The sequence below is a fragment of the Microcebus murinus genome, chromosome 9 (assembly GCF_040939455.1).
Source record: "Microcebus murinus isolate Inina chromosome 9, M.murinus_Inina_mat1.0, whole genome shotgun sequence".
Taxonomy (NCBI): Eukaryota; Metazoa; Chordata; class Mammalia; order Primates; family Cheirogaleidae; genus Microcebus; species Microcebus murinus.
Window position 1 is genome coordinate 12,590,555 of NC_134112.1, and position 72,089 is coordinate 12,662,643.

The 72,089-nt window shown below is 41.8% G+C and overlaps 1 protein-coding gene and 1 long non-coding RNA gene across 4 annotated transcripts; one reads left to right on the forward strand and one right to left on the reverse strand.

The window, feature by feature from the left end:
• Positions 1-24,264: 24,264 nt before the first annotated feature.
• LOC105858103 (uncharacterized) lies at positions 24,265-43,583 on the reverse strand. 2 transcript variants are annotated; one of them, XR_012920981.1, is made up of 4 exons: positions 43,459-43,583; positions 30,369-30,512; positions 26,886-27,055; positions 24,265-25,977 (listed from the first exon to the last, which is right to left on the reverse strand). It is a non-coding gene; the product is annotated as an uncharacterized LOC105858103 (long non-coding RNA). The 2 variants fall into 2 exon arrangements; XR_012920980.1 differs by lacking the exon at positions 43,459-43,583 and adding an exon at positions 31,756-32,169.
• Positions 28,629-52,331, forward strand: INHBA (inhibin subunit beta A). Of its 2 annotated transcripts, XM_012740974.2 has the most exons (4): positions 28,629-28,785; positions 32,173-32,359; positions 37,064-37,589; positions 46,898-52,331. In XM_012740974.2, the coding sequence occupies exons 3-4, from the start codon at positions 37,202-37,204 to the stop codon at positions 47,788-47,790; spliced, it is 1,281 nt and encodes a 426-aa protein (XP_012596428.1). In that variant the 5' UTR covers positions 28,629-28,785; positions 32,173-32,359; positions 37,064-37,201; the 3' UTR covers positions 47,791-52,331. The 2 variants fall into 2 exon arrangements, with proteins under 2 accessions (XP_012596428.1, XP_012596427.1); XM_012740973.3 differs by lacking the exons at positions 28,629-28,785; positions 32,173-32,359 and adding an exon at positions 34,439-34,553.
• The last annotated feature ends 19,758 nt before the right edge of the window (positions 52,332-72,089 follow it).

The following is a 72,089-nucleotide window of genomic DNA, read 5'->3' on the forward strand; positions in this document are numbered from 1 at the left end:
TGGCCATTTCCCCTGGCTGAGACCCTTTCTTGAGTGCTGTTGCCCTTGCATAGTGTTGCCTCCAAGACAGGAAGCGGAGTGTTCCAGTGCAAAGTCAGAAGCCTCAGTGCACTAAAGAGCACCTGGCCCTACCTCCGAATCCAGGGTGTGGAGGAAGCTGCTTTCATTCTGAGGCCTATTCTCATCTATGGCTGCTTTGTACCAAGCCAGGCCCAAATTCCAAGATATATCCCTATCACTTCATCCTCAAGCACAGACATTTTCTCCAGGATGTGTCATGCTACCTGGACCCTGGTACAGGAGGGACCACAGAACCTGCTTTGACAGAAGCAACTCCTCCCATCGGCAGCACAGCCCTGAGGCTGAGCCCAACTCCTACTCTCCCAGGAGCTTCTTGCCTTGTCTGTTGGCCTCATTCAGGACAAAACCAGGCCATCAGATATCCTCTAAGAGCTCAGAACCTCAAAGCTTTCATTTCTTTCCTTCTAGATGGCCATTTGGCCCTTAATAGGAATCTGTTGATAGAAATAGATGCAAAAGAGAGGGACAATGCTCAATTTTGTCCACTTATAGAAACCGAGCTTCAGTCACTTGCCATGTCAACAAGAAGATCATGATGTGCTTGTCTCATATCACATATTTTAAATGGCTACGTTTTTCCCTGAACAACAATAAAAAGAGAGTCCATTGTGCTGCTAAAAGTGGAAATAAGTAGAGTTGTTTAATGTCAGTTTTCAAAAAAAAAAAAAAAATAACGCAAAGTAAGCAAACAAATAAAAAGATTCATCCCACCGACAGTACTGTCTTGAGCTATGTAGTTATCTCAACAGCAGCATTGTTGTTGAGGAAGAAGACAGAGATATTTTTGGTAAAAGTGGTTTTGTGTATGAAAAAGTAACCACCAACATAGATATTCTGACTGTGTTAGGGATGAAGAGAAAGTTCACCGAATCTCATAGAGCCAAGAAATTAAGTGTTGGATAAAGAAAATTCTGCCTCAGTCATACAGAGCCCAAAGATGCCCAACTGCTGAATGAAGAGAGGGGCACACAGGTGAGCTACCAGAACCCAAGTGGACTGCAGCCTAGAACATTCCACACATCCTTTCTGTGAACAACGTTCAGGGTGGGCAGCTTGCACCCCATTCCAGTTTATGTGGGGTGGAATAGCAACTAACACAAGGCTAGATTCTAAGATCAGCATATAAGGCAAATGTTATATATAATCAAATTATCTAGAAAAAAAATCAAACAATCCATCCATGGGTTCAGAATGTATAGCTTTGTGGGTATAACCCCAAAAGAACATCAGATTCACATCTGTTTCCCCTATGCTTGGGCATATACATTGAGTAGGGTAGCAGGTGGAATCACCCCTCAAGTGCACATAATTCTAATCACATGAGTTATGTGTGTATATAATATGAATACATTAAAAATGGGAAGGGGAGACATGTATATGTGACCTCTTGAAAAAACTCATATCACACAGGGGAAAGGCAATATTCACCAGAAAATGCAAAAGAAAAGTATACTTCAAAAAATAATTTTGGTATTAAAGCAAAAAAAAAAGTTTTTTGGTGTTGTCAATGAGCTGCCCATTTGAGATAAAGCCAGAAAATTCAGGGAGCTAAAGAAGAGATAGATGCCATACTTGAAACACTTTTTATAGTATTTCTAAACTTTCTAAATGCTTTCTAAAGTATTCCTAATTCTGGATTCTAGGGTACCACACCAGTTCTATTATACAGTCATCCCTTGTCAGGCTCCATTGTTCCTTCCGCCTCATCTTTCCAACCTCTAAATGTTGCAATTCCATTGGGCTTAGTTTTGGGATCCCTTCTTTTTTACAAGTACACTCACTCACTTGGTGATTGCTTCCATTAATATTCTTATAGCTTTATGCACCACATGTACCCCATGTGTTTACCCTGATGCCTCTGCCTTTGTATGTACAGCCCAGAGCTCCAGATCCATGTATCCAACTGTTTTAACACTTCCACTTTGATGCAATAGGCATCTTAGGCAAACATGTCTAGAATTGAACCCTTGAGTCCTCATTTCCATCTTATTTGCTCTTCTTCCTCTAGAACATCCCATCTCTGTCAATGGCACCACCGTTCAGTTCACCCAATCACTCAGGTCAAAACTCTGAAGTTATTCTTCACTGGCTCTTTCCCTCCCACGTCGTGTCTAATCCATCAGCAAACCGTGTTGTTTGGATGATCAAATGCCCTCTCATTATCTCTCTTGACACCACCCAGGTCCAGGCCACTGGCATCCCTTGCCTGGGCCTCTGCCATCCTTCCCCAACTGTTCTTCCTGCATCTACTCTTGCCTCGCACAGACCATTCTTCTCACAACGGCCAGAGATGCCTTTTAAGATATAAATCAGGGTATGTGACTCCTTGTTCAAAAGTCTCAAATTGTTTGCCACTATGGTTAGTATAAAAACCTCAAGTCTCTTCAAGGCTTTCAAAACCTTCTATGACTTGGCCCATGCCTATCATCTCATGGCTTTGAACCCTTTACTTTGGCCTTTAATGGTTCCTGGAACCTCACCAGAGTCTTCACCTCATCAGAACGCTTTTGTTTGCTAGTCCCTTAAACCTAGAACCACCTTCTGCAGTTTTAGCATAGCTGGATCCAAGCCTAAAAAGCTATACATAGAGCAGAAGGAAGAGTGGGACTAAAAGAGCTACCCAGGTCTTACTGCACACCCCAGATTCTTAGCACCTATGGATCAAACCTGTGTTGCAAAGAGAAAAGCCATTTAAATCAAGTTTCTGATTGAATCTTTAATCTAAATACATTTTAATAAAGGAAACATTGTGGAATTTGCTTAAGTTGTTATCCAAATATACAGGTGGGAAATTCACTATAACATGGTTTAAAGCAAAGTTTGGGGGAACATTAAGAAAAAAGAATAAAAAATATTTCTAGTTGACACTTGTCAACGAACCAGTTCCTGTGGGTTAGGAAGGCCACAGATACATACTTATATCTGAACAAACCACATTGCAAAACTTCCATATTGGTTCTAATACTATTCCAGTTGATGCCTTTAAGTGTCTTACATAATATATCTGGAATGTATTTCACCAGTCTTATACCCCGATTGGGTAGTATTATGTATTAGGCACACAACACAACCAGTCATAAAAATGGACTCCTGCATGCCTTTACTAAAACAAAGCAAAATAAAATACATACTTCAACCAATGAAGGTGGAAATTTAAAACAAAAAAAACCTCAAAAATGAAAAAGTCTTATAAAAACACCTAAGATAAATATTAAAACCAATAAAGTATATAGAGTTATATACTATATTTGTAAATATGGGTTTGAAATAAAATGCACAAGTCAATACAGTTCTTTAAAAAATAATGGTGTATTATGAAATTAATCGTGTAATAACAAAATGGATCTAGTATCCCAGGTCAATTAATAGCAATTAAGAAGTTGAACAAATGGAAAGTAGAAGTAAAAATGTCCCAAATTCCTCACTAAAAATATTGTCAGATTCAAAAATTATTGAGAATTAGAGACATGTAGTTTTAAATGTGTAGCTGGATACTGAAAAATACCGAAGTGGAATTTAAAAAATTATGATTTGCAAATCACTATAGAACAGAAAGGAAAAACCTTAATGTTGATACAATTGCCAAGAGTCTTTGTGAACTGTAAAAATAAAACACATCACTTTCACTTTACACAAAAATTATTTGCAAATACAGAGAAAAAATTAGGAAAGTGTAAGCGTTATGGCCATTAATACTGTCTGTTAAAGAAAATTACTTTTCATAAAAGCTTACACACATAAAATGTATAATAATATTTATAAGGAAAAGTTAGTGTTTCTTTGCTTACTTTAAAAAAATAAGTGTATGTCTTCTCTTTATATATTCACAAAAGATTTGGAAAACATATAGCATATATTAGGGTACAAAACTTCAATAATTTTCAAACAACAAATATTGCACAAAATATCAGATCAAACTTCCATAAAATCATACAGAAATATAGATACATTTTATTGCATTTTAAAACTTCAATCTCCTTAGTTTCTCTGTGCCTTTGGTCAGCATTTAGTACACAGAATTTAAAATGCTCAAATATCAGTTTTCTCCTTCTTCCTTAGTAATGGAATCTCCAGTTTTTAGCTAGACAGATGGCCAAGCAGAATAAAGACTTTCACTTCCCATTTTCCTGTACAGCTAGGTTTAGACACGTGACTGCATTCGAGCAGTTGAGACGCAGGTTGAACTGATGTGCACAACTTCTGGTAAGCATCCTTCAAGGGAAGGGAGGCGTCTTTCTTTGTCGTTTCCTTCTTCCTGCTGGCTCAGCAGTGGATCGGAGTGTGAGCAGCTGTCTTGGGCTCTGGAGCATCAGCTAAGGAGGGCTGAGCAATGGGGCAGACAGTCCTGGGAACCCGATGGCCTTTGGGTACCTTTGTGAGAACAGTTCCTGGTTAGGGATAGAAAAATGGAACCAAAGTGGGTTGTGCGGAGGATGTAAGTGGTTGACAAAAAGTAGAAGCAAGCAATGCAGGCTACTCTTCCAGGAAGCTTCACAGTAAAGCAGAAGAGATATGGGGCAGTAGTTTGTTGGGGCTCAAGGTTGGGAGAGGGGTCCACCTTTTTAGGGGGTGGGGTGCACAGAACAGCAGAGAATCTGGAACATTTATACTCTGAGTCCAAGAGAGGTTCACCTGTGGAGAGAAAAGTTGAACAAATTGTTGGAACAAAATCCAAGAAGAGTTGGAAGGGAATAAAATCAAAAGCAATGGGGAAGAGGCTAATGTCCGGTGGCAGAAGAGAACAACTAAAGATAAAGACAAAGTTGAAAGTTTGGCATAAGGAAATTAAGGATCCAGTAGCTTCAGTTTTCTTCTGAAACTTAAGACACAAACCAAGTCCTAAGAATGAAGGAAGTCGTCAAAGTTGGAATAATCCTTGAGGGATTTCGAAAAATAAGCCAACAGCAGAAAAGAAAGAGCACTGTTGAGCATTCCTGAGGTCTCACCTGAAGTTATCCATAAGAATTTGTCAGGAGCCAGTAAGCAAAGCAATATGACTTTCTTCAGCAGTGCTTCCCAGCCTAGAAATTAGAGCTGGTCAGAATGAATCACTCGGCTGCGGTAAGATAGACTGTTCGCAAGGCTCACGTGGCAGATCAAAGGGTTGGTGGAAATGAGTGTGTTGATGACAGTTGGTGGAAATAGTAAACCATGAAGTCCAGAGAAGTTAGGAAATAAGTTGAAATGAGTCTGATTAAATAGAGACGAAGTAGGGAGTTTAGGCTTGGGCACGTTGGCAGTGAGCAGAGCAGGCATGAGGCACGGTGGCAGTGGTAGCAAGAGGGAACTTGGCAGTCCGCACAGGGAACCACAGAAGACAGAAGGTCAGCAGTGGAGCAGAGAGGCCAAGGGGTGGCTGCAGATGAGCTTAAAGCAGAGAGGGGGGAAATGGTAAGAGCAGACGGGATCAGATGCCTGTGAAGCTGAGGCACAAACTGCCCCATGCAAATGAGAGTCAAGATCAACCACAGTTCTGGAAAGAAAAGGCTTAAAAGAGAAAACTGATCCAGAGTCCAACTTTGTTCCAGAGGCCTGGCTGTCAACCCAAACCTAATAGTGCAGAGACATGCAGTCACTGGAAACAAGAGCGCCGGCCAACCCGCTAGAGAGATGCTTCTTGTTAGTATCATTCAGGATTTTTCATAAATGTGAAACCCACAAGATGTGCACCCTTAGGTCTGGTTTAAAGTCATTTTTAAAAAAAAGTTTCATTGCTATCAGGTCCCTGTGAGTGGGATGTGTAGGGTTCTTACTGTTAATTGTTTTCCTAACAGTAGTAACATTTTGGTAGTTAGGACAGAACCATGCAAGACCTGTGCTATTGATTTTTCACTTTTTTTCTTGTTCCAGTAGAGGGCACTCAAAGCTCAAATAAATATGCGCCATCATTTTTACAGCAATTGTTGTTTTATATAATTAAAACTCATATTTAAATGAAAAAGAGAAAGTCTGATTTAATAAAACTTAATTACTAGTCATGCATGTAAATTTCACTAAAATGAGATGAGATCTTATAAGTGTCTAAATGAGGACATGCCTCCCCAGACATGCTTTTTTTCATTTTCACTCAGCACACACTAAAAGTAGAAAGGAAATTCTCTTGTCTAAGAAACAAGATGGGCTTTCTGAACGCCAAGTCTGCAAAAGACACCTGATCCTCAAGTTCCATTTTTGTTCCCATCTGGACTTTTTTTTTTGAGAAGGATTTTCAGTAAACTGGAAATAATCCTGTGGGCTACTGGACAAATATCCTTCAATGAGGGGAAAAAAAAACCTGAGAAAAAGCTAGCAAGACAGAAGTGACTTTGACACCACAGAAGCCACCCTCTGGCAGACGCGTACAACAAATGAATGAGATGGCTGATAATGAGGCTATGGCCACCGGGAATGCCCATAGGAAGTTCCTAGGAAAGTTTCAAGAAGACTGTGCTTTGGAGAGTTGTTAAAATGCAAGCATTGTTAGTACTTGGTGGAAGACTATCTTCCAAGCGCAAGACTAACTTTGTGTGGCTTTGGTTGCCAATTTGGCACAGTGACAGTGGAAGACGTCAACAGTGGTAACACTCTTGTCAGCATTTCATCAAAGGTTCTCCTACAGGAGTTGGGCCCTGGGGTCAAATGATTCTACACCGCATGTCTTTGCCACGGTGGGGCTGCTACGATCCAAACAAGGCAGCTTTTCCAAACGCTGAGGACATCTCGGTTTGGCTTTACTTCTCTTGCCGGAGTGAAGATTATTTGCAGGGAGCAGACAGGCATCATGCGGAGTCCCCGTCAGTGACGGTGACCTATCAGGACAAGTTAGCTTCTCAGGTAGAGTTCGGCTGCTGAGGAGAGGAAGGGAGGGCTCGCTCTCAAAAGAGTCTCTTTGACCGGGATGGTGGCCTTGGCAAGATAAAGAGTATGTTATGACTTATTTATACACGATTATTTTTTTTTTAAGCACCAGTTGCAAGAGCCTGATATGTTACCATTTTCCAAATTCCCTTTATCTGCCCTCCACCGCTACCAGATTCACTCCTCCCAACATTCAGAAACTGAGTTCCGTATCTCAGGAATACTTCAGCTCTGGGATTCTTCATTTCCATCATAGATGCATCAACCCCCTTATCTTCACGATGCAAATAGCAGTGGGGCAAAAGTCTGAGAAACTATATAAAACTGAATTTTTTTTTTAAAAAAAGCACTTCCTCTTTTTCCTAATGACATGGCAGTACAAGATAAAGGATTTAAAATTTAAGACCCCGAGGGTGTCCACACATTGATAATGAAAATCAAACAACGTTTTAAGATTGTAGGTTAAATATAGCATGTATATTTATGGCTTGGTGTAATTGTTGATCATGTCTAGCCTTGCCATATATCGTTGAAAGACCAGGCGGCAGCTGTCTCACTGTTTATTCTTTTTCTCAGCTCTCTGACAGTGGCTTGATTTATAGTTGTAGGCAATAAATTACAAGGTTGAGTCTAGTTTCTAACCCTCTGGCTAAAGATTTCCCATTACTTGGTTAGGCAAGCTAAATGTTTTATTTAAAATGACATCGATAATCATAATAAGAAAGTCATTCAAGTACAAGTGAATGCCAATGGCCTTAAAATTAACAAGCAATTCCCCATAAGACAGTAACATAGAGTGGGAAACATAGTAGTGCGGTCAGGAAGTCTGACTTCTGTAATTTAGGCAAGCCATTTCTTCTCCCTGGCTCTCAATTATCCCTTCTCTTCCCCCACCAAGTAACCTCTAGATTCCTTGCCTCTGGGGATGATATTTGTTGTCGCTGAGGATGCATTCTGCTGCAAGCAACAAAAGACCTAGCTAAGTGTGCCTTAACAAACAAAGGCGTGCATGAGCTTACCTAGCAGGAAGCGTAGGCACAGGGTAATTCCAGGGGCATTCAGTCAGTAGCTCAGTGATGTCAGTTGTCCTGCAATAGTCTTGGCTTTTTCTTCTTGAAGATCACAAGATGGCTGTTCCTAGTATCACATCCTCACACAGTGACATTCAGAGATAGGAAAATAGGTGTTTTTCTTATTTCCATTTTCTGAAGGGCGTAACATTTTCCATAAGTTCCAGATTTCACTCCACTGGCCAGAATTGTGCAATGTGTCTATCCCTGGGTGAATCACCGGTCCAGGAAATAGAATTACCATAGTCAGCCTGGATCCATCAACATTCACCCCCTGTGGCGGGAGAGAGTCCCAACCTGCCCTGGAACACGGATGAGCACGCACAGAAATCAGGGTTCAGTGAGGAAAGGGTGGTGGCCAGAGGCCATTGGGACATCACCAACAGTGTCTGCTATTTTCCTGAATGTAAAGTCCATATTTGCATGTAAACATATACACAAAGACTCACACCCAAAATGACAAATATTTCTATCTAATGAACACAATTCCACGAGTTAGACACTGTCCTCTCCACCCCACAGTTTGAAAATTAGCCTCTTTGGAACATACTTAGTTTGGTCAAAGTACTTAGGAGCACACACAAGGACCCACAGGTTAAATTCCTGAAGCAGGGTCTCCTAAACCTACTTTAACTTAATTGAATCCTGATCTCTGCAACTAATGACATCCCATGACACAGATTATGGGGAAATCTGGTCCTTCATGCCTGCTGGAGCCTTACTAAGTGGTGACAACATGGGAGGGGAGAAGAATATGGGGGTCCTTCTAAAACTCGTCATGAGCAAATTGTAAACTTCATATACTCAGATTTTTCTGTCCCTGTGGTTTTCCTTCCATAAAGACCCAGGAGTCTCCCTTTACCATCTATGTCCCCATCTTCACAGTTCAGGGAGCCTCTTCAATTCAAGATGGCTTTGCCGATGTCCGACATGATGCTCCGTCTTCTCATACTTTCATGTGGATGGTTACACAAATGAAAACAGAGGTCATTTCTGACCAGGAGCAGTGTCATGTGGCTCCCATTCTTTAGCTCTTAACCTCCGGCATTACTGTGTGTGTCTCACATCCTCCCGTTACTGGGGTGGAGGGAAATGGGGCTTTTCTGCGGAGGTGGGGCTGGAGTTCCTCCTCATCTCAGTCCAGCTGAGCTGCAACGGAAATTTGGAATTCTAGGAGACTGTCACACTGGAAGAGCAACTGAGCTCATAAAATATAAGAGAGCTAAAGTCCAACATACTAGAAGGCGAATCAGGATGTTCTCAGCAGTCAGAGGAACAAGGCAGAGGTGGATATCAGTTGGGAAATGGACCCAAAAATGCAGAGTCAGGACAGAGACAAGAGAAAGCACACCAAGGTCAGGGAACAAATCGAGAGAAGGTGAACTGGGTGACTGACAGATATGTGGATCAGGCAGTCTGGCCTCACCAGGAGCAGTTGGGATCAAAATAGTTTTCTAAGTTGTTTACATCATCAATTTATTGGGGTTTGAGAATGGTGGTGATGAAAATAAGAATGTATTTCTATTTCTTTTTAATTGAGAGTGGTTGCTTTGGAATCCAAAGCCATCAAAATTCAGAGTAATCTGAGGTCCTGTCAACTCCCCTAATCCCATATTTTAACTTCGTTTTACTCAAGATTATTTCTAGATTGAGGGATCATTATTGACATGCAGTTAAATTGTATCTTCAGGAAAAATGAGTTGATGCGGAATTTATTATGTCTGTCTCTCTATAAAAATATAGCAAATCTACGGCAAAAGCTGTAGATTTTTTACAGCTGTATTGTCTTATACATGCTAGTACTGAAGAGACTCAGAATGATTTTCTAGGGTTATATCTATGTCTATGTCTTGTCTACATCTATATTTATATCCATATCTAATCTATGTCTATATCTATATATATTACCCAGTTGAGAAATCTTTTGGCTTCAAGTAATAGAAAACTTGGCTAACAGTACCTTAACCAAATAGAGGCTTGTATTTCTCGGGTAACAGTATGTTTGGAGACAGTCCAAAAGCTGGTCTTTTTGTCTTTTTGTTCTGCCATTCTCAGCATGATGGCTTATTGGCTCAGCATCAAAAGATGGCTACTCCAGCTCCAGCCATCTCATCTGTGCTCAAAGGAGGAGAAACACTAAATTGCTAGAACCATCTTTCCTCTTACCAGGAAAGATGGGGCTTCATTGCCTAGAACTAAGTTACATGGGCTTGCTAGCTAGAAAGAAAGCTGGGAAAGTGTGTATTTAACTTTTTTAGTTTATATACAGAAGGTGGCCAAGGAATAATGGGGTTGGGAATGAGCTTGGAGTACACCAGCTAACAATGATGGCCACACCTTGCTACGATGAAGGTCCAACACAGGGAAGCTATTAAAATCTAAAGACAAGATATTGTTTCTTTGTTTTAATTTGGGAACTCTTATAGGATTTTCTTATTTAAATGATGCTTTGTTTGGCATGCTATATTAGCTCTGGAAAACAGTAGAAGCTTAGAATTTTAGAGACTGACTTTAGAAACAGCCTACGACTGACAAGTAGAAATGTTTAAAATAACTTTTAAAATCTAATATATTTATGTATTGGCCTTCTTCTTTTTCTTTACTTATACTTACCTTTCCATAAAAGGATTTCAGGAGTCTTATAAAGGTACATAAAGTAGACTGAGTTAAAATTGGAGCACGGGAAGTATAAGGATGAGAGCATATTGGAAACGAGAATTTGACGAGAAAGGTACTCCGTGTGGAGGTAGACATGTGCTATGGGTGGGCCCCAAACCTGCCTTTCATCTGTCAGTCAAAAAGGAAAATGATGGCAGTTATGTACATCGTTCGCAGGGCATATAAGGTAAAAATGGGACACGTGTTTGCAGGAAGAACACAGGTGAGGGTCCTCAATCTGTCTGTTTCATTTATTAATACTTGCCTAGTTTCTCTTCCTTATCTTCTTCCTCATATTTCCTCCAAAAGAGACTCTACTTAGGTCTCCATCAGTTGTAGTGGGAATGAACTCTTCCTGGGTCCTGGGTAGAATCCGTGGGGAGAAAGAGTCCACCCATGGGTGCCCCTCTCTTGCTCAATCTTACTTCTGCCATCTCTTGGTACTGAGGTCTCCACAACTAATTGGCCATTTAGATCTTTTTTTTTTCAGTGCTTTTCCTGTGAAAGGACATTTTGTTATTATTATGTAACAAACAATTTTGCTTTACTTCCTTTCTCTGGGTAAAGGAGAAAGAACACATGTATTTATTGAGAACTTATGATGTGTCAGTTACTGGAACTGTGTCTTCTAGTAGCTCATTTAATCTTCCTGCTAGCTTAGAAGGAGTCATATATTACAGTTGGGTGAAATTATCTGCCCAAGGTTAGAGCTAATCAGTGGCAGAACTGGGATTTGAACCAGTATCTGGCTCCGAAGCCCAGGTCCCTCTCATTTGAAAAACTGCATTTGTTCATAAAACCGAGGCCAACTGTCAGAGCTGGACATCTGAGATTAGGTCATTCTCTCCTGTTCCCTCTGTTCCCCAGCCAAGTTCTCTGAAGGCTGCACTAGGAAGGTCCCCGCACCTGGAATCAGAAGGCTGGCTTATAATTTCTCTTTCTTTTATTCAACAGTGGTGTGACCATGGGTAACTCCTGAAGCCTTCTCAAAGCCTGGCTTCCTCATCTGTGGAGTGGAGACAGTGATCACCACCCTGCTCGCATGGCAGCGACACTGGGAAGGCAGGGACTGGGGTCATACTCAAACTAGAGCCTAGTTGTTGCAAGTGCTTTGAAATAATTACAAGATTTAATCACATTCGATACATTATTTTTTTTTATTATTGTGACCTCAAGATCTTGTTACAGAGAAAATTCCTACTTTTCCTTTGGTTTTCAGCCCTTGGGTCATTTTTTTAAGGAAAATCTGGCTGCCCCATATCGTGAGCACTTACCCCATGAACTCCCTGGGACTTATAGTTGTCACCAAAGAATTAGCTGTTAATGTCTGCCTTCTCCCTCCACAGAAGGATAGGTTGCCTGTTTGATTCAGAGCTGTATTCCCAGCATCCACCATGGGCATTAGTGTACAATGATCAGTAAAAGTTTAGTGAATTTTGATGTCGGGGATATTGTCATGTTGAGAGGTTACTTAGGCGATCCATCAAACCTAAAAGAGTGACTTTCTCTTAGCAGATACTACTTGCCTTGAGGTTGTTACTCTGGGAAGCGAGAACTTGTAGGGTCATGTCAAAAAGTAAATGGTTTTTGACTCAGACACTTCATAAGCTGATCCTCTTCACAGCTGTAAGAGGAAGGACTATTGCTAGAGAAGTAAGCACAAGAGCTGCTGGATAAAATAGAACTTAATTAACATTTTAATGACTCCCTAAAATACAGATTGCCTGTAAACTGTTTGTACACACACATGGACATACAGACTCACACCCATCTCCATGGGCTCACGTGCATGGACACATGGCACTCTAGTTGGAATCTCTGAAGAGCATTCCCTGGGAAGAAGGGATTTTGGGGAAGTCAGCTAATTATTCCTGCAGATTCCTTAGGGACAGTGTCCATCATTCAGCCACAGAAGCAGGCAGTCCCTGTCCCTTACCACTCCACACAACTCTGGTTCTCCAGTCCTCTGTCAGCATAGCTTCCAAAATTTAAAAGCAAAGACATAAGTAGAAAATGTTTTTTTTTTCTAATAATAAATGGATGCAAACCAAACTCAGCTTATAGCTAGAATCCAGGAACATGTTCTTGGACGTGGCTACCTGGAAACAAGAAATTTGAGGCCCTGTCCTCCCAGCGTGACTTCCGAACCACCAACATAGTTTGGGATGGGATACAGGCACAAGACAAGGAGGAACGGGCTGAGACGCAAAAAGAAAATGGAAACATTCAAGGGAGACAGTAGGAAAATTTTTTTTGACTGTGCAACCAATCGGGCAATGGAATAAATGACTTGGGGAAATATTTGTGGCTTCCTAAATGGAGGTGTTCAGGAGAAAAGTGAGATGGAACACATATTCTCATTGTCCTTATTAAGCAGCATTTATTGAGTGCGGACAGAGCACGAAGCAGCTTTCCAAAGGCTGAGGCACCCCTAGTTCCTGTGGAAAAGTGTGGGGAAGAGCTGCTCACTTTGGCAACCCCAGGCCGTGGCGGAACTCCTGACTCACATCAGAATCTGTGACTCCGGGGCAGGTTTCCTCGCTGTGAGACACCTCCCGCTCAGAAAACTGTGTCTCAGGCTGCGTATGAACACGGAAACATTAATAATTGTTGTGGTCATTAAAGGTAATTCTAATACTTATTACAGTTCCAGTTCTACGTGTTATTTTATTTGTTATCATGTTTTAAAACATAACTATTATTTTTTCTCCAACATCTGTGTATCCTAATTTTTCTATTTTTAGTAGATACGGGGTCTTGCTTTTGCTCAGGCTGGTTTCGAACTCCTGACCTTGAGCGATCCTCCTGCCTCGGCCTCCCAGAGTGCTGGGATTACAGGCGTGAGCCACCGTGCCTGGCCTGGGGATGGACACGCTTGAAGCTCTTACTCGAGGGGGGAGGGGGGCGTGGGCAATATATGTAACCTTAACACTTGTACCCCCATGATATGCTAAAATAAAAATAAAATAAAATAAAATAAAATTTTCCTTTAAAAAAATAAATAAAACGTAACTAATCAGACACGTATTTTTGTCTTGGTTATTTGATAGAGAAGGTTGTGACTGGGAATAGCAGCTAAGCACTGATGTAGACCGCCTCATTTTGAATAGCAACAGCATGGTTAACAGAGAACAGTAAAATAAAGTGGAACAGGCTGCAAAGGTGTATGTGAGACAGGGAAAAAGGTAAGATAAGTCTAGGGAAGCCTTTGTTCCTGTCCAGAATCTTATTACAAGGGGGAAAACTGGTTGGTGAAATATTTCATAAAAACCTTGCATAGAGACCTGTCTTTCCTTAGAACCACTTTACGGATAGAAAATATTAATATTAAATATTAACATATTAATATTAACATATTAATATTAAAATTGTCTCATTGTTTCGCAGAAAAGCCATCCTCCTGATTCGCGTTTTGGTTAACTTCCATATGGACAGACAACCAAACCAAGAATTTAGGGGATAATTTTATTAACTCTGATTTCCTTGGGCCTGATTGGCCAATCAATGCATTGACTCATGAAATAAAACAGAAAGAAGAAAGCACTTTTTCTCTCTCCTCCCAGTTGCTTGACTCCTAGGTAAAACTGACCATCCTCTCCCCTGACTCACTGCATAAGTAGGCAGTGAGTCAATGAGCCCCTTTCTAAAGGGGCTCCAAGATTGCCCTTTTTCCTCTCTCACCTGTCACCTTTCTGCATCAACCTTGGGACTGTCAGTTCCAGAAAACAAGGGGACAGATACTGACACACTGAATCTTAGAAGCACCATCAATCCCCTTGGTAAAGCCTCCTGCAGAGTTAGAACTGCAAGTACCTCTATAAAAGAGTGTCTGGGGAATTGTAGGTTTTCATGTATACCATTGATGCCGAATACCACAAGATCAGTGATCCTAAGAACACTTGCCAGATTCTAGGCATTACTCATTACCTTCCTTCCAGGATATTTTACCAGGTTACAGAAGTCAGAGAACAGAACCAAAGAATCCATATATTCTGTCTAATTGCAAACATCAAATATGAATAACTCTCTTTGTAGTGGAAAAGGATGAAAAGGAAAAAAAGAAAAAAAAAAAACATATGAGCTATGTGGTCGAAAAAGAAAAGTACCCCTGATATTTAGCATTCAATGGAAAAACATTCTTCCTAAAGTGATTTACTAATAGAAGGACATATTAGATAAATGGTATCATGAAACGGTCTAAGAAAAAGTGGCCTGCAAAGAGAGGGTGAGATGATAAAAGCAATAGAATGATTTAGAAAGAAAAAAAATGAATAAAAAAAGAGTAAAGTGAGATTTTTTTTTTAAAAAAAAGGATTGTAAAGAAACTAAAATTTCCATTGCAGATTTAAAACCTGTACTAAAGGTTATAAAGAACAAGGCAGATTTTGAATAAAATTTAACACTGGTAAGATTGACACACTTCAGTAGCTCTTCCAGTAAAAAGAAGAAACATACCAAGAGATGAATAGATACTGAGAGAAGAAAGATATGGGGCTCATATCTTTCCCTAAAATGGAAAGCTAACCTAGGAATTGGAGAGGAAACCAGATTAATAATAAGAAAACTTTCTTGAGCTAAAAGAAACAAGAGAGTGTAAAGTTTGAAAAGGGCTAAACATGTTTCAGGAAATGTTAATAAAAATATCACACATCATTCCATTATGATAGGTTTTTGAATTATGAAGATAAAGAAAAACAAAATAAAACAAATCTTATAAACACCCAGGAAGGAATTAAAAAGATAATAACAAGCTAACTTTGAGAGCAACAAAAAACTCAGGCTGGCTTCAAACTTCTCCAGAGGCAAACAGAAGGCCAGGGAGAGATAACAACAGTAGAGTGTTAAGATGAGAAGATTCCTACCTGAGAATTTCATTCAATCAAGTTTTTATTCATGTGTGACAACCAGAAACACATTCCCTGATATGTGCAAGTTAACAAAATGTGCTATCACACACTGTTTTTAAATAATTGCTTGTACGTATATGCTATAGTGCCATTATGAGTTTAAGAATGAAGGCTAGTGTTTGTAAAATGTATTGTTTCTAAGGTGATTAAAATATCTTATAAGGTATTTACTTAAATTCCCACATGTCCCGGCCCGCGGGACCTTCTGTTACTCGCGGGGGCGAGGGGGACCGAGCCTGAAAGAGATGGGCGAGAGAAAGGAATGAGACCAAGCAAAGGGTTGTCAAGGTCTACTTTACTTGGATTTTTAGTAGGTTTTATATACAGAAACAAGGAAGTAGAATCAGAAAAATAGAGTGGAGGGATGATGAAGTTTGGGTGTGGGCCAATCAGCCCCAATCAGCATCCCAATGGCACCGGAAGCTGTTTGTGATGGATCACTCAACCCCAACCTGGCAAGGGGTCGGGAACAATTGCAGGTAGCATGCCAGGTAGCATGCCCTGGAGCAAGCACATCATGGAATGCATTCTTCTCGGAACTATAGCTGGAGGGCTGGGTGCTATTTTCGTCTTAGGCTATTTTCCAGGCGAGGCCCCTGCATAGGACAAGTCGTTGGGATGTGGAGGGTCTTAGTCTCCAACACCCACAAAACCCTGGGAAGCAAGCAGCTGATAAGATTTATGATGGTCTCTATATTTAGAGAAACTAGAATTTAGAGAGTTAAGTGATGTGTCTCAATAATACAAATGGAATCAGGGCTCATGTCTTATAAGTCTTCATGCAGAGGGCATGAGTTATCAGATCAGCACTGCCTCTTTCTGTTTTGATTTAATTTTGGAAAGTTTCTATAATAAAAATGAGAGGAAAAAAAAAACATGAAAATTGGCTCAAAGCATTGACCATGCTTAAACTAAATTGCTCTTTCTTTCCCAGGACTAGGTTGCTGCCTACGTTTCATTAGAAGCTTTCTTTACATTCTATTAACAATGTCAACTACAACAGGGAAAGGCTTTCAGTAATGATGGGTTCTTATTTTGGGGGTTCTTATTATATGCCAGACACTCTCCTAGGCACTATGGTTTAAGATACAGAGAACTGAACCAAACAAAATCATGTGCTCATGTTTCCTATCATCAAGAGTTAGAGGACAGAAAACAGACCTACTTAGACAACAGCAAAGGGTACCCACTCCAGCTCTGCTAATTAACATGCCCCATCTTAATATGGAGGGATAACCTGGGATCACCAGGCATGAGGAAAACCAAAGATATGAAAGATGAACAAACAGAAAAAATGATGATGTGGAAAACAGAAATTATTCAGGGCACAGGAATGTATTTTAGAAGAAATTAAATCCAAAAAACAGAGAGAAAGGAAACTGAGAACAATATGAATCCTTTTACAAATTAAAAATATACGTTAAAGCAAAGGTAAAAGAAGGTACGGAGGGCAAGGTTGAAGTCTCCCAGAACACAGAGCAAAGATTTGAAAAGTACGAAAGAAAAAAAGAAAGAGGACACATTAGGAGTATTACCATCTGATTAACAGCCGTGGTCTGTAGTGGCACAGTTTGCCTCTATAGTGGTGGTGGTGGTTATTGCTTATGTATTAGTAAAAATAATAGCCAACATTGTTGAGGGTTTTCATTGTACTATAATCTCAGGTTCTAACCCACAATGTCTATTTTATTATCCCATCACTTTTTCTAATGGAACTGAGAGGCTAGGAAGGTAAATGGTTATAATGTGGTTATTGATTACGTTTAGATGTGGGGAAGAGAAAATAGTCAAGGGGTAACTCTTGGATGATTGGACGTCAATAGCTGAGATCAAAATTCAAAAGTAAAAGTTAGTTTGGGGAGAAGCAAATTGGTTCAATTTTAACATGTTGAGTTGAAGGTACCCAGAAGATACCTGAATGGGTAAAATTAATAGATGCTTATTTATATGAGTCTGAAGCTCAGGGAAAAGGTGGGACCACAGAGAGATTTAGGAATTACCAACATTGTCAGTTAAAACCAGAGAGTGTATGCAACCACCCCGAGAGAGTCTGAGCCTGGGGCCAAAGGGAAGGGAGCCCACAGGAGAGATGGGGAAGGCGTGCTCAGTGAGCAGGGACCTGCGACAGAGTGCAGAGACCATCATGGGACAAGAAAGGTTTGGGTAGGGATTGGCCAAACATGGAAAAAGACACACTGAAAATTTCTATATAGGGGTTATTGGTAATATTTATCAGAACAATTTTAATGGCATCCTGGGAACAAGCCAGATAACAGTTAAGAATGAATAAAGAATGAATTCATCTCATTCTTCATCGGCCCCGTGTAAAATAAATTAACAAGACCTCTGTGAGTGGATATGGTAAGATTGACATAGATAACGTTTGAAGAGTATTTAGAAGAGTACCTGGCACGTAGTACATGCTCAGCACACATACCAGGGTGTTACAGGGATTGAGTGCATGACTTTTGGACCTGGATAGACTTGGGTTTGTAGTCTAGCTCTGCTGCTGTGTAGTTGTGTAAACTTGGACCGTCACTTTGTTTATGTATCTTTTCTCTCACCTATAAAATAGGGAGTAGAGCAATAACTACCTTACACAACAATTTCTAGGCATTGTATATTATTTTTTCCTATAATGGTTGTATGTTAATCTTTGAATATTTGTGTTCTTACATCAGGCTGAATTCCTGTATCAGATTACAAATTGACATAGTTAGGGTTTATTCTGGTCATATAATGGTGAATACAATTTGTTTTAATATTAGTTTTTGTTTGCTTTCCCAGTAGATCTCTTTTCCCTGGATGAAAGGTAGAAAGCCATGCTTTGTGTATCTTAGCCTTGGGTACTTCTGCAGAGCAGATTCTTCCCAAATTTGGAAAAGGCAATGGTGGGCATCTGGCCCAGGCAGGGGAGAGAGGACAATGCACTGGACATGGCCAAGGGAAGGGGAGAGGTGGGTGGGAGGCTGGCACCCCCCTCCCAGGAGCAGTGGAGATCTATCTGCAGGGGGCTGGACAGTGGCAGAAGAGGGCAGCAGCAAGGTCTCAGTCCTTGTGGGATCTTGCAGATGACATTGGTGTCCAAGCACTAGCCAGTGGGGACCTATGAATAGAGGGGCTTTCCTTTGCTAGGATCTTAATAGGAGCCCCCTTGTGAAATAGGTTTCACCTTGTGAAAGAGCCACCTTCTGAATCTTCTCTGACACTGAGTTCTCCATGGAGAATCTCCCTCCAATCAAGCATGCATATTTTCCTGCAGCTACCAGACCCAGGAGACGTGGGCGAGGATGGGGGTGAGTAAGAGCCACTAAGGACTCTTAACTATCACCCACCATTGCTCCAAGCAAGAAGGCAACAGAACTTGGTGCTAGACTGCATGGGCTAGACTGCATAGGAAACGGATCTTTAATAGAGGTTTGACTTCTCACTGATTTGCATGGATTTGAGAACTAAAGAATCTCAGTGTGTCTTGCACATGAATCTGTGCACTGGAAAATCATTCCTGTAGCACACTCGTACCATCTACTGAGAAATAAAGCGATTTTTGTCTCCACTTTGTTGAGTTTTGCTCATTATTTTTATTTCTTGCTTCACTATTCTAGCTAGAACTCAAAAAACAATAAAAGGTGTCACAGTTAAGAGTGAGGAACAATTTATCTCTGACTGGCATAGACCAGGCAGGAAGAAAGATTCTCGGTGGATATGGATGAGATAGACGATGAGCCAGACTTTGTGCTCTCCAGCCCAAGACTGTGACTAGACAAGGTCTCCCAACCCTCAGCACTACCCAGTCCCTTCCCCCATCCCAGATATTTGGTGTTGAAAAAAATGTGGAGACTTCAAATTGAGTGATGCTCATGTTCTAGCATAGGACAAATTGAAGGCTCATGGTAGAAATTCAATGCAATCACAGAAAAATAAAGTAAATTATCTAACCTGACCACCTGTGTATGTAAAGTAAGATTCATCCCTACTCTTGTCTCAATGTTTCTGGAGGTTTTTATCTTGTGCAATACCCTCATGGGAGCAGGTGTGATGAGAACTAGTCAAATGCTACCATGCTAACCCGACACTCCTAAGTTTAAAACATTTTCATCTTTAGTGCCCCTTGTTAGAATGTATTTATGCATGCATGTAAAAAGTACATGTAAAAGTTTTCTCATGGTATGAGAAATGAGTATAGTCCATGCCATACATATTGTATCTGAAGTATAAAACTTCAAGGTCAATTAATGTTTTGCTTGGCAATTTTTAGCACCATCCCAAATCAAGACCTGCCAAGGATCTGTCCTTTCCAGGAATCCCATACAGTGGGCTCTGTGCCCCCACCCTTTTCCTCCCACTGAACCTCTCTTCCTAATCGCTCACTTATTCCACTGTAAATAAGCTGCCAGCCACTCTCAGTTTTTGCTCTCAGTGCTTGCCCTGCCATCTAATCTTCTCTGACGCTGAGTCCTCCATGGACAATCTCCCTCCAATCAAGCATGCATATTTTCCGGCAGCTCCCAGACCCAGGAGACGTGGGCGAGGAGGGGCATGAGTAAGAGCCACTGAGGACTCTTAACTATCACCCACCATTGCTCCAAGCAAGAAGGCAACAGAGCTTGGTGCTAGGCTGCAAGGGCTTTCCCGTCAAGCTGCCTGGGTTGAAATCCTAGCACCGTCACACCTTTAGTGTACATCCTTGGGCAGTTATTTGGTCTTTCTAAGCTTCGGTGGCTTCACCTGCAAATGGCAATAGAAAACCTATTTCACAAGGTGGCTCAAAGCGAGTATTGTATATATCGCAAGCACTTTGCACCATGCCAGGCAGAGGTGAGTGCGTGATCATCGCCTAACGAAGCATCACCTTCACCACATTTCCTCCCTCGGATTAAAACAGCCTGAGGCTTTGGCTGGCCCACTGCACATCTTCTGTGCCAGACACCACACCCCAGATTTGGTATTCTTTCAAACCTCTCTTACAGGCCTTCGAATTATTCCTTAACACCAAGGACTTTCACAACCAGACCACTTAAGAAACACCGCTGGTGGCCACGCCCTGTACTGTTTCACTATTCACAATGGTTTGTCCTTTGAAATCTTAATCTTCAATATTTCACTCTCATCTGAGAACCACTTCTGGTCTGCTCTCTCTATCTCGCTCTAAACATACGACATTTCACGTCATCAACACCTCCGATTCCTGGATGAGGAACTACTAGTTGCTTTGCGGCTTCACCAAGCTCAGATCCCTGACTGCAGCTATCAGTTTCTTTATTGACATTTCCTCTTACTCTTTGCTTTTGTGCCTCCTGCTCTGCTAGACCCTGACTCCGGGTCGCTCGCTATGATCTGTCCAACGTGCAGCCAGTCACAGTCCACTGTTCAATCAGCACACGTGGCCAGTGGCCACACTATTGCATAGCACAGGTTACAAAACATTTTCATCATTGCCAAAAGTTCTACTGGACAGCAATGCTTTATCTGAACGATGGATTTTCTCTCTTCTACACCTTGGGGTGAAGACTACCTCTGGGTAAGGCAGAACAACTATGTGGTTGGATACCCCTTGAAACCTCAATGCATTCACTCTCACTGTCTTTAAGGATGCCTGGAGGTGTTCTGAATTACCTTGGTCTCCTGCCCTCTTCTGACACCGTGACAAAATTTCAAATGTCTCCTCCTGCCTTCCAGGCCACCACCCTTGCGATCTCTCTCAGCAGTCGAACTTACCTTCTTTTCCCCTGCAAATCCAATTAGATGAAAAATCTCTTAATTGCCTTTTCTGTCAGTTGTAATCATGACTCTATAGACCTCCTTTGTTTTTTTCTTCTTGTTTAAGGCTAATCCTCCTACCTACGCTTGGGGTTAATTCATCAGTCAACAAATATTTATGGAGCAGCAACTACATGCTAGGCACAGTTTTAGGTGCTGAGAGTTAGCTGTTAACAGAACAATGTTTCCACCTTCATTCTAATGTTGTCAGACAATAAGCAAATATCTCAGGTGACGGTAAGTATAATGGAGAGAAATAAAACAGGCTGGGTGTTAGGGTGTACCAGGGTGGCGTCAGTTGCTATTTTATATTGAGTAGTCTGATCTGGGTGGAGACAACTGACAAGAGAGTCGGGGAGTGTGCTGTGGGGCTGCCTGGGGGACCCTGGTGACACTCCTGGTGGGGGAATGGCAAGAGGGAAGACTCTGGGGCATGCAGGGGCTCGTCTGTTGAAGGGCTTGCAGAGAGATCTCGTGGGAGGGATGCAGAGAGTGAGGAGTAGCAGGGAAGCAGGTGTCGGGGGTCACGGCCAGATCTCATGGCTCCTTTCTGGACACAGTAAGGGGCGAGTGAGTGGAGATGCCATGGGAGGGTATGAGCAGAAGAATGACCTCATCGGACATAATTTTGAAGGGTCATTTTCAGTGTTGGATTCCGAATGGTCTGCAGTGGCAAGGATGGAAGTTGCCTTGCTGGGAGGCTGTTGCAATGATTCAGGTGCGCTGGAGAACTCGGGGCAGTTGGGGTGGCGGGTTGGGCCTATGGGCAAGGATGGAGGTAGGAAGAGGTATTCTAACCATGAGTCTATTTTGAAGTCAGTCCATCAGTTCTTACCACCACAGGAAACTTGCTTCTCTGCCTTCTCCTGCACCATTGAATTATCCTTTTTTACTGGCTCATTTCTCTCAGAAGAGAAACATGCTTAAATCTCTTCTATCTCAAAACTTAAAGGGCTTCCTCTCCATCCTCAATGCCTCCATCTCTCCTCATTATTCCATTTCTTCTTCACGACTGTTTGACAGCGTGGTCTAGAATAGCTGCATCTCCTAAGTCCCCTCATCCCCTTCTCATCCCACTGAAATGTGTCCGCGAGTGACGAGGCTGATCTGGTCAGCCTGGAGCCGGCACTGGTGCCAGACCTGTCAGAGCTATTGGGCTTCTCTGCCTGTGTCTCACTCGACCATCCTGCGTCATCCGACACTTCCAAGCTCTCACTTTGCTTGGCTTCCTTGACAACGCTCCCTACTTGTTTTTCTCCTACACATCCGACTCCTTCTCAAAGTTCCTCACAGCTTTCTCTTCCTCCACTCACCTCTTAACTGTGAGGGTTCCCAAGACTCTGCCTTTCAGTTTCTGATTCTCTGCTCTCTCCTTGGAAGGTAAGAGCTGCTGTGAGGAATAGATCTCAAAACGATGATACTTCACAGTCAATAGCAGTCTAGTTTTCACTCAAGCAACAATAGGAAATAAATGCTCCTAGTCCATGGGGTTTTAGAATTGAAATCCTCACTCAGGGGCCAATAGACCAGCTATCAGAGACTGGAGTGAGGGTGATGTAAACCACTGAGAAGGAATCTTTTAAGTAGATACCTGAGAACAGGCTCCACGATTCTTAAAAGTCTGACAGTCCGTGAAAGAGTGGAGAGAAAGGGACAGATTTTGCGAGAGGTCTTCAGAAAAAGCACCTGCCAGGGGTAGCCCCACGTCCCCCAAGGGGGCAGGGTTAGCCTTCCTCCACTTTGTGAAGTAATGTAGGCTTCAACAGCAGTCCCTGCAGTCAGGGGACCCTGGGAGCCGATGCAGGACTCCTGTCCAAAAGAATGAGGTCGTGGATAAAAGGAGGGAGGGGCTATGTTTGTGAAAAAACCATATTCCTATACTAACAGGCCAGAAATGCATGAGTTTCCCGTGGACTTAATATGGGCTGTACAGGAGGGAGGGAGGGCCCAGGGCTGGTTTAGGTCCTGCCCAAGAGGGCAGCCTGGGAGAAGGACATGCCCACAGACAGAGTCTGTATGTAGGAGACCGTGGAGAAGCTCGCCTGCAGCGGGGAGCTGCTGTCCCCAGCAAAGCCACTGCCGGTGGAAGGGCCCAGAGACAAAAGCATGAGCCCAAGGGAAGCCTCTGCCAAGCCTGGAGCGCAGGAGGGCATTTTAGTTTCCTCTCACTAGGTTTTGTTAGCGGTAGCACAAGCTGACTTCTAAGGATGGAAGAATGGCGGGTTTGTCACAAGTGAGAAAAGAAAACGACGAACAAGAGCAGTAACTATGAGGGATAATGAAGAACAAAATACATGCAGCAGCACGAAAGAAAAAGGCTGTGAATTGCAGCATCTTTGTAACCTACTTAGTTTCAAAGCCAGGGACGAGGCTGAGACCTAAAGGGTATTCCTCCAACAGAAAGGGACGTGTCCCCAGAGTGGCAGAACAAGCCCTGGCTGCAGCATCAGCTTGTGTCCTAGGCCTCAGAGGTTATCAGCACCCAGCCCCTCAACCGAAGATCTAAGACGAAGTATAAGTGATGCTCAGGGGAGCAGACTGGAGGAGAGATAGATGAGCATGCATCTATACCATTTTGGGGAAAACAAGTAGACCTGTTGTCTTACCACATTCAAAAATGAGTTACCAGAAAAGAATAAAACAGCAACATAGGTCTTATGAATAAATTCTGCAACTAATGAGAAGGAACTAAACAAAAGAGCAAAGAAAGCTAAAGAGTACACTTGAAAACTAAAGAATCTTTAAATCAACAATTTTACTTACACATTCAAGAAAATTTGAGAAACCAATAAAAACACTTGTCAAAAGTGCAATAGAGGAAACTGTTCCTGAGATGAGAAAAGGACATAAACCATAATTTTGTTTCTGGCTTTCTTTGGATGATTAAATTTTAGGGGCCCTCCCTCTCTACTCTCTCCCTGCTTTCTTTCCTTCCTTCCTTCCCTCCCTCCTCTTTCTCTTTCTTCCATCCTTTTTTTTTTTCCCCTCATGGTGTTTACATTTTAAAAATGAACATCTATTATTTTTATAATTAGAAAAAGTTATTGTAATTAAAAATACTGTTTAATGATATGCTATTATTAAATGATAAACTTTAAATAACTACAGGTGTAGAAAGCTAGAATTATATATGGTTGTGATAAAGCCCTGGTCCTAGGAAATGGTATTTTAATCAAGATAACTATTGGGTGTGGACTTGAGTCCCATACATAAAGACCAGGGATAAGAAAGGACTGGAGTTAAAAGAACAATATTAAAACCGAAAAAAGATATGAATGAAAAGCAATAGAAAACAATAGATAATACATCAATGGAATGAAGTATAGTGCTTATATGTGTATACATAAAATGTGATTCCAAAGGGGAAAATCCATAAACAGTGCTGATTCAATCTTTGAAAAGAAATTTTTAAAGTAATAGCTCTTCCTTATTCTCTAGGCCAAAATATATTCCAGATATGTTGGAATAAAGAATAAAAGGCCAAAAAATATTGAGAGGAAAATATAGATGTATATCAATGTGATTTTCCAAAGGAGAAGCCTCAGCATAAAGAAAAAGATTCATTCATTCAATGATTCTACATAACAATTTCAAGCCCTCTTTTGGTCTGAAACACTACAAACAAAATTAAAGGGTCAAGAACAAACAGGGAAAAAATTATAATAATATGTACAGAAAGTAAGTTAGGGTCTTTAATATAAAAAGAGTTCTCATTAATAATAACACATATTGTAATATATAATATCAATTTATATATAATAAAATTTTATTTAAAATATATCAGTATATGAATGGAGTTCTTATTAATAAGAGATAAACAAGGGACATAGAATATGAACAGCAATTCAAAAGAAAGTTGTGCATATGGACAATGTTTTATCTTAATTAATAATTTTAAAATCCAAATTAAAACAAAGCATATACTATATTTGGCAGGGGGCAGGGAACTATGATGATATCTAGGCCAAAACACAGAGAACACTATTGGTTGGAATGTAAAGGTAAAAACTTTCAGGAAGGCAACTGGTAATATAGATGAAGATCTTAAATATGTCCATATTCTTAGATGCAATAATTCAACTGGTAGGAATGTATCTTAAGGAAATAATCAGAGATGTAGTAAAAAAACATAAAAAGATCTTTGCAACTTATAATTGCAAAATTTTGGAAATGACTTCAATGTACAATAATAGTTGGACTGGTTTAAAAGTAAAGACACTTATGTTTGATAGATTACTCCCCAGTCATTAATGTTTTCAAGGAATAATTTGACCATTGAAACTACTCAACATATGATGATAGGTGAAAAATATCAATATTACAGTTTTGCGATATTGTTTTATACACACAAAAATTTTAATAGTGACTATTTCTGGGAGAGATGGTCATGTGTGATTTGTATCTTTCACACTTACCTATATTTTCCATATTTTATACAAAGAATGTGTATGACTTTTTAAATCCAGATGGATGTCATTTAAAAAGCAATGATTTTTGGTGTTGGGAGTGGGCGGGTCAGAGGGCAGGTGCCCCTGGTGGCTCCTTCACAGCGTTGCTTTCTATACAGATGCACCAGGAGAGGGCGCCTCAGCCTGTTCCCACGGGCACAATGGCTGGATCTCCTCTTCAGTCTGGGATGCTCCACAAGTCAGGATTCACTTTTTCTGTCAGTAACATTCCTTTTGTGAGTTTCTCAGAAATTTTCATAGAAGAAGAATATGTAGTTTTTAATTCCCCCCTCCCTTCCCCGTGACAGTTTCTTCTAGTCACACAATTAGCAAGCACTCTTGTTGATGATTTGTGTTTGGTCCTCCTAAGGGGTTGACTTGAAGACCAACAAACTGTACCTGAATCCTACTTCGCTTCTTAAAAAGTATGTGATATTCTTCATGGTACCAGTTAGGAGGCAGCCAGATATCCTGGCATCCTTTGTTGTCTAGAGGAAGCTTCCAATTTGGAAATCCTAAGGCTGCTACAGATTATTATTTTATTTACCATGTGACATGGGCTGGCAGTTCCATCCTGTACCAGCTGATCACTTTGGAAGCCAACCTTCTCACCTAGTAGAATTCTTGTAATTCGCTACTGAGCAAAGGTGAATCCAAGCAATAAATCATCCTGTGTAATTACTGTACTCTGCACCAGCAGAGTCAGTTTCATCATTATCTAAATATTGCAAAGCCCCAGCCTTTTCTTTTGGACTATCATTCTGTCTCTCACACACACCTAAGTAAGCTTTATTTTGACTCCTTAAAATACCCTCGGGATGGGAATGCAAGCAAGCGGATGAGTGAAGACACCAATAAAATGGCTTCTCCTACGGCCCCAAGATGCTAGTTTAAGACGATGAAGTATAGCTCAGTCTGCGGTAAAAATGTTTGTTTTTCTTGATGCATACAACATTGTGGAGTTGCTCCTTTTTCAAATACACACACACACACACACACACACACACACACATATAGCTACTGAACAGCCTGAGAATTTTGTCTATTCAAAAAGAAACAGAACCATGATGCTGAGCTCTTGAGAATCTTTGAACTGATGTCTTCTTTTGGTTTTGGTCACTTGCCTTTTTTAATTTCAGAAGTTTCTCATGGGATAAATAGCAGTAGGTGTAGAAACTGAATCACAGAGAGGTGGACTGACTTGTAACTTTCCAGCCAGCGACAGAGCCAAATGTGCAGTTGGGTCGGCTCATCTTTCCAATGTTGTACAGAAGGTTCAGTTGAGCCGGCAAAGCTTTTTAAGGAAAGGAGGAGAAATAGTACCAGTAAGCAACATTTACTACATACCAGGCACATTCTATGTGCCTCACACGCTTTGGTACCTCTATCCCTCGTGACAATCCTCTCTGAAGGAGGTGCTAATGGTACCAGCATTTATTAATCGGAGGAACTAAGTCATTGGCCTGGCATCCTCCAGAGTTCAAAGGTGGCAAATCCTGAATTTGGATCCAGTCTGCAAACTGCAGGATCCACACATCCAATCAGGACCTTCCACCCTGCCTTCAAATGGTGTTTCTCACACATCAGCACCCTGGGGTGCAGGGCCTGTGCCCTCGGTCGCCAGGAAGCCATGCGTGGCTGTGCTCACCTGAATCATCAGGGTCCTGTCTAGTCGGAGCTCACCACCAGGGCCAGCGTGAGCAGAGAGTTATGGGGGATGCTACCGTTCTAAAGGCCACCTCCATTTAAAGCCCAAGAAGAAGCTGTTCTGAGAAGGACGTTCCTTCTTGGGACAAGGACCCGTAGTGAGATTTGGCCTCCATCTGAAAAGCTAAGCTTTTCTCTGGGAGTTTGAATTGAAGGTTAGGGATGATTGCTCAGAGGGGGAAAGTGTGAAATGGTAATCACTTTCATATGACACTTGAGAAATGTTATAATAAAGCTGAGTAAATTGGAGCATGAGTTAGCCAGTCCTTTGCCTAATGATGTCACCCACTTTGTGCTTCCTCCAGCCTGTGATTAATAAAAGAGGGGTTATGACAGTAACTCACTCCTAGTGGGCAGCAGTGACGTCAGCAGCAGCTGAGCAAACTGACTACATTTAGTCGTGCGTGTGTATGTGGGCATTTTTTTTCCCCTGTGACTAACATGAAGCTAACAGCATCTAATAAAACAAAAGCTCCTTGAAATTTTGGGAACTTATTGGGTGAAGTCTTTTCTACAGGGAGTACCATTTTAATTATTCTCATTTCATAGTTAAATAATGTTGGAGTTGGCCAAATTTACATTACTGGCTTTCTGCCCCTGTTTCATTAAGCGATCACAAATTAACCTCTGGCCTTTGGGAGAGAGGTTTATTGGAGCTTTCCTCCCCCCCTTCTAATATAATGGTTCTTCCTTCATTCATCATGCTATTCCATGTTTCAAGAGGAACTCAATGAGTCCTAAGAAAACGGACTGTAGCCATAAGTTATTTTTTGCAAGTTTAAGACACGTGGTAGAATTCAGTGATTGCAGTTAAACTCCACAAGAATATTGGCTTAATTAGAGTTTGCTTTGCTAACCCGATAAAGAGTGGCAGAAGTCCTGCCTGCTCTTTCACCTCTGCAAACCTGACCTTCCTAAAATTAGAATGGGGCACCTGGAAATATTTACTAACCCAGCTGAGCCGCTGCCAGTGTACGTGGGAGTGCACAGTGCCCGTGAACAGCGGCACTCAAGTCCTGCCCATCTGGACGTGCCTCAGAGCCGCTCCTGGGGGTGGGGGGGCCGAACCTTTGGACTCTTTCTATCAGGACATGAGGGAGGCAGCAATTCACTGATAAAAATACACGTAGGACTGTCCCCAGGCATTTCCCCTCTGAAGCTACGATTTGGGAACAGGCCTTAGGGGTATCTTTGTAGATAGGCAAAATTGGATTAGAATCAAGATTTCTGCTGTCTTATCAGTCCAATGGAATCTATATGCTAAAACTCTATGTCTTCAAGTCAGCACAATGGAACTTATTACCCAAGCAGATCCAGGTGAGAAAAATGATTACGATAATCTGTTATATGTTCTTTGGGGAGCATTTTCCAATAATCTTCTGGGACAGTAAGAGGATCAATTGTTGTAGCAGATGTTTCCTGATTGGGCTAGAACTGAGTTACGATAAACAATTTAGAAATATATATTGGTCAAGAAGAACTTTGAGGGCATATTTATTCAGTTTGAGTTCGTGTGGTTTCTTTTTTCAATGTATGTTTTTCTATAGAGGTTGTAAATGAGTATTTCTCTCAATATTGAATTTTTTACATTGTTACTTCTTGGGGAAACATCCAGGCATTTTTGAGTCATTTGGAAGTTGACTGAGGCCTTTGGTTCCAAAATGACGATTTACCTGAGGAGACTGTGATTCACATCTAGGAGATGACATGGCGTCAGAGTGTCTAAGCCATTCCCTTCATGGCTCTCTTCGTCTTAACACGATCTCTGACCTACCCTCTTCTTTTGGGATGACCCAAGCCACTCAGGAGCTAAGTGATGAACCAGGGAAATTAGCCCTCATCGTTTGGAAGACACCATTTCACATCTAAGCTAGTTTGATCCAGGCAACTTCCCCTTTGCACGTTTCACCAACACTTGTTGCTTATTATTATTATTTTTCATGATGTGGGCTCCCTCACAACAGCTTCTCCAGTCCTCACAGGACAGAGACACCTGTAGAGGTATGGCCTTCCTTTAACAGCCTTACGACCTCCTTTTAAAAAGGAAGTTTGGAAAATACTATGTTGCTTGCAACAAGCATTAGGGTTTAACAAAGCACTCTGTTTTATCTCTTCGGATAGTGATCGTAAGTCATTCCCCTAAGGTATTAAGCAAATAAAATCATGCTGCATCATATTTGTTTGCACTAGGAGAAAGGCATGGTAATCTCACTTTTGTGAATTTTCCTCCGGGGAATTCTCTAGTGCATGGATTTATCTAATACTGAATTGCTAAAATGAACAATTCGGTTCTTCATTTCTTTACTCTTCTGCATGTCTGTTGCCTCCTAACGACTTGGGCATAGGCCAGTTCATCTCATTTGGTTGCTGGTCACCAAGATTCTGCTTTTGGTTAGAACAAAAAGCCAGCAGGAAAATGTATTGAGGCCATATGGGAAAGTTGGTTGGAACAACGATATTGCCAGAAAGAAACTCTTACTGTTTCAGGTATCTGTAGTTTCTAGTAACTGGGCACCACGAGATGCACGGGGAAGCAGAATCACTTGAATCATTAATAGTTTGCATAGTTGCAATATTTTTCTTGTTTTCCAAGGCCTCTTGGAGCATGGATGAGAAGGGAGTGGGGTGAAACTTTAAAATTATAACTCTAAATCAGGGTATGCAAATGCAGAACAATTAATTAACAATTGGGCCAGATAATTTCCTGTTGTGGGGACTGTCTTGTACATTGCAGGATGTGTAGCAGAATCCCTGGCCTCTACCCACCAGGGGCGGGTGGCATCTCCCTCCCGTTTTTGACAACCCAAAATGCCTTCAAACAGTGCCAGATGTCCCCTGCAGAGCAAAATCACCCCAGGTGAGAACCACTGCTCTAGAATGAAGAATAAGAGTTTACTTACTGGAGTTTTTTCCTTCATCTTCTTTCCCTAATTGTTTTAGTTCTAGCATCTGGGTTCCCTCGGTTCAGGCAACAGTATTTCCACATACTCGGGAAACAGAGCGCTCTTACATAGCAGAAGGCCTTACAGGATATGCCAGTGGTTCTGAAAGAAATGTGAGGTTTAGGAATTGAGTCTTGGATTAACTATTTCTGACCCTGTTGTTTTCCATGAATTCCAGGGGAATTTTCATGTTTCCTTCTCCCTCACTGTTTAGAACTAGTCTTTGATTTAACTTAAAAGCAAAACAGCTCCCCAGTTCGATTTTGAATGTGAAATGCTGATCTTTCTTTGTCCCAAATCTTTCCATCTAACATTCAGCCCAAGCTACGTGCAGGCTGCGGCTGTCCAGCAAACAGGCAGGGCTTGCCAACCCTGTATGCGACTTAAACCATTTGATGAGAGACCCTTAATCACAGACTCCTGCAATTTCACTGCAGCAAATATCACTCTGGATCCTGCCCACGTTTTCTGGATTCATAGCTGCCTCTCCAGGGAGTCACCACTCACCAACAGGGCCAGGTTTTCCTGCCTGAGCCCCAGAATAACACTTCAGCTGCTGGGAACACCTCGGGTCCTTTTGATTCCTCCCCATAGTCACGTTTTATGTTCGGTTTCCCAGACGGGATGAACCAGAAATCATGCTTTTTTTGAAAACAGATTTTTCATAGGAAGGAACTAAAACACCCTGACTTGTCAGCAGAGCCTCGTCTAAGCCTCTGAACCCCCGGCCTTGTGTCATTTCGGCTGAATCAGAGGGCAGCGTCCCAGTCACCTGCGTGGGGTGTTCCTATCTCCTGGCTCGTATTTTTGACCAAATAACAGCAATCCCTGAGCAGCAGCTAAAATAACAGAGCCATGAAAAATGACCCCTTTTGAGGGGGGGGCCTGTCTCCTTGTTCCAGGAGTAGTGAGGAAAGAGACCAATTAATAGCCTTAGATGGAAGCTCAAGGACATACGGTTTGCTTGAGAAGAAAAGTGAACATTCTTGCTTCTTCCTCTATGCCAACTTTGAACGGGGACAGCTGCTGCCACGGGTAAACACCACTCTAGTGTTAGCAGTGCCCCTAAGGTATGTGTCACCGCAAGCCACAGGCGGGCACACACGAACGCTGGCCTCTCCCCGGTTCGCACAATTGAGCTCTTATCCTTAAACGAACTTTGTTTTTTGACCGGCTCACTAATTGTGATTGAAAACACCAGCTCCCCAGCAATGCACAAGCATTGGAGTTAGCAGCAGCAAGACAGGCCCTAATTGCTCCATTTACATAAAAGTAGAAACATACAACTTCTAAATATAAATCTCTGGCACATCGTTCCTTTTGCAATTACAGTAAAATAAGGTACCACAATTTCCCTCCCGGCTCCTTCTCGCAGCAAGCTGCTCCACCGGGTTCGCTAGTGGCTGCTCCTCGAGGCGAGAACAGAGCCGTGCAAAAACGCTCCAGCGTGGAGTTGGGAGGGTTGTGAAGTAGCCAGTAAATCAGGCCGCCTCCGCTAGGTGAATAACGCGGTGGCAGCGGGCCACTCTGCCAGTGCGGTAGCTGCTGGGACCGAACCCCACAACCAAGCAAGGGGGCGGCCGGCGGGTGCGTGAGCGCTCCCGGCTCGCTCCGAGCGCTGGGAGCCCGCCGGCCCGCCGCCCGTCCCGGCCCCTGACGCTCGCTGTGGCTCCAGTCCCTGGCACCCGGGGCTGGGCTCAGAGACTCCCAGCTGCACTCACTGAACAGTGAATTTTTTTTTTTCCCTCCCTGAATTCTTTAGCTGCCAAAAGGGGGGAAAAATCAAGAGCTGCTCTTAAAAGAAGTTGCCCTTGCTGGTGCTCAGGGTAAAAATAGAGGCGGCCGCTCGGCACGGCTTGGCCCTGACTCCAGGCGTCCCGCGAGCTGGGCTCGCGCAGCGGCCGCGTTCCGGCGTGATCCCAGGAAGCCGCCAGCAGGTGTTGCTCAAGGTACAGTAGCAGGGCCGAGGAGCCGGGACCGAGGGCCTGGGGTGTGGGCACGCTCTGGGGGAGGGGGCAGGAAGTGAAAGAGAAACCAAACCGAGGCAGGAGAGGGAGACTCTTGTCAAGACTGGGCTGACCAGCTTCTGCCCCGGGCCCCCTGAGTTGGGGAGGGGAAAGCTCATTCCCAGTCCAGAATATTCCAGGGGAGCTATTTTAACCTGCCTGCTTCCTCTGCCACCCCCACCTTGATTTCCACTGAGTGAGGAGGCATTTCCACTGTGGCTCAGCTCCAAGGTGGGGGTCCCGGTGGAGAGTCCATCTCGCTAGGTGGGCTGGCCTGGCAGGTGGGCGCTTCGGTGGCATCAGATGGCCAGTGCGGTTGCAGAGGCAGAGTCACTCTTGTAGGGTGGCTCCTCTAGTCAGAGTGCTGCAGATTCCTGGGACACAGATGTTTAGAAAGAGCCACCAGGCTTCTCAGAAATAATTATCACTTATTCTTTTCAGACCACTGCACTTGACCCTGCAGGCTAATATGATAGATCCCATTTTATAGATGGGAACACTGAGGCCTGAGTTTACATGGTCTGTGAGCAGGGGAACTGGGGTCTGAAGTGGGGGGGCATAGTGGTCATGTGTGGGGCAGGGGGCCAGTATAGATGCCCTGAAGCCCATTGCTCTCTGCTGATTCTCAGCAAAAAGCGTTTGAGTTCAGCCCATGCTAAACTGAGGGGGCGGGTTTGGAGTTCACCATCACTGATCCTATTTCTGTCTTTACCACTTAGATTCCCTCTCTTCCTCTACAACCTAATGGTTTTATTTCTTACTTCATTTCTGCATATGCAGTTCTTGGAATACTCCTCTCCCTCCCCCATATGCAGCTCAGCACCCACACTTTCTCTGTGTCTAGCCAAGAGAGACCCTCTTACACAGAAAACTTCTGGTGTCCTAATGGAACCTGCTTAAACCACACATCAAGAGGCCAGAGCCTCTATATTTTGCTTGTGGGCACAGTGAAAAGTTTATTTTATGCATGTTCAATCCTGCATACAAAACAACATATCTGGTCATATGGCTCTCATTAGCTCCCCATTTTGCACATTTTATCCAACTTGTCATGAGAACACGGCTTATGCTTCAACTATACTCCTTCAAACAACCCCTCACCATTCTTGTCTGAGAGTTCTTTCCCTCTGTCTCCTGGACCAGACTTGCCAGTACTCCCCCTGACCCCCCCAAAAAAATACCCACCTGATCAACTTTGTCACTATTTCAAGGAGTGTTCCCTTCTTTTCATTAATCTCATGTTATAATTTGTAACAATTTAGAAATCATAGGACTTGAAACTCTTGTAAAGAAGAATGTGCATGAGTTTTTTGTTGTTATTGTCATGTTGTTTGTTTGTCTCTTTTTGCTAGTTATGATGGGATTCTAAAGACCTGGGAAGAATACTTATGAAGTTCCCTTGCAGAGAATGACTATTTTCAAAGTTATTGATGATTAATGATTTATGAAGCAGGCATTCAATGTCAAGATGTAAAATAATATTGTCAGTCAGGGGAGGGGAGACCATCATCCTATGGTTGTACAGATTTTTCCTATTTTTTTTCTCAATGAAATAGCTTATTTAAAAAAAATAAAATTAGAATCCCTGTAAAAAAAAAAAACAAACACTACAACTTTCTTCCCTGTAAGAAACAATAAAATACTTTGTAAATAGAGGCAACTTCATGAAGTAACAGATGTTTTATGTAAAGACATAAAACTGAACCTGAATATAACGAGACGTGTGTGTGTGTGTGTATGAGTAGTAAAAGAAAAGTTGAAAGTTGGACACACTCATTGAGACATATCTGTTTGATTCCAGTATTTTTCTCAAAGGTAGACTAGTCACAGCCAGAGGTTTCACTGGCTCAGTGCATCACCCAGTAGTGTCTCAGAAGCCAGGAAGGGCTTTCCATTAGATAATGAATTATGAAATGTCTCACACTGGAAAAACCAGTCATCCGCTGATGTCATGCTGATTCTAACCAATCCCAAACAAAGCCCCAGCCCTCCTCCGTTGAGTAGTACCAATGTGTGTGAGTGTACAAATAAGTAGTACAGTATAAAACTTCACAGTGCCAATATCATGAAGAGGAACTCAGACAGCTCTTACCACATGATACAAGAGCCGGCTGGTGAAATAGAGGGGACCAGAAAGGTAATGCTTTTTAACTCTTACTTCTGAGCTCTTTACACTTTCAAAGTAAGGATAGTTAGAAGGAATTTTACAACTAATTGGCACTTCCATGTGCATTGTGATTTGTACCTTTTTGTATTATTCAGGCAGGTTAATACAGCTTTTAATAGTCCTAGAGAGCATGCAAATAGATTATGTGTTTATGCAATCCACTCAGCACATATATACAAGTACATATGCCAAAGAGAAAGCTATTTTTAAGAGTTACATTCGCAAACAGTAAATTCAGGGAACACACACATACTCACATGCAGAGAGAATCCAAATATTGATAAGTTGCACTTATCTAAATGCTACCATTAGGACTGTTGAGTCGTTTGGAGTCATTAAACTTTTAGTTCTATTTCAGACTCTCTTGTAAAACTTAATTGGACTACAAAATGCTTTGGGTACTGTATATGTGACTCCAAATAGGTGGATGATGTTAAGTATTATAGTACATAGATGTTTTATTAAACCATTATATCACAAATGCCCCCACCTCACCCATTCTCTTTTACCACCCCCCCCCCACTAAAAATAGGAGGCTTTTTGGGCAATGTGGACAAAGTTTTAACAATAATAGCAGAGTAATTGATGTTCCTGGATCTGAAACCCCAAAGGTGTTAGGTGACTTATGACAGAGAAAGTCTTGCAAATCCTTGTTTTGGAAAAGGAGACAGTGTATACAATTCAGAAAAGCATTGTTACCTGTGCAAACTGTAATTTTAGCTTAGTGTCATAATTTTCTTGCCCTCTTCCTCTTGCACTCAGATCTTCTGCTTGTAGCAATGATACTTATTAACTCTTTCCACCCAAACTGCATTGCTTGACTATAATGCTCTGAACACACTAGGTGTCAGATATAAGCTGACTCTATCTTCAGAAACCAAGAGGGCTTGCTTATGTGCGGGAAAGAAACCGAGAGGGAAGGCAAGCTTTAACAGATGGACCCCTTAAAGATACTTCTGCAAGATAAAAGCAATAAGACAGAAAATGAAAAAAAGGGGAGGAGGGGAGAATTTTTTTTTTTTAAAAAAAGCCTCAGAAGGCATTGTTTAAAAATTCACATTTTTCTTTTTCTGTGAACACTAAAATCCATGATGGTTTCATCTGCGCTGTTCCTTTGAGGGAAACAGAAGCAGGCAGGGAGGCTGTCCATGACTGCGCTGGTCTGGACAGGATGGGGGCAAGCTGCAAAAACTACCACATGACAGCGAAAAATAATTTGCCAATATATATTAGAGATTCTTTCCCCCTAAGGACCCATTATTCAAGGCATAAGAGTGCACTCTTTTTTACAAAAGAATGTGGGAAAGGCCAAGTGAATTTTGCATTTTTATCTGTGAAGTCGGGGCAAGCAGTGGTAGGCTGAAATGTGTGAGAGTGAGTGTGCTCCGGGCAGAAGGGGGCAGCTGAAGAGGACAAGGGGAGATCGCTTCATACAACTTGAGCATGTGACACGTTGCCCGCGTTTAGGGTCTTTCACTGCCCAACTGCATTTCGAAGTTGGGAAAAGTAGAGTGTGTTATCTGACCCCAAACAAAAGTTCTGTTGAGCTCTCTCAGATCTCCCGCCAGTTTTGACGACCCCGAGCATTTAAATATGAATGAATGAGGAAAAGGAGCATTTCCTCTGCACCCCAATGGGCCAGAACAATCACCTCCCGGCAGAGCAGCTCGGGTGCCGGAGCCCCTCTCGGCGACCTCGCTACCCGCCTGCTGGACCTCCCAGCGCCCCCAGCCCCACCTCCCGGCCAGGTGGACTTTCTGTCACCTAGGGCTGTGGCCAGGTGGGACGGAGGGGTGCCGGGGGCAGACTTTCTAAATCCAGTCATCCTGGTTGATTGAGACACTGTGTTTGTTTGCGTTTTTTTCCCCCTCCTTCCAAAAAAGGAAGAAGGTGAAGCCAGGAGACTGGGCAGAGAAAGAAAAAAATAAAAAAAGAAGAAGTGAACAAAATTAAGAGAATTTATTTTAGAAGGGAAAGTAGAACCCCCGAGTATGGTGGTATTTGAAGAGAGGTGTCTGCGAGGAAGCTACGAGCAGGAGAGAGCAGCCTGTCAGAAACGGGCTGTCCCTCCCCTCCCCATCACAGGCTTTACTCACAGACAAACTCCCTCCCTCTCCATTCACTCACTCACTCAGGGCCAATCCGTTCTCTCTCTCTCTCTCTCTCTCTCAATCCTTCTCTCCCTCTCTCACTCTCCCTCTCTCTCTCCCTCCCCCCTTTTCCCTCTCTTCTCTCCCCCTCTCTCCTCTCTCCCTGTCTCTCTCTCCCTCCCATCCTCTCTCTGTCTCTGTCTGTCTCCCCCCCACCCTGTCTCTCCCTCCCTCCCTCCCTCCCTCTCTCTCCCTCCCTCCTTCCTTCTCTCTTACTCGGAGACAGTCAGAACTCTCCTCCCTGACAGCCACAAACCTACAGCACTGACTGCTTTCAGAGAGGGAACCTGCAAACAAAACTTCACAGAAAACTTTTTGTTCTTGTTCCAGAGAATTTGCTGAAGAGGAGAAGGAAAAAAAAAAAAAAAAAACCAAAAAAAAAAAAAAAAAAAAAAAAAACCTGTGCGTGAGGGGGGAGGAAACACAGGGCCTTTTAAAAAGGCCATCACAACAACTTCTGCTGCCAGGATGCCCCTGCTTTGGCTGAGAGGATTTCTGTTGGCAAGTTGCTGGATTATAGTGAGGAGTTCCCCCACCCCAGGATCTGAGGGGCACAGCGCAGCCCCCGACTGTCCGTCCTGTGCGCTGGCCACCCTCCCAAAGGATGTACCCAACTCTCAGCCAGAGATGGTGGAAGCCGTCAAGAAGCACATTTTAAACATGCTGCACTTGAAGAAGAGACCCGATGTCACCCAGCCGGTGCCCAAGGCGGCGCTTCTGAACGCGATCAGAAAGCTTCATGTGGGCAAAGTGGGAGAGAACGGGTATGTGGAGATAGAGGATGACATTGGAAGGAGGGCAGAAATGAATGAACTTATGGAGCAGACCTCGGAGATCATCACGTTTGCGGAATCAGGTTGGTGCTGGCATTTACAGGGGGGTGGGGGGGCGGGGGGAGTAAAATATATTTCTTTGACAGTCCCAGGAGGAACTTCTTTTCCTTCCAGCTGGAAACTGCCTGGGGAGGTTATTAGTTATTAGGTGATGGTAGCGGACCAGCGGAGGGGAGGCAGGGAAGGGGGAGAGGACTTCACAGAAATGGAATTCTCAGCTGAGCTCTGCCTGGAGATGACTGGCTTACACTTGCTAAACTCAGCCGGTCACACGGGGAGGAAGCTCTTGGGCCAGTCTCAAACTGGAAGCCCGGCTGTGAGGGGCTCCCTTGCCCTGCCTGTGAAACCAGATCTGAAAGCCGGGGCATTTTGGGGGTGGGGGGGAATGGGCAGCAGAGGAGGCTTCCAGACCCCATTCAAAGTTTTTACTGGGGATAGTGGGAATCGAGAGTGCCAGGATCGAGGTGGAATGGCACAGATGAAGTCATTGTCTTAAAACAAACCTTCCCCTTTAAAAGTCCAATCTGGGGCCACAGCAGAGAAGCAGGGCATATTTATTAGGGGCCGTCATTTGTACCTTTAGAAACTGTCTATAAGTGCACAGGCACCACATTCTAGGCAGTAAAGAATTACTTTGGAGGACAGTTGACATTGAACCAGCAGTCACTTTTGGAACACTGACTTTTGCTCTCTGAACTTAAAAAAAAAAAAAGAAAAAACCCACACAGTTTTGTTCTCTGTAAAGTTACTAAGAGCTCTCTGCCAAGGAACGCAACCTTGACAAACTGCTCTCAGATACCACGCTAAACTCTCACTCAATCCTTAAGGGAAAGAACTTTAATAAATAGATTCTAATCGCTGGTCTAGGACCACAGTAACCTGTTGCTGAATAGAACTACCTGTCAAAAGTATGGGGCCACAGAGTTGGAGCCAGACTATTTTTATAGTTAAGTGACACAGATCCATTTGCATGCCTGCAAGCCCATGCACGCTGGGCACACAGATGTGTTAATGCCGTGTTACTTTCATGGTAATGCCAGGCTAAAGAATCGCATCCCTTGCCAACTCCATTTGAAAGGAATGCCATTGTTTTGTTTGGTTGAGCATATGGCCAGTAAAGTATGTGCAGGGACTCCCAGCATTTTTGTTTAAAAGTTTGCCGCAGCAGTATAAACAATTAAGGCAACACTCAGAATTTCCAATCCTGAAAACCTGTTGACTCAGATGTTCTGTTTTCAAGAAAACCATGAAAGACCTAAGCATCCTTTTGGGGGTGCAGATAGTCTGCTGGTTTCGTGGCTCCCCCCCCCACCCCCTGTAGGAAAAGCCCTGGTCTCCCATAAGCTTCCCGGGCAGTTTGGTTCTCTTACTAGAAACTTCTATCCTTTAGGAAAGGTGCTACTTTCTTTCTCTAAATCTCTTTCTTGATGTAGCCCCAAAGGTCATGATCATTAGGACTTTACCTTATGAAGCTTATTGAGGAAAAAAAAGTCAGTTTGGAGTTTCAAGTTGCCACCCAATTTACTCAACCTTTCATGGTGGTTAGGTAAGAAAGAAAACATTTATGGCATTTGGTCATGTGTATGGAATGGATTCTAGTGGTCTAGAGGGCGGCTCCATGTCCGGACACAAAGGGACCCTGTATATGTCTTTATATACCAACTTTCACACAGGATGGCCTCAATGGCAGCTCCTACTCAATTGGCTTTAACCACATCATATGACCAAGGATACCAATGCCTTTGACTGCTTTTAACTGCACACTGGTGCTAGCAATATGCCCCTCTTTCTGACTTTCTAGACTTGTATAGCAAATCACTCTCTTGGCATGCAGAGATCTGGCAGTGAAAGAATGTGACCATTTACATTCTTTCTTACTTATGCCCTTCACCTCGATGCCAATCTTCTCCCAGTTATATGGGATTTTCTCTTTTTACTTCTCTGTTAGGTGTTTAGTTTAAAAGAAAAATGAGCTACTTTTTAAAAAGCGATTCACTGGACTTACCCGCTAAGTAAACTTTTTAATGGCAAACTCCTCCTGGTTGAGTTTACAACTTGACTTTGGATTCTTAGAAGAGGTTTATCACAATTGCTTATTTTTCTCATCTAAGGAGTTTACACATCAACTTCAAGTTGATGTAATATAATTTCACAGATTTCATGGTTGCTGTTTGGAAAAATCTACTCTTCAGGTAGAGTACCGTGTGAGCATTTTCTGCCTATTTTGCTAACCCAGGCAAAAGATATTTATCATCTGAATGATTGTAGCCGAATATATGAAAATGAATAGCAAAGATCTATGTCTTGTTGCTTTTGGAATAATTCAACTTTAATAACATTCCAACTATGTAAAGTGTCAAGATTTTTTGGAGAATAGGAAAAGGCATGCATTTTTCTTTCCTCTATAAACTATTTTGTATAGCATAGAATCTAGTCCCTAAGTGTCAGTTGCCACAAGATTGCCAGAGATACACCTTTCAACCCGGAGACTCCTCAGTTTGGGGATATGTGTTTAATTTTTGCCTTTTCTCTCCTTGCTTGTTGAATAAAGCCAAGGCATGGCCCCAGAAGCAGAGGGGCTACAAAAGTGCCTGAAACTCTTTTAACTGAGTCTGTCCCATTCTACTTATGTGGAACGGGCCCCATCTTTATAAAGCCGATGTGAGGTGTCACTGACTAAACAGCGAGGACTAGCTCTAAGGCTCTCTGAAATTTATTCCAACAAATGAAAATGATTTTCTTTTTATGCATGTCACCCAAGTTTGCTCACCAAGGTTAGTTTGTTCTTTGCATAGCTGGCATAAAATCTTTAATGTTTACCTTAAGGCCTTAAAGAGACTTCCTCTTTTCAAAGGAAAGGTAGATGGGATGGGGAAAGCAAGCCAACTCTCTGTGATTGGTAGTGAAGCTAACATCAGTGGCCTTCTTGGCTGATGCAGCTTATCTTATCTCATTTTGATTCACAATGCACAATAACAATATACCTTTGAGTCTCCATGCCAAACCTAGATGCAAACCTAGATGCGGATTCTGGTAATTAGCTTAGCAATTGATAGCACTTGTAGAAAAGAAAGGGGGAGAAAGACAAATGTGCTCACATAGCCTAGGTGGTGTTGAAAGCAGCATATAAATCTCCCCTCTTGGAGGTACTATTTGCAGGAGATTGGAGTTAGACATTCACGTTGGCCAAACAGGGGTCTAAGAAGACTTGTTTGGATGACTAACCTCCCCCACCCAGAGAAAGCCATCTCAAAGTGGAGTTGACTCCCACCCTTCCACCCCAATCTTTGAACTTTTCCGTGGATCACCCCTCACTGAGGGATGCCTTAGGGGCTACATGCTTGCTTCTCTGAGTAACGGGAACAGATCGGCCACAAGAGGGCGCGTTCCAAAGACTTTTGCTTCTTGTCTGCTAATCTTGCAAGGAAAGGCAATTGTGCCTACCCAAGCCCCTGTCTACAGCGCCCTAATCTTGGTGATTATCAGTTAGATCCTGCTCTCTCTCATCCTCCAGAAAAAGTCAGGATTTTGTGGGATGGGAGAAACACAATTACCTGTAACACAGTCGGTGAGACAGAAGGAAAGGAAATGGAAATACTGGTGATACGTGTGCACATTCTGGAGCTCTATGGAAGGCACACGAGTGATAAATTTCAAAAACAAACAAAGCGGAGCAGGGAGAAATGTGACCATGAATCATCAGCGATGCTGATTTGCTCACAAGTCTCTCCCTAATACGGTCGCCCGGGTTGTACAAAAACATCTTCCGTCTCCCTTGATTTTGTTGCCTGGTTTGCTTCCCCTATCAACACTGTTCACCAGCGACAAATGACAAGGGACTTCCAATAGGGAGGAAAGAGGCTATTTCTTTAACGCCTTGTGGAACATGGTGTTCAGCCTTGGAGCGTGCGTTTGTTTCCAAACCGAGGGTGTGGAGAGAAATGGTGGGGAAAAGATGTGAAAAGAGATTAAGAGTGTTTTGCGGGTCCTGTGAAGGGCAATAGGGGGTGGCAGAGATGTCAGGGTGGAAAGTCAGATTTAACATTTAGAGAACCGGGGTAATACCTTCCCAGGCACTTGCCACTTGCAAACACATACTGTCTTGGCCCCTCTGCTGCTAAAAAATACTTGAGCATGCTGTCTTAGCTGTGGTTCAGAGTCTTTCATACTCGACTGGTTCCTAGGTCCAAAATCAAAAGTGTCAAAGTTCTCAGGAACTTTGGAAGAAGTCTCTGAAATTTTGTGGCTTGAACCTTAAATACGCTTTCTACTTCTTTTAGGGACCTAAAACTCCTTTCTCCCTAAATATTTAACTTTCTTTTTCATCACCAATTAAAGGAAAGAGGCATGGATGATGAATGTTTGGGGGTGAGCATTTGCAATTCAATAATGGATCCTAAGGAGAGTTAGTAAGGCTAAAAACGTCATCAAGATAATTTATGGCCAAACCTATAGTTCTGCTACAGGAAAGATCCTCTACTGTAGGTCAAAGGAGGAATAACCTTAAAGACCTCACTTGCTGCTTTCTGCAGAAACCCCTGGAAGCAGTCCAAACACAAAGTTAGTACTTCAGAGAACACATGTGCTGTGAATGGTGGCTGTGCATGCCCCTACCGTTGACTATACCATATCTAGGCACAGTGAAACCTTGATGAAAAATGGAAAATTAAAGTAACAGACGCTTTTTACAACAAGCTTTCTCCCCCCACCCACCATGGTGAGTTTAAATACATTCTACAAACAACAAGGCTTTCCACATTCACATTAGAGACATAATTATTGCCCGTATGTAAAAGGCAGCATACTTTAAGCAGGACCCTCATGAGGAAAACAAAACAAAACTGAAACACTGCGTGTGTGTGTTGCTTATTTCATTGGACATGTTCATACACCCAGAAATCTGAGATGCTGGACTTTTGGATAAGCAGCATTTTGCATCTTAGGGTGGGGGAAGGGATCCACAAGGGGGTTGGCTGCTTAACCCTTGGCATGCTTTCATGATTGAGTTACTAAAAACATTTTTAAAATTCTGAAAGCAAAGGAAAATGTGCTGCAAATACCCTTTCAGGCATCTTTCCTTCCATTTCACACAGTCTTTCCTCTGACCAATCTCTCCCACCCGGCAACATTTCAAAGGTATTCCCTTTAAGGTACAAAATGTATCCCTACCCATTTTTCTGCACCTTTTTTCTCTCTCTTTGGTATGTGTCCACCAAGCTCATAGAGGTTTAAGTGATGAAATATTATCACCCACATGGGTTTGCGTGGGACTTTCTTAGTGAATTACTCAGGCAGAGCAGGCTGTGATACAGCCTTGCTCACAAGCCTCGGGAGGGAAAAAATAGCACAGAGGATGAAAAGAATATTATCAGAGAGTAGGTAATGAAAGGTTAGTAAAGCAACCAGCTATATCTGGTTAGCTAGGTAATAGTGTAGGAACCTAGGTCGCACCTGTACCTGCTCACGAAGCATTATGGGAAGGCTTCCATTTCAAGATTTCACAGCACAAGATATTTAAGTCAAACCTGAAACTGATTAGAAATTGATCCTATACCTCTCAGCCTTAGGCAGCCTTCTTCCATTTTTCAAATTGTTATGCATAGGGATTTGAAGATTGGGGCATCCTGAGAATGTCACTGCAATATAGCAATCTCTCTCAGGTAATATAGAGATAAAGGGAATATAATCAATTGACTAGTTATTTATTATATTTTTCATACCTAGGACATTCAAGGGTATATTTCTGAAACCTACAGCCCTGACAAACATCAATCCCATGTCAGCTTCCAGCAGTCTCATCTCCCCACCCCCTTCTGCAATGAAAGCTAATGTAAAAGAAAGAAATATGCACTGCTTAATAAGTCAGAATACAATAGAACGTGTAAAATGTACCTGCATATAGGGTAGACATTAGGAAGACTTGAATCTCTCTCTTCCCCCTGTTCTCCTGAGCATTATGGCAACAGCATTTTCATGAAATTGGATCTCAGTTTTATTTTTTTTCCTGATAAAATATCATGCAGTATACAAATAGCAGTTCCAGAAATGGACACCAGGAGAAGGAGGCGACAGGCATGTCAATTAGTAGGGGAAAATCCAAATGTCAGAAATATGGGGGAGAGATAAAGCAGGCAGGCAGAGGATGCAAATACAGGGAGCAGAGTCTTTCCGTTCAGATAATTAAACCGATGCATAAATCAGCGCCCGTGCCTCTCCACACTGTGCAGGCGATGCCTTGCAGTTCATTATCAGCCAAGACCAGCATGAAAGTCATTTTGTGATGACTCTCTGATCCTAATATAACAGCACCTGACAGATTGAGCCCCTCTGATGAGTACTCTCTTTGTACAATCCTCTCCCAGGAACACTAAATCATTTGCTTCCAAGTACAGCTGCTTGTGAAGAAGGGGTGGGGCTAGATCATGCATTGGAAACCTGCTCTTATGAAATGAGGGTTGTCCTGCAGGCTGTGTGACTGGGAACAAGCAGCCTCAGCCTCACGGCCCTGCAAAAGCTATTTGCATCAGGCTGTCACTTGTTCCAGTCCACCGATGAACCCTCCCCCCCAACCCCAACATCTGCAGACATTTCTGGACTTTATTTGTGGACGGTCCACTGCGTGCAGGTCAGCACTGCTGTCCATCTACCTTCACCCTCGACCCCTCCTGTCAAGCGTGGGTGGGAGCAGAGCAGAGCCTGTGGGGTTGAGTTCCTGAAACCCAGTGAGCCTCCCCATCCCTGGAACGAGTCAGACACTCCTGTTTCACACCCTTTCCTAGAAAAACCAAACACAGCCTTGTGCCCTCTGGCTTCTCTAATTTAGCAGCTACTTTCTGTCTTCAGAGTGAGCCCCCTTGCAGTTTAGGATTCGGAGGCTGCCCTGCATAGAGGCAGAAGGGGAAACAGCAGGTAGCTTGTTAACATTCTCCGCAGGGCAGGGCGAATGTGCCCACACTGGGGGTAACCTGCACACTCCTCCAGGCCAGGTATCAGAGGCGTCGAAGGTCCCTGCCAGCCTTTCCCTCTGGTCTTGACAGCACCCTACCACCTTAAAATCTGCTGCTGATTGCCCTTTTAGATTGAATGACTAAGCTCTGCTTCCTGGAATCTTCTCTTTCACTTTCTTAAAAAACAAACAACAAAAAGCCCCCACCAGTTCTCTGCAAAAGGGAATATAGGAGTCCTATTTTGGAAAAAAAGTCGCTGTGCTTCTTAAAGCAAGACAGCTCCCCCCTTTAACTGCTCCCTGCTCTGGTGCTCTATCTAATCATAAGCCCAGGCTTATTATTCATTACGACTCCTGCCAGAGACATGAGGTCGGAGTCAAAGGAACTCACCTTACCACCACCACCACTATCATCATCGGGGCCAGCACCCTAGCAAATCTGTACGGAGATGCCAGAGAACCTTTCATATCTATCTGCAGCTCTGCTTGGCCCTGGCCTCGGTGAATTTACCACTATCATAATCACAGTGTGCAGAGTGTGTTAAATTAAGAACAGAATCTACAGTACGCAATGCACAGAAAAGCCTGCCTTCTGCTGCAGAGAACTTGAAACTGTGCCTAAAATTTATAGTACCGTAAACATCTCAGGGCCTCGAGTGATAAGTATGGCTGGATTTCCGTTAGCTATAGAAATCCAGGCAGGGAGATCCTCCTAGGGAGTTGCGAGTTCTAAGATGAACTTCTTGAAGATTGGTCCCAGATTTGTACATGGGTTACACGTACAGCGGGCAGTTGTAAGTAGGCACATGGATGTGAAAAAGGGACGCGTTTCTACAGACCACTGAGTGGTAACAATGGAAAGGAGGGAAAATGATATAGTCAAGACATTCTATTCTGGACACCCGCTTTTTACAGTAAATGTTGCTGCCTGAATAAACGTACCGGTGCTTATGGGAGGGAATGGAAATAGATGACTTTCTAATTTTAGAGTTAGGCAGGAACTGAGTAGCTGCTGAATCCAGGTACTCTGATAAGGCAGGGATTTCCTCTCTGTTAGCAGCAGTTGCTGTTTGAAATATGTTTTTAGTGTTCATTAAGCTGCATACCAAAGGGACAGAGGGTTCAGAGGTACGATGTGGCTCTCTTAATTTAATAGAAGCCAATGCTAAGGGTGCCTCCATTTGTTAAAAAGTAATCAAGTAGTTGCCTACTTTCTGCTGTGCACTAGACGATGGCGGTGACCTCAGGCCTCCTAAGCCAGACTGGCAGGAGGGTGGTGGCGGGGAAGATGTGAGGGAAGACTTCTAGAGGAAATGTCGTTCAATCTGAGAACATATTAAGGTCAGCCACCAAGGGTGCCGTGTTGGGGGTGGGCAGGACTATTCTAGGAAGAAAGAACAGCAGGTGGCACTGCCTGCAGGTAGGAGAGAGGGTGGGATTCTTAAGACCTTAAGGAAACACGGTGTAACTGGACCACAGAGAACAAGAGGACAGGGTGAGAGCTGGTGTTGATGGCAGGGACACCACATGCAGAGCCCAACATCCTGGGGGAGATTGAGAGCAATAGGAAGTCAGTAAAGGACTTTCAAGGAGTGGCATGATCAGATCTACCTTTGGGAAGGATTCCTTTAGCCGCTTAATGGAGAAATGATTGGAGAGGGGCCTGATTCAATGTCACAGAGGCAAAGTCAAGAAAAGGCTGCTCCAATGGCCCAGAGAAGAGCTGATGGGGAGGAAGCCGGCTGTGACAAGGGGAGAGGAGGCTGGCTCAGTGAGTCCCGCCCACACAGACCTGCACAGCAGGGCGGGGCTGCGGGCTGCCTTTTTGTGTGGGAATAATATTTCCATAGCTTGCCAGAGCTTATAGTGAGTTTTCAGGAATGTTATCCCATTTGATTCCTCCAAAACTGTGAGATATAGGTCAAGTGTCATTATACCGTTCCCATTTTATAGAAGGTGAGACTCAGATCAAGCAATTAGTCAACAAACATAGACCCCCACAGGCCCTCTTCATCGTTGTGCAAGGGTCTACAAACTTTCTTTATGCACAGGGCCAGAGAGTAAATATTTTAGGTCAGACCGTCTCTGTTACAGCTACTCAACTCTGTCACAGTGCAAAAGCAGCTGTAAGCAACATACAAAATAAATAAGCATAGCTGTGTTCCAAAAGAACTTTATTTACAGGCGCTAATGTTTAAATTTCAGATAATTTTCACATGTCACAAAATACCACTTTTCTTTCAAAACGTTACAAACTGTTTTTAATTTACTGACCCCTGTTTGAGATGGTCGATCACAGAAGACTTTGCCTGCAATCTGGAGTAGATGCAAATGACAGATTTAACAAGTATCCCCGTTTTCTCTTGTGCTGTGTTTCACCTTCAGGCACAGCCAGGAAGACCCTGCACTTCGAGATTTCCAAGGAAGGCAGTGACCTGTCGGTGGTGGAGCGTGCAGAAATCTGGCTCTTCCTAAAAGTCCCGAAGGCCAACAGGACCAGGACCAAAGTCACCATCCGCCTCTTCCAGCAGCAGAAGCACCCGCAGGGCAGCTTGGATGCAGGGGAGGAGGCCGAGGAAGTGGGCTTAAAGGGGGAGAGGAGTGAACTGTTGCTATCGGAAAAGGTGGTGGATGCTCGGAAGAGCACCTGGCACGTCTTCCCTGTCTCCAGCAGCATCCAGCGGTTGCTGGACCAGGGCAAGAGCTCCCTGGACGTTCGGATTGCCTGCGAGCAGTGCCAGGAGAGTGGCGCCAGCCTGGTGCTCTTGGGCAAGAAGAAGAAGAAAGAGGAGGAGGGGGAAGGGAAGAAGAAGGACGGAGGTGAAGGAGGGGCGGGAGCAGAGGAGGAGAAGGAGCAGTCGCACAGACCTTTCCTCATGCTGCAGGCCCGGCAGTCCGAAGACCACCCTCATCGCCGGCGCCGGCGAGGCTTGGAGTGTGATGGCAAGGTCAACATCTGCTGTAAGAAACAGTTCTTTGTTAGTTTCAAGGACATCGGCTGGAATGACTGGATCATCGCTCCCTCTGGCTATCACGCCAACTACTGCGAGGGTGAGTGCCCGAGCCACATAGCAGGCACTTCTGGGTCCTCGCTGTCCTTCCACTCCACGGTCATCAACCACTACCGCATGCGGGGTCACAGCCCCTTTGCCAACCTCAAATCGTGCTGTGTGCCCACCAAGCTGAGACCCATGTCCATGCTGTACTATGATGATGGCCAGAACATCATCAAAAAGGACATTCAGAACATGATTGTGGAGGAGTGCGGGTGCTCATAGAGCCGCCCAGCCCAGGGGGAAAGGGAACTAGAGTTGTCCAGAGAAGACAGTGACAAGATGAAGAAATTTTTAAGGTTTCTGAGTTAAACAAACCAGAAAAATAGAAATTTAAAACAAACAAAAACAAAAAACTAAAAACAAAACCTGATGAAACAGATGAAGGAAGATGTGGAAAAAAAAAATCCTTAGCCAGGGCTCAGACATGAAGCAGGGAAGGAGACAGGAATTTGGGGGGGGAAAGGGAGAGTGTACCCATCATTTCTTCCGAGATCAAACTGATGCCATCAGTTGTTTAAACGGGGTATTGTCCCCTCCCACCTTGCAGTTCCCTTGTGAGCCTTGAATCACTTTGCCTAGTCTGCAGGAGTGTGGACTAGCACAACCCAAATAGCATCTAGAAAGCCATGAGTTTGAAAGGGCCCATGCAGGCACTTCCCCACCCAGTTACCCAGGTCATAAGGTATGTCTGCGTGACACTATCTCTGTGTATATCAACACACACACATACACACACAGGCGTTTCCACATACCACATACATACACATACTGGTAAAAGAACAATAATGTGCAGGTGGTCACACTTTCTTTTTCTGCACCACTTTTGCAACAAGACAACAAAACAAAACAAAAAAATCCAACATAAAAAAATTGAGAACAAGAATGGGAAGAGTGAAAGATCAAGGAAAAAAGAATACCAAGTTACATTTCGTTAAGGTGCTTATGATCTTAGAACTATGCAACCTAATAGGTTTGAAACTGTTTACCTGAGAGAGAACAAAAAGAGAGACTTTTTTGTATCGGAAGTAATCTGATTAATTTTTATTTTCTTCAAGGAGAGATACTTGAAAGGAATATGTTTGTCCATCTGTTGGATCCAAACATTTCTATATTTTGTAAATGTTGTTGTTGTTTTTTTTTTTTATCGTTTACTATTTGCACTACAATGGTGTTTGACCTGTCTAATCCTTATTTAACAAGTATTTTCTTTGGGTGGGGGTGGGGGTGGGGTTTAAGAGCTGCACTTAATGTGAGCTATAAAAGAACTGCTACAGCACACAAAATAGCTATTTTTATTATTATAATTATAATTATTATTATTATTTTGTACCTTAAAAAATAGACACATACACCAAAGACATTTGTGTGAGCCTTTAAACAGTCTGTCTGTGGTTGGTATCATTCACCATCATTGAGTCAGGGGTTGGGATTAAGGTTGAGTAGGGTGGATTGTGTTCAGGCTTAAAAGACCTGAGAAGTTTGGTTTTTGACTCCTTTTACATCCATGAAACAGGACATTTCATACTGGATGTACAGTAGTTGTACACTGTTCGATATCAAATTCAATCAAATTCATGAAACTACATGCTTGTATGTGTATATATACATTGCTTGTGCATATGCATATCTGTGTGTATATATACATGTATTATACCATGTCCATACACATTTTAAGCACTTCAGGCTGTCATTTTTTAATGTTCTTAAAGCAATGAATGTTCGTGTGCAAAACACAGTATTTTTAAGAAGGATAGGCTATAGTTTTTGCTTTTACTCTGAACTCGGTGGGCACATTTCAAAAATCTGGATAGGATAAAGCCTAGAAATTCCAGTGAATATTCAGCAAGGCCCTCGCTAAACATACAGGGATCAAATTCCCTCCTCTTTCTTGCCCTCCCACCCCCACTTCTACAAGTTATCCCCTGTGGGGAAAACAGGATGTTAATCAAAACTCTGGTTAATTCTGATTTTTTTTCAACTTATATTTATTGTCTATTGGAATCAATCTTACATCAGAAGCTTTTTTGGAAAAAAAATAATCTTTAGGCCAGAATGAAAGAGGTGAGTGTATTTCTTTCTTTCTTTTTTTTTTTTTTTTTAATGATTCAGGCCTGGTTGTGAGAAATATTACTTGTACCCACTGGGTTTGATAATGTTCTTGTCACTAGTTAAAAGACACATGATTTGGGGGAAGGTGTTAAGAGAGTGAGAGTAGGAAGAGAGCAATTCAAAGGAGGCAGGGACGAGGGCAGTAGCAAAAATCTCTAATATCTTAATTGATAGCCAAAACTCTTGATGTATGAGTTTGTGTGTATTGATTTGGATGCAGAAAGGAAAAAAAAAAAACAACTTTGTTTTATAAATATCAAAGTACATGCTTAAAGCTAAGTTTCTATCTAATTTATTCTAGTATATAGCTTGCCTAGAATAGCTAATAAATTATTCATTTATGTGTTTTTAAAAATACAGAGCCTTGTTTTCACTAACTTGTTTGAAGTTTGCAAAACTTTTCGAAAATTGGAAAAAAATTCTAATAATTGGGAAAAAGCACATTCATTCATATTTTGTAAACTATGGAAGCTGTTAGCTCTTCAATTCATAGGTTTTTAAGAAATCAATTACAGGAAAATAAAATATCAGTGAGAAACCCAACATTATAAAAGGTGGTTTAGCTTTTCTTTAAGAATATGTTATGTCAGTAGACTGTAACACTGGGCTGTGTGTAGGCAAATTAATGTCGTTACAGATTGCAGATGCACTTGGTATGTTCTAGAGGCCCTCCCTTTTTTTATGCAGGAAATACAACACGTACTGGGTGAGAAGCTTGAGAGTGGATCCTCAGGAAGGTCCTAGATAACCTCGGATAACATGCATGGGAAGGCGGGTGTGGGGAGGAAAGTTTTAGGGGAAAGTAGATGGCCATGTTCAACTTACCAACTGTTCATGGAAAACTCTGAGAGCCTTTTGAACTGCATCTTCTTTGGTACTGGAACTAATCCTGGAATAATCTATAGAAATAGGGTGAGGAAATAAGCCCTAGTTCACTGTGCAGTAGCAGAGCTGATTGAGGCCATGGGAAAAAAATTTACAAAGACAGATGATACCCATGTGTAGTCTCATTCATCTCAAATAAATCTGCCATCTTTTTAAGCTCTTTACATCCTAGACATATTGAGGGTAATATGGGGTTTGATTAGTGGCCAGAGTAATTAAAAGCAGAGAAATGAAATTCCGTATGATTATATTTTAATTGGATATTAAATGATTGGGTTATCATACACCCACAAACTTTAATTTTGCTTCATTAAATTAATGTGGCCTTGAAATAGAATTATAAATTGCTACCGTCTATAGTAATATTGAAAGATATTATTTTACCATCTTTAATAATTTTGGAAAATATGAGCCCTGTGAGCAACCACTCTTTGATGTAGCAGGACAAGACCAAAAGAAAAAACTTTTAAATTCTACCATATAGGGTTCTTCGTAATATGATTTTTCCTGAAATGGGAGTGACTCTGATCTTACTATTTCTCCCCTCTTTCACTAAGGCTAATCTCTAGGCTCTTAAAAATATGCCCACACCAATTATAGAAGCTCTGAAAGGCATTTGTCTTCGAACATATTTTAAAAGTAATACTTTATAGACCGAGTTGACATTTTCTATTTTTTTTCCAAAAAATTAAGGTGAATTCCAACACACTGAGTTGGTATTTTCTTTTCCCGGAAGACCAGCCAACTTCATATTTATTTAAGATTGATTCCACACTCCATTTTCAAGGAGAGTTTCTGCATTCTCCTCAAAGGTAGAACAAGTATATATTTTTTTTTTACCCTTGTGGGATTGGACTTTAAGAGATGACTCTAAAAAACAGAGAACAAATATGCCTCAATTGTATTAAGCATAGATTCAAATTATCATGTTCACTTAAAAAATGATTTCCTGTGGGCCTTTTGGCAACTTCCCTTTTCAATGTAGAGAAAAACTTAGTCACCCTGAAAACCTACAGAATAAATGAAACTTGTAGATGTGGGCAGAAAGTTTGGGGGTGGACATTGTATGTGTTTAAATTAAACCCTGTATCACTGAGAAGCTGTTGTATGGGTCAGAGAAAATGAATGCTTAGAAGCTGTTCACATCTTCAAGAGCAGAAGCAAACCACATGTCTCAGCTATATTATTATTTATTTTTTATGCATAAAGTGAATCATTTCTTCTGTATTAATTTCCAATGGGTTTTACCCTCTATTTAAATGCTTTGAAAAACAGTGCATTGACAATGGGTTGATATTTTTCTTTAAAAGAAAAATATAATTATGAAAGCCAAGATAATCTGAAGCCTGTTTTGTTTTTAAAACTTTTTATGTTCTGTGGTTGATGTTGTTTGTTTGTTTGTTTTTATTTTTATTTTGTTTTGTTTTTTTGCATACTACATGCAGTTCTTTAACCAATGTCTTTTTGGCTAATGTAATTAAAGTTGTTAATTTATATGAGTGCATTTCAACTATGTCAATGGTTTCTTAATATTTATTGTGTAGAAGTACTGGTAATTTTTTTTATTTACAATATGTTTAAAGAGATAACAGTTTGATATGTTTTCATGTGTTTATAGCAGAAGTTATTTATTTCTATGGCATTCCAGCGGATATTTTGGTGTTTGCGAGGCATGCAGTCAATATTTTGTACAGTTAGTGGACAGTATTCAGCAACGCCTGATAGCTTCTTTGGCCTTATGTTAAATAAAAAGACCTGTTTGGGATGTATTTTTTATTTTATTTTTATTTTTATTTCATGTCTTACTTATTGATTTTCTAAGGTCAACTTTGCACACATACTGCCACATCCTTTGCTGGGTGATAATTTTGTTTCTACTGTAATTATCCAGAAGAGGATGAGAAACAGACTGAATGTGGGGGAGAGAACAAAAGCTGGAGTGAGAGAGCTCAAATAGAAAAAGAATAGATCTTGCCATGGCAGAGGCTGGTAATGGGCTGTAGATGCTTGCACCAGCAATATTTATATTTTATTCATTTTGTTAATTTCCCATTTTTCCAACTGTAGTGGCGAGTACTTACAAGAAATAAAGAGATATTCCTTCCTTACTTCCCTCCCTCCTTCTTCCTTCCTTCTTTCTTCCTGGCTAGAAAACTGGAAATGCATGGAATAACTAAAGCTAGCGAACCATATACACGGGGGAAAATATGCTTAATCCTCTCACTAGGACCAACAGAACCAATTTGGAATCACAAAAGTAAAGTTAAGAATCAATTGAACGTTCAGCTTTTTCTTCTATGGTTTTTCTCTAGTATCTGTGCCCATCCCAGAGGTTATATGGAGAATGTATTAATAACTTCCTTAAACACATGGACCAAGAATGTCCCCATGTGTCACTTCATTCAATATTCACGTATCATTGTTTTAACCATCCTGCACAGTAGGTGTTATCTCTGCTTTTACAGGTGAAACTGAGGCACAGTTAAGTAACATTAATTAGAACTGAAATTACAACCCAGGTCCAAGTCCAAAATTAATTTTCTTTTTGTTCTTCTGTGATTCCATTTCTGTGTTGATTTCCTTATGTAGTGAGTAAAAGAGGGAGCAGAGGTGGATTGAGTGTTGAACTCACTTCTAACTTTTTAATACAGACACTTTACACTCACCAGATAATTCACTTGTAGTTATCTTCACGTGAAATGCCAAGTTCATGTAAATTCATCCTAAACCATTTTTATTTCAGTAGGAAAGTTCCAATTCTTTAAAATTAGAAAATGGGAATTAGTATAGTCTTGCTTTATATTTTCTACTCTATTTTATTTTTCTATTCTTACATTTTGCTAGGAGAAACTTTTTGTCCAAAGTACTTACGTTATGGGCCCAGCGGATATTTGTGTGTGTGTCCGTGCACGTGTACATGTTTGAGCACTTGCATTAGCCTTTATTTCTTGCCAAGTTAAACAATGAATGCATATTAGAAACTAAGTAAAAAATCCAACAGAATTATAAATGAGTAATATTGTTATGAATTTTTTATGGATATTATTATAATCAAAGCAAAAATAACTTAAAAAACAAAATTGGAGTTCAGTATAGAAAAATATATTGAATATGCATATATATGTATGTATAATATACACACATGTATACATATAAAATATATATAAAATGTATAAATATGTACAGGATATATACTCATATATGGGGATGAGAGAGAATGTGTTATCATTTAATATCTAAATCCATTTCATATAGAAATGGAAAACAGGCTGGGCGTGGTGGCTCACGCCTGTAACCCTAGCACTCTGGGAGGCCGAGGAGGGCAAATCACTCAAGGTCAGGAATTCAAAACCAGCCTAAGTAAGACCGAGACCCCGTCTCTACTAAAAATGGAAGGAAAGAAATTAATTGGCCAACTAAAAATATATAGAAAAAATTAGCCAGGCATGGTGGTCCTAGCTACTCAGGAGGCTGAGGCAGAAGGATTGCTTGAGCCCAGGAATTTGAGGTTGCTGTGAGCTAGGCTGATGGCACTCTAGTCCAGGCAATAGAGTGAGACTCTGTCTCAAAAAAAAAAAAAATATATAAAACAATTGTCTGACAAGGTGCCCAAACTGACAAAAGGAAATAGAGCAGTGTAATAATTCCTTTTTTGCATCAAATCAAGTGCTAGCTTCTTTAAAAGAATTCTGGCATTTCTACATTGATTCAATTTAGAGTGCTCTCTTTGGGCCATGAAAAGGCCGGAGTCATTAGAATTCTCCATTACACTCTTTTAGGCTTTCTTTAATTTTCATATAATTATTGTAAGGAAAATGGAAAAGGCAACTTGCTTATCCACAAGCAAAGAATTACAGAGCTGTTTCAGACTTCTTAGAAATGGACAATTGCCCCAAATGACAGACAATATCCAATTTCAAGAAGAGCCCATGATCCTAGAAGTTCAACCATGACTTCACATTCACTCAATGGACATCAAAGAAGTGTTTTTCTTGCAGAAAATATGGCAGTTAAAATCTGGAGGTGGTTTTGGCTAATTGCTTCAAGAAAAATGATGAAGAATTTTTTTTTAGCTGATTTTTCCTAAGAAAGACAGAGGATGTGTTGAGAGGAGGTTCCATCATTGTCAGAAAAGAACACTGAAAAAGCCACCCAAGGCCAGAGTTAATTTGCTGCTGTGATTTTTACTGTCATGGTGGTGGTAGTGCCTGCATCACTGTTGTGTGGGGGACACAATGTTCTAACACAAACACTGTAATGTGGCAACAAAAGATCCCATGGAATATGCCTCTCATTAATGAAGTTGTCTCAACACAGTTGAGTACCATGGCCTAAGCCATTTGAAAAGCTTGGTACTCACATGGGATAAAGGCAGTCATTAAGGGAAAACTCTTGCATTGTGAAAGAAAGAAAGAGAGAAAGAAAGAAAGAAAGAAAGAAAGAAAGAAAGAAAGAAAGAAAGAAAGAAAGAAAGAAAGAAAGAAAGAAAGAAAGAAAGAAAGAAAGAAAGAAAGAAAGAAAGAAAGAAAGAAAGAAAGAAAGAAAGAAAGAAAGAAAGAAAGAAAAAAAAAAAAAAAAAAGACAAACACTCTTAATCTATGCCAGAAACAGGCAGGCCTAAGGCAGGAGGATGACAAAGCATTGTGCTTCAAAGTGTTTATTGTGCTAGAGCTTCCAAGCACTTTGAAGACCATCATCAAATCCTTCTAAATGGAACCAGGGAGGCTTCTCACCCCCATTGATCTCAACAACAAATGTTTGTATTTCGTGGCCAATTTATTTATGCCTCAAAGACTCTAAGTAAAGTTGTTATTATATGGGGTGTTTTTAAAGATAAAACTAATTTTCCATCCTACACATAATCAAATTGCCAACTAGATGAAATGATTTAGGTTATCCCAATGGCATACATTTAGTGGCTATTATTATGCTAAGTATCATGGGGTTCATAATTCTGAAATTGAGTAACTCCTATGTTCTCAAAATAGTGAATTTGAACTAGTCTCTATCAGATCATTAGTCCATACTGCCATTAAGTCATTAATGGCCTCAGAGCAAAAACATGGAACAACAACAACAAAAGAAAATAGAGCCCTTTCCTTGTGGGCTTCAGACAATAGGATACGAGTTACGCTTAAAAGTCTAGCTAATTGGGTTGATTTAATTATTCATTTAGCAACCATATGAAAACAGTCTAGGTAGAGGGCTCAAGAGTGATCTCCAAGCTAAACACTGTTAAGTTTTGCAGATAGGATGGCTCTGAACTTCCTTTAAAGAGGAATAGGCAGCAAGTGTTGGCTGGCCTGACTGAGGTCCCAAGCAAGCCAGTGTCAACAGGCACAGAGAAACAAGACAAGCATGTCTTCCTTGTCTCAAGACAGCCAGTTCTTACCCCAGCACCGGACCACTGTAGTTCACTCCCACAACCAGGCATCACAGGTGGGGGAGAAGGTAATAGAGGAATAGCTTTTATCTCTGGGATTGAAACATTTCACAAAACAAGGTATGTAATCTTAACCCATTGTATATTGAGCAAGTATACAATTATGATTGCTACTAGATCCATCCATCACCTGGAAGACTGATTTTCAAACTAAGCCCAGAATTGGCAGTTCATAGATTGAGCACTGGAAGTAAATTCTAAGGAAAAGAAAGACATCGCTGTAACAAACATCATTCAGATTATGAAAAATGAGAGGAAAGTAGACGAAATCCACAGGCGATGAGGGCAAGTTCAGGTGCCTGTCTCTAGCCTCAGCTGTGGCTTTTGACTTGTCAGGGAGTAATCCCATGAAGGTGTGGGCTGGCCTTTAGGAAAATTGCTTGAGCCTTCTTGTTGGTGTCTTCCTGAAGGAGGAGTAGGTACTAGGGGAAATTAGGGTGGGGAAAGGCTGCACCCTCTACCAGTCAGGCTTCCAGGACTTAGGCCTAGACCAGTGGGAAGCAGGGGCTGCAAGCAGAAATGGGAGAACCTTTTGACAGCAAGGATCTGGGTAAAGTAGGCACTCCTTGGTTCCCAGGTAGCAAATTGTGATACTATTCGGGAGAGGGGAATATTTTCCCTGATTTTGCGTTGAAAACAGCACCATGGATGCTGCATGCAAAATGGGCCTTCAGCTTTAGGAGTCTTGGGAGATGGGACCTTCACCAGAGTTTGGCATTCAAAAGGTGGCCTCTGGACGTGGTGGCAGTGCGATGGCTCACGTGAGATACCTGAGAGTCCCCACGCATGACCGGATAAAACTTAGGAAAGGGGAATGGAGTTGACTAAGGTCTGTCTTTGAGAAAGTGAGACAAGAGCTCATGATGTTGGCTCTATTTCAGTTAGTATAATTTTGTCTGCTTTGACAGATTCGTAAGGGTGCAAGGGACTCAATTTACATTAGAATTGCCTATAGTGACACGGAAAAGTTTGGTAGGTCCTCATGGAATTTTAGGTGAACCCCAATTCTAACATATTGCAAATGTATTCACCTTTAAGAGTAACTTATTTTTTGACAATTTGAAATAGATTTTGTATAAGAAGTGAGGCTCAGGAAATAATACCTGTGTATTACTAGAAAGAAGGACTGGGAAAAAGTTGAGAGCCAGACATGGCAACAGTGCTTCCTGAGCAAGAGTAGCTGAGAGAAACTACCTTCAACGTGTATGGGTATGCCACATGTTTACTTTAAAAACTCCTATCCTGATGTACTGTGCTGGGCACTGTTCTGAATGCTTTAAGCCTTGTAAAAACTCTTCTCCCCCCACTTTTTAAGATTGACCTTAGCCACCATCTCATAGGAAAGAAAACTGTGGCAGAGAGTAGTTGAGTAACTTGTCCAAGATCAAATATGTAGGATGCTACAGAGCCGGGGTTCGAACCCAGGGAAGTTCTGCATCAGCCATTGCACCTCCAGCCATATGTTCTGCTACAGCTGCTGTTAAACCATAACTCTGCTAAGACAAAACTACCTCCTTCTACTTCTACATAGAGCTTTCATATTTATATCTGATACAACCAACGACCTACTTGGCCGGCCATTTACAGAGAGGAGGCACTAATGAGGGAGGAATGCTGGATCATGACTCAGGAAATCCAAGCTTTATCCTGCCTCATTCACTAAATAATTTCATCATATTAAGTCACATTTATATCTTTGGGTTTCAGTGTCCAAATTTATGAAAAGGGCTGAGTTAGAATCTCTCAAATGTATTTCAACTTTAACATGCTAAAATCCAAAGTCTGTAGACACGGGTAAGACACAAATCTTTTAGCCAAAGTACTTGCATCTCCCTTTGTAACAGATCTTACCCACAAGGACCTCTAGCTAATCATAAGATATATTTTTTAATTGATTGTTATTGTGTTTTTGCTGTCCCAATAGGTACTTTTTTGTTATAACAGCAACAACAGTGAAATATTTGACAAAGTGACTTGCGGAAAAAACAATTGTCAAAACCACTCAACCAAGTTGACTGGAAAACTTACTTCATCATTACTCATGTTGCTTTTAAAAAAGAGGCCAAAGCAAAGAGCAAGGTCTGGATCCATGAAATGCATTTCACGCTTAGCCGTGATCAGACAGATGTGTTTATATACATCTTTTTTGCTTGCCATTGGCCTGTCAGCTTTTTCATGCATTTCTGTATTTCTGGATCTGTGTTTCACTTCACACATCAATGGATTTCGACCTCTTTTTCTTCACTATCAACAGATTGTATGTTTTTGCTTCTTTTTCTCTTCTATCATTCTTCGTATTTCCGTAGAGTATTCTTTTTCTGGCTTCTTCTGAAAGCCAGAAGGGAGGGTCACTAAGAATACAACGTTTGTTTAGACAGAGAAAGTTTCAAATGGGGCTTCATCCTCTAGGCCAGAAATTCTCCAACTTTAGTGCACAGAATCACCTGGGAATCTTATTAAAAATAATTATTCCCATGATTCCCCCACCAGACAGTTTCAGATAATGGGTCAGGAATAAGACTGAAAATCTATACTTTGTGAAAGTTGTAGAGCACAGGCTTGGGGCTTTCCATTTAAAATATTATTCAACAACTCATTACAGGGGAGAGACTTTGTGAAAATGAGGCTTTTGATTTGTTTTGTTTTTTGTAAAAATATAGAGATAAACCAATTAGAAAAACTGGAAGTAGCCATACCATATTGGTGAGCCTGAATTTTTCTGTAGAAGCAAGTAGATGGTATATTAGCACAAACTACTAAAAGTCAGACTCACTCACATCTGAGTATTTCCATTTATCAGAGTCTTATTCATGGATGGGAAGTATGAGCACATTGTGTAATAACTGCAGAAGTAGACACATTCATCAACAGATTATTACCCAGGGTCTAATTAAAGATGGATGTGGTTTTAAATTTTATGTATAGGGCTTAGTGATTTAGGACCACTTTTTTGTTTTCTCTTTAGATTGAATATGATGACAATTTCAGTAATTGTGTTACCTCATCCCTGAGAAAAGTCAACTTGGTTTTATACACATGGCTCATATGTAGCATTAACCCTTCTGGTTACAAATTGTGTATGCATGAAGAAACTGAAGATGAGTTGAGTCCTGGAGTGAGTACTAAGTATGTGTGGTCCAGGCTGTCTTTTTTTTTTTTTAGCGTATTATGGGGGTACGAGTGTTAAGTTTACATATATTGCCCATGCCCCCCTCCCCCCTGGAGTGAGAGCTTCAAGCGTGCCCATCCCCCAAACATTGCAAATCTTACTCGTTTGGTTGTATATACCCATCCCCTTCTCCCCCCTCCCAGCCTCCCGACACCCGATAAATGTTACTCCTATATGTCCACTTAGGTCTTGATCCGTTAATACCAATTTGCTGGTGAGTACATGTGGTGCTTGTTTTTCCATTCTTGAGATACTTCACTTAATAGAATGGGTTCCAGCTGTATCCAGGAATATACAAGAGGTGCCATATCACCGTTGTTTCCTAAAGCTGAGTAGTACTCCATGGTATACGTATACCACATTTTATTAATCCACTCATGAATTGATGGGCACTTGGGTTGTTTCCACAGTTTTGCAATTGTGAATGATATAAACATTCGAGTCATGTGACCTTGAACTAGGTACTTTGATTCTTGATTTATTCTTCTGTAGGGTGGATCCAATGATACCTATTTTGCTTATGTCCCTGGGGTGCTGTGAGGGTAAGTAAGCTCATGTCCAACTGCTTTCGTGATTAAAGAATCAAAATAACGATGAGGATGCCCCTTCCGTTTTTTTAGTCCATAAACACAATTTCTCAGAATGGGAAATTTCACAATTTCCCATTCATTTGTTTCTAATTTTTATTTTTTGATCTGATAATTTAACCCAAATTACCCAAAACCCAAAACCACCTCAATGAACCACTGAGAGATAAATTTATAGTAAAGAAGCGCAATCTGTTTGAATACAGTTTTTTTTTCATGTATATCAACCATCTGGCATGAATACAGTTTTTAAAGCACGTTAGTGACCATGCAACACAACCTTGATTGAGCTGTATTTCTGATAGTACATGTTTAAATTTTGAAAGTTGTTTTTTCCATAATGTTTTCAAGTAGTGCCAATCTCAAAATCTCTTTGGATTGATATGCTATACATGTACCATCACTCTACTGTAAAGTCATTAAAGATACATTTACTGTAGAACGGTCACCTTCCAGAGACCTACCACAGAAAACTTTTGTCTTTGAAAAGGCCCATTGAGTGGGTACATGCTATAGAACAAGGGAAGCTGAGTTAACTGTCAATGGAGGCAAGTGTTGGAAGATGTTTCTAATCATTACAGTTGTGTGTGCCCTATAATGCTTGGCTTCCAAGTATTTCTTTCTTTTCTTAGCCAGTGAATTTAAAAATAAGTAAATAAAATAAAAAGGGAATAGCTTCCTGGTTAAATATAGAAAGTTTCAGTTAGCCACTTAGCAACTCTGTGGCACTGGGCAAATTGTTTAAATCCAATAACCATTTTCCCTTCTCTTCTTAAAATATGGGATAAAAATGTATATACTTGGTAGGGCTATTTGGGAAAATTCAAGTGGAAAGACATCTAAATAGTAGAGCTTAGTGCCTGACATGGTGAGTTCACCATCAGTCCCTGCTAGAAATATTCCATTATATTTTTATTTCCCCACCCTTAAGGATTATCAGAAGTACTTCCCTCAGTCATGCCCTGGACCCATGCATTCCAGGACTCTATTTCCGAGGTTTGGGGATGTGGTTGTTGTTTTCTCTCCCAAAAACATCTTTCTTTAAGGGTCCTGCTATAACTATCCATTTTAGCTTAGTAACAAATTCTATACAAATGAAAATAGCACCTAATTTTTTTGAATTGATAGAAACTAAAGTGTCTCATGTAAAGAATGATTTTTTGCATGTAATTGAAAAAGAGTCTTTTAAATACTGGAAAACAGTATAGTGTATGTGTGGCTATATGAAGTAGAAATCTGACCAAGGCTGGGCGCGGTGGCTCACGCCTGTAATCCTAGCACTCTGGGAGGCCCAGGCGGGCGGATTGCTCGAGGTCAGGAGTTTGAAACCAGCCTGAGCAAGAGCGAGACCCTGTCTCTACTATAAATAGAAAGAAATTAATTGGCCAACTAATATATATAGCAAAAATTAGCCGGGCATGGTGGCGCATGCCTGTAGTCCCAGCTACTCGGGAGGCTGAGGCAGAAGGATTGATTGAGCCCAAGAGTTCGAGGTTGCTGTGAGCTAGGCTGATGCCACGGCACTCACTCCTGCCTGGGCAACAGAGTGAGACTCTGTCTCAAAAAAAAAAAAAAAAAATCTGCCCAAACAGGTTTAAATACCGTGTTTCCCCGAAAATAAGACCTACCCATAAAATAAGCCCTAGCAGGATTTCTAAACATTTGTGCGATATAAGCCCCACCCAAAAAATAAGACCTAGTGATGGGCGTGGCTACGCAGCCTATCTGGGCAACCCATGCATTTAGTTGCGGAGCGGTAAAGAAGATGAGCAGCCCTTCTCATCTGCCCCATGCTGACAGCTACTATCCCAGAGGTGACTGGAAAGGTGTGGGCAGCCCCACCAACAAGGTCGGCTCCCCCTGTCAGGTCCCAGCCATCCTCTGCGTGCTGCAAGCTGAGGCTTAGAGGGGAACATAACACACCCCTTGAAAATAAACCTTAGGGTGTCTTCTTGAGGAAAAATAAATATATGACCCTGTCTTATTTTCAGGGAAACATGGTAATAAGGACATTTGTTGCTCATGTAATTTTCAGGTACGGTGTGGTCAGGGAACCGCCTCTGTTTCTTTGTAATTCTCTGATCACTCCAGGGACATCAGTGTTTCACCTTTGCCATCAGGTTCATGATCACAAGGCCCTTATGGAAAACTGGCTGTTATTCATCTCTGCATGCATCCGGCATAGATGGCTAACCATGGCTTCTTTTAAAAGTAAGTACAAAATTTCACAGAACTCACTGGTAAATCTTTCCTGGTGACCTTCTGGCCCAGGTTGGCACAGGTCAATCACAAGGACAGGAGGCTGTGATTGACAAAGACAAGTCAGAACCAACTTCCAGAAATGAGGGCAGTTCCCTGCATTGCTTTGCTGCTAGATATTGTGGGATTGGAGAGGATGAGTTGGTGAGGGGAGTCAGGCATCACAAGTGCCAACATTTTATTTAAATATTTTTGATGGAACTCTTTATACAGTGTTCCTACTTTCTCTATCCTTAAATAGACAATCCTGAATATAACATTGCCATATTTATTTTTTTGGATGATGATGCAGAGATTATTATTCAGGGGTACTCTCAGTGGTTTCTACTTATGTAGGTAGAAATGTTAGCCCTTAAAGTGAACAGTTCCTGGCTCTTTTCTGAATTTTATGGCTGCTTTTCTGAATGCTTTGTCTCTTCAGTCATTGTGAAGTCAAGTTCATGGATGAGTGGTTCTCATTAGCATCATGGAGAAAGATCCTGATGTACACCACCAGGGGAAAGATCAACCAGGGACTTCCTGTAGATTTGAACCCAGAGTCTGGAAGGCTGCCAGGTTTGTAGCAAGGCAAGTCAGGGCTGAAAAGTTGCTAAAATTGAGCCAAAACTAGATGCCAGGGTTTGGTAGGATATTAGAAGAGCTCATCATGACTGGAAGGTAGAAATGAAGTGAGTCTAGCGAGATAGGCAATGTGCCCAGCAGTGAGAGATTAGAGGATGGGATAAGAGAAGGGACGAGGTGGGATGACATGGCAGGGCCTGGAGAAAACGCTGAATGCTTGTGCTTGGTTTTGTGAGCTAAGGATCAAGAGACTCTTCACCTTAAGGAGCACATCTCTCATATACAGCAAAAATTAGTTGTGCACTTAAACTATTGGGTGAGCTAGAGTGGATGAATGTTCCTCAAGACGTGAGGCAGAGGTAGTGGATGTCAGTGGTACAGACTTTTGGAGAGGACCACTCTCCTTCCCCTGCACTTGGCCACCAACAGTGGCTCACTCTGGTGTTCTGAGAGTAGAGGACAACTTTTAGTGGAGGGCAGCTGTACCTAGTGGGGATGGTGCTGTGTGGAAAGGCCTGGCAGGATGGATAATAGGGAGGCACCTTGATGAGGTATCAGGGAAGAAGAGGGAGAGGGAGTATTTTCCTGAATGCAAGTGAGAAGCAGAAATGGCATGTGATAAATTAATGCTGTATGAGCCACAGAGTATGAGCTTCTTGGTGGGCAGAAAATCTGTCCCCATGCTTTAGAGAATTGGCTCTAACACTGAAGAACGTCTGCCATGAAAATCTCAATAAATACTTGAGTGAATGAATGGCGAATGAATAGCACATCCTATTATGGAGTTGGATATGTGGGTCTGAACACAGCAGAGGGGTCTTGGGGTGATGTAGACATGGGAGTAATCAAGTCAAGAATTTGGTAGCAGTTCCAAGGAGAGACTGAGAGATAAGAGAGGGCAGAGGAATGTAGGGAGAATCAAAATTTGAGGAGAGAAAAAAAAAGAGGACGTGAGTGACCCAAGCATGTGGCCCTGGGGGTGGGAAGAATGCTAGGAAAGAATGTCAGAGAAACCATGCAATGAAAGAGTACGGAAAGGCAGGCTCAAAAGGCACCAATGCCAGGAAAATAACAAGGCCAAGGAAGATATTGACTGAAAAATATCTGTTGGATTTAGCAACAAGGAAGTCATGTGTCAGTTTTGGTGTAGCGATTTCATTGACGTGGCAGAGGGAAGAGTCAGATTAGTCTCGTTGAAGCAGTTAGTGGAAAGCGAAGAGGTGAATATAGTGCATGTGTTATTTCGATGAGTTTAACTGTCGAAGGAAGAAAGGCCATCAAATAGTCATAAGAGAAGGACAGAAACTGAGGGATAGCTTCTTAAATGAGACATTTTAGCATATTTTAACTTTTAACCCAATTTCAGCTTGGATTTCCTGTCTCATGAGATCAAAATAAGATTGACTTGAATACTATTCCAAGGTGGTTGTTAATACTGAGAGATGGGGTTGTGAATAGATTGTACTCTTAACGGTCTTTCTTCTCTGGCTCTGATCTCAACAGTTTCTCAGCGTCCTCAGTTATCAATGAATTGACTGGACTGGAAGCTCAGCTCCTTCCTGTTCAGTAAAAAGCTGTATTCATGCCGAATGCAAACTATTATCCATTTCATACTTCCATAATAAGCTCGAAGTCCCACTTTCTATGAGCTCCTCTCTTTCTTTGGTTTTACACATTAAAGAGAAGTTCTTGCTCAGTCATCTTTGGGGATCCTCTTCCTGCAGTAGCTCTCAAAAATTGGTGTCTCTCGGGGGTCTGCTCAGGGTTCCCTTCTCTTTTGTACTCTTCACCAGAGACTTGCAAACCATCATCCAGCTCCAGGTAACATACGAGCTTTTTCTTGATGCATAAGATCTTTTAAAGTAAAGCTTTGAATTTAAGACATTTTGAGATTCATATGCAATTGTAAGATATAATACAGAGATTCTTACATACTGTTTTATCACATTTCCTCCAATGGTAACACCTTATAAGACTGTAGTGCCATTTCACAATCAGAATATGGATATTGATGTAGTCAGGACACAGAACATTTTTCCCATGGCAAGGATCCCTCCTGTTGCCCTTTTATTGTGACACTCACTTCCCACCTAACCCTGCCCCTCTGTAACTAACTCTGGCAACCACTAGTCCATTCTCCATTTCTATAGTTTTGTCATTTTCACAATGTTACATGAATTAAATCACACAGGGTGTGACATTTTGGGATTGTCTTTTTTCAATTGGCATTATTCTCTGGAGATTCATTCAAGTGGTGTGTGTATCAATAGTTCATTCTTTTCTTACCGCTGAGAAGTATTCTATTGTATGGATGTACCACAGTTCATTTAATCATTCACACATTGAAGCATGTCTGAATTGTTTCTAGTTTTGGCAATGACAAATAAGTGCTCACTTGCAGGCTTTTGTTGGAGGACAAATCTTCATTTCTCTGCAGTAAATGCCCAAGATTGCAATTTCTGGGTCATATGTTAGGGGCATGCTTAGTTTTATAAGAAATTGCCAAACGGTTTTTCCCAAAGTAGCTGTACCGTTTTACAATCCTACCAGCAATATATGAGTGGTTCTCTGTATCTTAGCTGGCATTTGGTATTGCCATTATTTTTGTTTTGGCCAGTCTGATGGGTTTGTAGTGGTATCTCATGGTAGTTTTGATTTGCATTTCCCTAATGTCTAACAATGTGGAACATCGTCCATGTCCTTATTTGCCAACTGTATATCTGCTTCACTAAAATGTCCACTTGTGTTTCTTGCCCACATCCTAATTTTATTGTTACCTTTTTTTTATTTTCAAGTTATGAGCATCCTTTTTCAGATATGTGGTCTGCAATATTTTCTCCCACTCTGGAGCTTGTCTCTTCAGCCTCTAAAAGTGTTTCATTTTGATAAGCTCAATAAATCAAATTTTCCTTTCATGGATGATCCTTTTAGTTTCAAGTTTAAAAGCTCCTTACCTAGACATAGATACTGACGATTTTTCTCCTATGATTTTTTTTTTCTAAAATTTTTATAATGTTTAAGTCCACAAGCCATGCTGAGTTAATTGTCATGTGAGCTGTGAGACTCAGGTTGATAGTGCCTGTGGATTCGTTGAAAAGGCTATCTTTCCTCCATCGAACTTCTTTTGCGCCTTTGTCTAAAATCAGTTGGGCCTATTTTTGTTAGTCTATTTTTGGGTTCTCTGTTATGGTCCATTGATCTATGCATCATTCTCTCTGCCAATATCACAGTCTCATTTACTGTACCTGTATGGTAAATCTTAACTTTGGGTTCTCCCCACTTTATTCTTCTTTTTAAAAGCTACTTTAGCTATTCTAGTTCCCTTGTTTCCCATTTACATTTTAGAATAATTTTGTTTATATCTACAAAAAAAAATCTTACTTGGATTTTGATAAAACTGGTATTAAACCTGTATATTAACTTATAGGCAGGTGGCTCTAAATTAGCCAACTGTTGGCTGCTTCAATCCACAAACTCAACACTTATCTCCATTTATTTAGATCTTCTTTGATGTTCTTTAGCTCACAAGTCTGTGAAGGTTTTGTCAGATTTATGCCTAAGCATTTCATTTTTTTGAGTGACTACAAATGGTATTGAATTTTTAATACAGTATCTATGTTTTCATTGCTGCTATCTAGAAATACAATTAATTTTTGAATTTTTTTTGGTATCCTGTGACCTTGCTCCTTATTCCCACTTATCAGTTTTGGGAATATTTTGGTAGATTCCTTGGGATTTTCTACATATACAATCATGTCATCCCCCAAAATGGAAAGTTTTATTTCTTCCTTTCTATCTGTATGCCTTTTACTTCTTTTTCATACCTTATTTCACCAGCTAGAACTTCCGGTTCTATTTAAATTAGGGACAAATAAGAGTGGTATAAGAGTGGATGAATAAGAGTACTGCTGATCTTAGGGGAGAAGTATTCAGTCTTTCATCATTAAATATAATGGTAGGTGTAGGTTTTTAAGACAGTCTTTATCAAGTTAAGGAAGTTCTCCTTTATTGCTGTTTTTTTCCTGTGGATTTTAATCATGAATGGTATTCGATTATGTGAAGTGTTTATCTGACATGGCTAATCTAAAATCATTGTCAGATAATTCTAACACCTCGGTCATCTTCCTGTTGGCATCTATCGATTGCCCTTTTCCACTTAGCTTGAGAGCTTCCTGGGTCTTGGTATGATAAGTGATTTTCGATTGAAACCTGGACATTTTTATATTGTGTTATGAGACTCTGGATCTTACTTAACCCTTTTTCCTTTGCTGGTTCCACTGGCTCCCATTGCAAGGGAAGAGGGGGCCACCGTCTCCTTCCCACCAGGTTGAGGCGTAAGTTCAGGTTCTCCACTCAACCTCTGTTGACAGGCAGGTGGAAGTTCTTTGTCACTGCCGGGTGAGGGTGAAAGTCCTCACTCTCCATCGGGCCTCCTTGGACATCACCCGCAGGGAGGCTAGAAGGCCAGGCGAGAAGTCCGGGCTCCCCGTGCAGTGGCAATTGATACTGCAAGGCTGGATGGGGCCCAGCAGTGGCTGGTGGGGTGACAGTTCTGGCTCCCTACATGGCCTTCTGTGCCCACACCTGTTGGGGTGTTGAGGCTCCTTTTATAGTTTCATGAAGGTGCAAACCTAGGCTCCCCAGCGTGGCCTTAGCTAACATGGGCTGTGGTGGCACTACCATTTTTTCCGTGTTGCTTTGCTGGATAGAATAGAGCAGTCACGGTCTAAAAGTTTCCTGGCTTGTGAAGCTTCCCCTTTCCTGGTCCTTTGGCTAGAAAAAGCAGGCTTTGTTGGGATTTTTGTCTGTGTGTGTTGTTCCCAGGTTGCTAACTTCTGCAGCTCCAAGTCTGAGATAGAGGTGAAAAAAAAGGAGAGCCAGAGAACTCACCATCATGTTATTCTTCTCCTCCTAAGGTTTTAATAGGTTTGTATTCTTTTTTCCACCTTTCACGGTCTATTTATTTTATTTTATATTTTATATATAATGCCCAGGGTCTTTAGTTCTACTTAGTGGAAGGAATGGGGAAAGGTATGTCTACTCCATCTACCCAGAAGTGGAACTGCAATCCCCTAAACAGCATTTTAAATTTCTTGTTACTATTCCCAAATCCGTACTGCTCAACGAGACCTGTCCACTGAGCTACAGGCGAGTGAGTTCACCTTTCTGAATGTTCCCACCTGCATAGCCCACAAGAAACTTAAATTAATCATGAACTAATAGGATCCCTCCCTTGTTCCCCAACACTGTTCTTCCTTTTCCTCTATCCTGTTATTACCACCATGTGGCCATCCAGCCAGAAGCCAGGAGCTATTCCTATGAGCCTTTATTTTCATCACCAGCCAGGGCTTAGCGCACCAGATACTAGCTACGCCTGCCACTCTCACCATTACCTCTGTGGATGGCACATACCCAGGCTCCAGTAGCACCTGACATTTACAATGTTCAAAAGTGAATAATTCGTATCATCTTCTTTTCTAAACATTCTTCTTCTTTTTTTTTTTTTTTTTTTTAGACAGAGTCTCACTCTGTTGCCAGGCTAGAGTGCCATGGTGTCAGCCTAGCTCACAGCAACCTCAAACTCCTGGGCTCAAGCGATCCTTCTGCCTCAGCCTCCGGAGTAGCTGGGACTAAAGGCCTGCACCACCATGCCCGGCTAATTTTTTCTATATATTTTTAGTTGGCCAATTGATTTGTTTCTATTTTTAGTAGAGACGAGGTCTCCCTCTTGCTCAAGCTGGTTTTGAACTCCTGACCTTGAGTGATTCACCCTCCTCGGCCTCCCAGAGTGCTAAAATTACAGGCATGAGCCACGTCACCTGGCCTGCTCTAAACATTCTTATCTTTCATAGTTGAGGTTTACTGTGAACTTCATTTTCCTATTCACTAGAGGTCAACATTTTTGCTATACTGTGCTGTTTATTTACCTTTGGCCTGCATCCAATAGTCCCAAATTCTACCAATACTACGGTTCTGACTTCTCTCCCCCTGGCACCTTCCTTTCTGTTTCCTCTGTCATGGCCCAGAGTCCACGTCCTGGTAGAACTCTATTTACGTCCAGGCCTTCACCCCCTCAAGTGTGTCACTGCAGTTTCCTCCTGACTGGCTTCTCTTCCTGGGGCCTGTGGTGGGTCAGTCCTTCATGTATGTTGTCTGATTAATTTTCTTAAATCTCTGCTTCTTAGGGCAGCTCTCCTGCTTCAAGACTTCTAATGGCTCTCTCTCTACTGCCAGTAGAATTATGTCCAGGGAGTTTAGTTTGATGTCTAAGATCCTCCATGCTCACTTCTTTTTTGCTGAGTTTCTTCTCTGAGTTTTGTTTGTCTCTCTCCCCTGGCCCCTGGCACCAATGCAAGGCAGGTCACAAAGGATGGGCTCATCAGTACACTGCTGTGTTCAATGGCAGCACCCACCATGCCTGGTTCACCACGCTGCCTTCACTGCCTGAGATGTGAAGTGAAAGAGGGAAAAAATACAGAACAAAGAAAAGATGAGTGCTGTGAGAAGATGTAGATACAAAAAAAAAAAAAAAAAAAAAAAGAGTCCACTCAGCATCTGAAGTATCCTTTTTATGGAGAGAGAACTAAACCGGAGTGCTGGGTAGGTTATTCTCCACAGGCGAGGGAGGGAAGCACAGGCTCACGGTGACTCATGCCTATGACTTCAAAGACACGAACACACCAGTTGACAATAAATATTTATAAAATGAGACTTAGGTATTTAGACCATTGGTTCACCACATACTGCTTCCACACAATGAAATATGAAATGGAAATGGTGATAAAGACAGGCAGAACAAATATTCAATAATAATAGGGGTCCTGAGTTGACGCTTGTGGAAATGTTCAGATTTGTTTTAAAGCATGGATCCATGCAAACAGGCATTATAGACAACCTGGATTTTCAAATGGCCACAACTGTTCTGCATGCATACATCTGTTTGTTTCTTCTATATTTTTTATGAATGAAAAAAATTTTCTTTCAACTCATAGTATCTTCTTTTGTCTAGTAACCCCTCACCATATCCAACATGACTGGAGACATCGCTGCTTTGTTTGATTCATTTGTTGAAACAAAGGAAAGAGGCGCTTGCCTCTGAGGAGGACCATTCATTTCATCCAAACCAAATTTTTAAACTTTCTTCAAAGTCTACACTAAGCAATTCCTTGCTAAGTGTCTCATGTAGAAGCTTCCTTCTCCACAGATCTTCCTGTAAAGTTATCTATCACAATCATGAACTTGTACATTTTAGGAGTGAACATAGATTCTTAAGAGAAGGGTTTAGGTGAAGTTTAGGGCTTACTCCAAATTCTGGCCCTTTTGATCTCCTTGGTGATTATAACTAGAAGTCCGATTTTCTTTCCTTTGAGGCAATGAGAAACCACTAGCTAATGGAACAGACTCACTTAAGTTAAGCAACTAAGCTAAGGCCTGACAGAGAGTTAATGTGCTATACTTTGCGGATGCAAGGGACTGCCTTCCTGGGCCCCCTCAGTGTCCCTCCCCAAGGCATGGCTGCAGCAGTGGGCGTCTCCCAGTCTGGGGCACTGCTGGAACCCTCTCATTTGAGTGAGGCCTTCTATGGGAAAAACAAGCATATTGTCTAGTTAGATGGTACACAATTGAGTCTCACCTAATGAACTTGAACTAGTTTTGGGGATTTGGGGAATTTAGTTCTCTCACCTGTAAAATGGGAATACTATTGGGTTCTCTGTATTTTTGTGAGGATTCATTGAGAAGTTCTATGCCCTCTGACTACCACCATCATTGCAGGTACGAGCAGCTTACACCGTGGGGGGCTCACTGACGGTGGCTCACATCTCGCCCGAGAGAGAGGAGGACAAGTCCAAAACATGGATTTTTGTGTTCTGTTACATTTTAGTATGGTAGCATTCCATTATTTTTTAATCAGGTTTTCTACCACATTGCATTCTTCTACCGCATTGCATTCTTTCAGCTGCCCAGTGGGGCCAGGTAAAAGAATTATGATTATTCTTCTTTCATGGAAGCAAATGATGACATACACAGAAAAGAGATCCCCAAAGCCACATTGCTATTTTGTTTAGAAGCAAGTCAAGAACCTTCTCAATGCTTGCTGTATCTATAGCGATTAAATTTCAATAGAATAACAAATTCTATTGGCGAAGCTCTTTTCAATTGAATAAGAGGAATTGAGAAATTGCCAGGCAAGAAACCTTTGATGGTGGCACCCATCAATCAGCCTTTGTAGCCCTACTCTGAGGTTCACTGCTGAAGTTCACTGGATACCATTTCTACGCATTGATAATGGGTAATTATAACATCTTGAAAATGCATATTTTAAATACGAATATGATTAAAATATCTTCCTTTTGTAATTCTCCCTCCTGCAGCACTTTAACCTTACTACCAATGTAGAATGCACAGACTAAAACAGAAGAGGGTTAAATGACGTGGGCTACAGCTTGTCTGCACTCCTGGAAAAAAAGGACTGGGAGCCTGAGACACCTCATTCTGAATCCTGCCTAAGTGACTCCCAGCTCTGTGACTTTGGCCAAGTTACTTGATTTTATGAGCCTCAATTTCCTCACATACAGGAAGTCCTCACTTCACATCATCAATAGTTCCTTGGAAACTATGACTTTAAGCGAAATGACTATCAAGAAACCAATTGTACCCATAGGCAAATTGATATACCCAAGAGTTAAGTTCCTATGGTGTATTCCTGGTCACACAAACATCATCAAATTTCTGAATAAAGACCAGAACACTTTTAATATTGAACATTGAAATAAATGTAAACTATGTGTACATTTAAGAGAGATTAATAAAAATAAATAAGGCCATTATCTACCCAGCTATTCCAGTTCAGGGTTGTGAGTGGCTGGAGCTTGTCCCGGCAGCTCAGGGCACAGGGTGGGAATCCACCCTGGACGGGCCACTGTCCCATTGCAGGGCACACTCAGGCACACACACTCACTCAGACGGGGGCCATGGGTCACGCCGAGTCACCTGACACGCACACCTTTGAGATGTGGGAGGAAACTGGAGGACATGGAGAAAACCCATGTGACATGGGGAAAATGTGCCAACTCCACACAACAGTGGCCTCGGGAGGGAATCAGATTTCTTTTTCTGATCGACATGGTAAGGAAACAATGTTGAAGAAAAGGACATTATTTGAGACCTTGCTAAATAAGGATGGTGACGAGGTTGAGGAGGAGGGTGATAATTAACTCATAGGAATATTACGAAAATTAAAGAAAAGTGTTTGAAAATCACTAGTACCCTGTCAGGAACATAATGAACAGTCAAAAAACATTTGTTTTCTTTCTTCCCATATATCATCTTCCAGCGTATCTTTTCGGGGGCTGAAATCAATGCACCAAATTCTAGTTTTGGTGGAAGCTTAGAAAGGTTGGACTTCTTCCTTAGGTCTAGCTTTCAATGGATACATGAGCGACAGTTAGCTGAGTGAAGAATTTGCTGTGATCATTTTTATCAGAATGTTTTTAAAAGTGTTTGAAGT

Bases quoted from the DNA above. Each gene is read 5' to 3' on its own strand.
- INHBA (XM_012740974.2), top strand. From the start codon at position 37,202: ATGCCCCTGCTTTGGCTGAGAGGATTTCTGTTGGCAAGTTGCTGGATT. The intron at 37,590-46,897 runs GTTGGTGCTGGC...TTTCACCTTCAG, and splicing joins CATCACGTTTGCGGAATCAG to GCACAGCCAGGAAGACCCTG.